Source organism: Mercenaria mercenaria, chromosome 14 (assembly GCF_021730395.1).
Source record: "Mercenaria mercenaria strain notata chromosome 14, MADL_Memer_1, whole genome shotgun sequence".
NCBI classification, from domain to species: Eukaryota; Metazoa; Mollusca; class Bivalvia; order Venerida; family Veneridae; genus Mercenaria; species Mercenaria mercenaria.
The window spans coordinates 375,368-442,568 of NC_069374.1; the positions used below are offsets into that span (position 1 = coordinate 375,368).

The 67,201-nt window shown below is 35.4% G+C and overlaps 1 protein-coding gene and 2 long non-coding RNA genes across 4 annotated transcripts; 1 reads left to right on the top strand and 2 right to left on the bottom strand.

Annotated features, from left to right (window-relative positions):
• The first annotated feature begins 1,545 nt into the window (after positions 1–1,545).
• LOC128548315 (uncharacterized) lies at positions 1,546–3,547 on the top strand. Its single transcript, XR_008366942.1, has 3 exons — positions 1,546–2,136; positions 2,813–2,890; positions 3,165–3,547. It is a non-coding gene; the product is annotated as an uncharacterized LOC128548315 (long non-coding RNA).
• A 9,517-nt stretch (positions 3,548–13,064) lies between these two features.
• On the bottom strand, positions 13,065–28,020 carry LOC128546196 (G2/M phase-specific E3 ubiquitin-protein ligase-like). The gene is made up of 4 exons (XM_053523966.1): positions 27,997–28,020; positions 21,586–21,737; positions 18,265–18,503; positions 13,065–16,063 (listed from the first exon to the last, which is right to left on the bottom strand). Exons 1-4 carry the CDS (start codon positions 28,018–28,020, stop codon positions 15,822–15,824), a joined length of 657 nt encoding a protein of 218 aa, XP_053379941.1. The 3' UTR covers positions 13,065–15,821.
• A 152-nt stretch (positions 28,021–28,172) lies between these two features.
• Positions 28,173–35,186, bottom strand: LOC123546519 (uncharacterized). Of its 2 annotated transcripts, none has more exons than XR_008366938.1 (7): positions 34,701–35,186; positions 33,520–33,645; positions 32,402–32,467; positions 32,023–32,103; positions 30,203–30,411; positions 29,602–29,817; positions 28,173–28,965 (listed from the first exon to the last, which is right to left on the bottom strand). It is a non-coding gene; the product is annotated as an uncharacterized LOC123546519 (long non-coding RNA). The 2 variants fall into 2 exon arrangements; XR_008366939.1 differs by lacking the exon at positions 28,173–28,965 and adding an exon at positions 29,004–29,235.
• Positions 35,187–67,201: the final 32,015 nt, after the last annotated feature.

The window sequence follows — 67,201 nt, forward strand, 5'->3', positions numbered from 1 at the left end:
CTCGGAAAGAAATTTTAACACTCTCTATCCATGAATGTAATTCTTACAATTACAGAGATAGTCTGAATGACTTTGGATAAAGACCAGATAAAGAATAATGCTGAAAAGATACGGCCAAGCGAGGAAGCTACTACTACCATTTGTTATAAAAGATAGCCTTTCTTTGAAGTATACTAATAATATCTTGTCACCAGTAATATGAAAGAGCATTATTAAAGAAGAAGTAAGATAAACATTGGCTTGCATTTACTAAAAGCGCTATCTTCATTATTTTTTATATAAATAGCATACACAAAAGACGAACACGCCAAATCCAATAAGATCTATTAAAAATTTTAACAAGCAAACCAACAACACCTACCATTATGGACCTCCATTCATAATAATCTTTATTGTCTTTCACAGTTTTTATCATGGATTTTGTGAGAATATTGTAGCGATTGTAATTAATTATATAACAAATATTGAAATTGTAAACAGTTTTGATTGTACATGCACATTATAAAATATTTGCTGGCAAGATGTTAATATTTCCAAATTCTAGGTTCCATGAAGAATTAAACTTCAATTGTCACTGACATTATAAGTCTGAAATTTATATCGAATTTCAGTTTTTTTATACGTACATATATTTATCCAAATACAAACAATGATTAATCTTATTTGACAAATATATGTGGACCTTTCATGAAAATTCGAAAAAAAAAAAATCAATGAAATCCATTCTGTCATTCGGAAATATCTAAGAAAATAATGGATACTACTATTGCCCAAGAATGAAGATCAGCACTTTGAGGTCAAAGGGTAAATCACAGGTCAATCAAAGTTTATCTTACTTCATTCTATTAGTTATGTTTCTGAATATATCTGGTGAAAATATCTTTGAATTAAACTTTACTTAAAGGCAATATTTTATATATAACAAAAATGACGGTGCACTAGACCTTGGGTCTGCTGCACCGGTGACAGTTCACTTGCCACTGCCTAGGCAACTTGCTATTCATAATTTGTGTTTCGTTTAAAGAATTATAAACAATTGTTTCCTTGTCACAGTGTATTTAAAACAAAAAGAAAAACCCGCAACCAAAAATAGAACAGCAAATTTTTGAAATCATCAGCCATTTATAAAGATAAAATATACTAGTCTCCTCTTTATGGTGGCATAGAGGGGACATAGGAAATATTTTATTTATCACATGCGCACGTGTTAGTTATCACATGCACACGTGTTAGCATCACGTGATAACTAACACATGCGCACATGTTAGCAGACAAATGAGAAAACATGAAAGAGCTGCCATTTTCATAATGTAAGTCGGTTATAGGGAAGTGCTAATCAGTAAATTGTTTGAAAAAAAGTTGAAATACTGGGAAATTCGGCATGTTTTAAATAAGGACTATGGCGTTTGCATCAGTCTACGGCATTTGAAGAGAATAATGAAGTTACTTGGACTGAAAAGACGAAATTTTACATGAATTGATAGCGCAATTCACTTTATACAGAATGAACTTCGGCAATCCGGTCAACTGCATGGATATCGTATGATGGCAGCTAGATGTAAAAAAAATGGTCTGAGTGTACGAACGGAAGATGTGCGTATCATTTTACATCACTTGGACCCGGTAGGTGTGTCTCTGCGGAGAGCAAGATGTCTTCGCAGGCGTGCTTATTATGCTGCGGGTCCAAACTTCATTTGGCACTTAGATGGCTATGATAAACTCAAGTCGTTTGGGCTTTGTATAAGCGGTTGTATTTGTGTTTTTTCCAGACGTATGATTTGGCTGAATCTGTATAACACAAATAATAACCCCAGAGTCATCGGTGGCTACTTTCTCGAGGTAGTAGAACAATTTGCTGGCTGTCCTCGATTTGTTAGAGGAGATTATGGGACAGAGAATGGACACATCCGCAATTTCCAAACATTTTTCAGGCGCCATTCTCCTGACAGCGATAGATCTTATATCGATGGAGTCAGTACAGCGAACCAAAGAATTGAATGTTGGTGGGGTTACCTAAGAAGACACCATATGCATTACTGGATCGAGTGATTAAAAGACCTACAGGATCATGGAAATTTTAGTGGAAACTTCATCGATAGAAGCTTGGTCCAGTTTTGTTTCCTTGCATTAATTCAGGTAATTCCAACCTATTAATTTATCCCAGAAATAATCAGGAATAGCCGCGGCATCATTTATCAATTCATTGCTGAGCAACATATCTGATAAAATGTCCTTTGTTCTTTGTTGTCAGAATGTTGGAATATTATTTTCTTCTAGAATCAAGAAAATTAGTTTAGTTCTGACAGATTAATATGGTTAAAACATGGTAAGCAATTGAATCTCAGATGCTCGGTACATATCATGGGATCATTCCTGTAGATGCTTTCATTGTTGACATCACTGTTTCCGCCTGTCAGTGCGTGTGTCCGTTGAAGATTGCTCAAGGCATGTTGATTCGTTAAAAAGTGGCCACAACTGTCTGGTCTGAGGCTTGTTTTCTCTGTAAATATAACGTATTTAGTGATTCGTGGTTCAAGATAATAGGGTTATTATAACAGTAGCTCGATCTGGGATGCTGTATTTGCTCGAGTGGATTTTGCCAGATCGGATCTCACGAAGCGCGCAAGCGTGATCCGACCTTGCAAAATCCACGAGAGCTGAATACAAAATCCCAGATTTAGCTACTGTTATTATGACCCTTTTATCATATAACTCTACCTTGTTTGTTTGTTGTTTGTAACTGAATGGAATATTCAATGTTTATCGATATTAAAATGGAACAAAATGAAGTTTTTATTTGCGCTATTTATAGAACTGTGTCATGTCATGCATATTAATGAAAGTAGTCCGGCAGCGTACAGAACGGAAGGTACAATATGGAATTTAAAAGGTACAGTACAGATTTTTTTCTGCCTGTTCATATTTAATTGTGAAATACAAGGTGATTTTTGCAGAATATATATAGACATATAATAAATGTCGATTCATCAAAAAACATGGCCGCTATGGACCGGGCTTACTTTCCTTATATGTATATAGTGATTTCTTCTTAATCATAAACCGTCGGTCCAACTTATTTTCAAAGTGTATAGGCTGTCGTAGTTCAATCACGGTCCTCTTGTTACTAGATAGTCGAAAGTATTTCAGTTTGTTTCATGTTGCAGGACAAACTCGATATGGCCTTTCGAATGTGGAACAATCACCACATTAGACGTTCGTCTAATGTTATGGTGCCATTTGGCCGACCAGAAAATATGTACTTCTTCCCGTCATTGTGGAACGCAGAGAATCAGATTGTAGCAGTTTCAGAGGCTGATATGGCAGCGTGTTCTAGAGAAGCTGAAATTTCTATCAGTTATTCCTTGTGATCAAGATGTGTATGAAGTTTGCGTGGCTATCATGCAGGAGCACAACCTTACACCCGCACAGACCTGTCAAGAGGCTACAGATTTATATTTATATCTTCAAAGAGAAATACTGGCGACACTTTAAAAGAAAGGACTGACATTCTATCGTTTTATGTTAAATGGCATGTATAAGTACACTGTGTCCTGTAACATTTTGCTTGCTATGTCTGTATATTGCTTGAGTAATAAAGATTCTGATACAAAGAGCCCAGTGTCATTACTAGGACTGGCCAACTTTACAATTGGGAAATCACTGGGAAGTCAGATTCATTGAAATTTGGTATACATAATCATCGCCAAGTTTAGTTATGTGAATTATATTAGAGGAAATTTGTAGCATAAACTACTTCCACATTTTTCAGTAGGATTTTAATGAAACTTTGTGTACATAAGCATCTTTATATGTTGTAGTGTGCGACATATTTCCTTTAGCACTTCTTTTAAACTGGACTTACAAATTAAGAATGGAAAAGGGGGTTTACTGATAAAGTAACAGAGATTAAGCTAAATGCACAACTACATAGTATTCACTTTATTTAATATTTCCTGAAAACTTAAAACTGTCGTATTCAAAATCTCCATAAATATGGTCCCTTACATCTATCCATCTGACGAGTTAATAAATGTGACATAACAAATGCTATGCAAACGTAATGATGTCCGTTTAATTAAGGCTTATTTCCGTGTCATGTATGCTATTGACTCACATCATAAATACATTTATGTTGTTTTCTCTTTATACCATCTGGAATGAAATGTGCCAAACAATTACTTTTTTACTGTTTTTGGACTTAATGGTTCTTCAAAGTAACTAACCCATGATTTCGAAGGTGTTGAATACCGTTACCTAATAATAAATATCACCATGGCAACAGCTTGCACTAAAATAAAATTTCTGCAGAAATGATAACCTCTTTATTAGTATGAACTGTAATAAGTATCTAGATTACTGTTGAAAGACATCACATAATGCATTAATTTGCGTTTTTTTAAAAGTCAAATTATGTAATAATTATATGTCAATAAGCTCGGTTTTCCTAGAGAACGGCCCGTATGTATTATATGAAATCTGTAGTGCAAATTATTTCAACAATTCGTGGATTTCAATTAACTTTGCAATGTGCGTAGAAACCACAACGACCTCTGATTGAGCCATACCCATTAACTAGGGTGAGAGGATTCTGATTAGTTCTAACTGTAAATTTTACTGCTAGACCTCTTTGTCACGGCAAATGCTTTGATAGAATCAGATGAATAGATCATGACAACCTCGCAAAGTCCAATACCATTACTACCTATTCTATTGGTCGAACCAAAACTAACAGTGCAGACACGGCTCACTGAATGCTGTTGATCTATAGTTGTGCATCAAGTATTTTTCTTTTGTCTCCATGATATAGATCATTCTGGTAGGGTGGTCCTTTGGAAGCACAAAATACATCCAAAGACAAAAAATAGCAGTCTCGGTCGACATAAAAATATCTCAAACATAACAACAAACGCTGATGACAATGTAAACCAAAGTTTCATTGAAATCCTACTTAAATTACCCAACATTGCAGAGTTATTGCACTTGGACCTCATATTAAAAACAACAAGAACTATCACTGGATGAAATTCATACCTCTGCAACTCCGCCTAAAATCAAAGCTGACCCAAAAAAGTGTCACAAAATATCTGCACTTAATGATGGTCATGTATATAATATAATAATAATAATAATAATAATAATAACTTATTTAAAGAAGGTAACACATAAAGATATATAACAGTGTTAGAACATATTAAATATCTTAAGTTTCAATGTGGCCTACTGTAATATTACACACAAAAATAGATTAAAACTGATTATTTAATTATACAGAGTTTTAGATAACAATTTTGAAAACTGTGAAAGTAGTTCACTCCTCAAGATTGATTTTGCTAATACGATGATTTTGGGTACATCCAAGGGCTATAACTCTGTCATACATAACCAGAGCTATGCACAGTTGTACATACACATCACTTCATGTTGATCAAGTTTACAAAGTTTCAAACCAATACTTTTTTGAGAACTGCAGAAGTAGTTTGCTAATATTGCAAAGCTACATACATTGATTACAGTCCAAGGGCTATAACTCATGCACAACCCTTACCCCATTTAAATTGTCACATGCACATTTCCACTTCATATTTATCAAGGGTACCAAATTTCAACCCGGTATTGCAAAAGCTGTAGATGTAGTTCACTTTACACAATTGCTAATGCTAATTATGGTTTATAAAAAATGGAACTATCACAATTCCAGTAAACATCGTAATGAGTTACTCTTATTAAAATAAAAGCATCAGCGAAAGAATTTTGTAAATCAGAGAAAATGTTAAGAAATTATGGCGCTTTTAAAAAGACCTTTAACACGGAATAGGGACGCTTGTTTTAGTGTCCTGGAACGTCATCAGTTTATGTGAACATTATTTAAGGACCAGAATTATGAATCATAAGAATAATAATAAACACAAATTTTGAAATACACTTCCTTTTAATTTCTCAAACACTGACAAATATTTCATTTACAAATTGGTGATTCAATATCACTTCAAGTTATGCAAATTATTCAATTTAACAAGTTTGGATAATTTGTGGCCGCATCTTTCTGCCTAAATGTAAGCCTGAATTTTGTCACATAAAATGACCCAGGAAAGACAATGTAATGAAAATTCTAACAACCGAGGACTAATCGTGCCTGCACACTTGAATAAACTTAACGCAAAATTTCTGCAGCGCTATATATATATCTATCCGGACAATAGCTATATTTCTGCCATGTACACTGCAATCTTTGTCATGTACAATATACGTACCATAATTTCACACCCATTTCAGCCATACAATTTGGACTAGCAATACAACAAAAGTACACTGATTTAGCAACATTTCTACCTTGCAAAATATGGGCTAGCAATATTTCTGCCGTGTACAATACACGTATAATAAATTAGCAATACTTCTGCAGTGCACAATACGGACTAGCAATATATCTGCCGTGTACAATACACGTAAATAATTTAGCAATATTTCAGCTGTGCACAATACAGACTAGCAATATGTTTGCAGTGTACAATACACGTAAATAATTTAGCAATATTTCAGCCATGTACAATACACGTACAATAATTTACCAATATTTCTGCCATACAATATGACACAGACACTAGCATTTTTCTGCGAACACTATATCAATATTTGGTCCTATCGAAAGGAAATTTATAATGCCAAAGAGACACATAGGAGATACCAAGCACAGCAACAGCTTGTGGGCAAAACCCAGTGCTCACAGAAAAAAATAAATTTTGAAATGTACTCCAGCAACTTCACCAGATCGAAGAATATTCCACCTAAGTAAGACCAACGACATGGCAAAGTAATTGCTAGAATATTTACCTAACAAAAAAGAATGTTTACATATTCAACCATCCTCTTTCATGAATATCCCATACAGCATTTACAGACCATAAAAGAAGATGTTGATCAATGTTCAAATGCATGGCCAATCTCCAGCAGTCAGAATCCCTAATAAAGATGCGACAAGAATTTTTACTTGGAATAAATTATAAATTAAACTAGCATTATTATGAAATACAAAAGTTAACAAACACCTTCGTGTTAACCGTTCTTTTAAGTCATTTATAAGTAAAAGTGTTGAAAGAATAAATGCAATTTGAAATCCGTGCACCAAAACCCTAAAAAACTCATTTAATGAGAAAAGTAAGGGAAAGCGTTGGATTACATTTAACGAAATAATATTGTTATTAGGTCAGCATACAATAACAGAAATGGAATCCAGAGATGTAACATAATGAATAACAAAACTAATTTTTATACACAATAATCAATGACTTCTCATTTAAATGGGTGAACAGTGTCGTTGTACTTAGAAAATAGGCTAAACTGACCAAGTTTATAGGTTGGTCAGGGCTACTGATATGCGTAATGTATTGTATTTTGTCATTATTTCTAGCATGGATCCCCTTGAGTTAAAACCGTCAATGTTTACAAATAAGTTTGTTTAATTGATAAGGAGTACACCTGACTAGGTCAGTGTTTCAAAATAACACTTCTGTTTGTTTTCTTTATGATATATATATATACACACGGAAATCGCCACCTGTGTTGTTCATTGTTAACACACTGAATGACAAATTATAGATTCAATAGTTAAAACTTCTACAAAACTTTCATTTCCACTTAGAGTTTCACCTCCATACATTTGGTGTCAATTGTTCTCCTGACAGCTCGGTAAAAAAGAAAGTATATTTATGTTACCATCTGATGTACATCATAAAGCAAGTCTGACAGTTCAAAACTGCATTCCCATTCTCATGTTAAGCGAATCTAAAATCTGTATTCAAGACCGATAATGTCAACTGTGTCAGCAGTAGTTCAATTAGTTGAAATATGGACCATCTGTATGTAAATACCGGTAGGCATAGTCACTAGCATGTGTCGTCCATCAATTATAGATGCAATAACTACAACTTTCATTTCCACCTAAAGTTTATTTCGATACATCTGATGTAAATTGTTCCCCTGATGAAGATATAACTACAATCTGATGTAGCAAGTCTGACAGTTCACAGCTGCCTTCCCTCAAGATCTTGAAATGTTAAATCTGTATTAGACTGATAATATCTGGAATTGAGTCAATAGTACTGGTAGTTCAAATAGTTGAGGGATCATCTGTATGTAAATAGGCATAGTCGCTGGCATGTGTCGTCCATGAATTACAGATATATTTAAAACTTTCACTACTACCTAAGTTTAATTTCCATACATCTGACATAAATTATTCTCCTGATGAAGGTATAACTACCATCTGGTGTAGCAAGTCTGACAGTTTAAAACTGCCCTCAAGATTTTGCAATGTTATGCGAGTCTAAACTCTGTGTTAGATCGATAATGTCTAGAACTGATTCAGTAATAGTTCAAATAGAAGCGCTCAGTGAGTACCACAATAGACCGTTCGATGTAGTTAGATCAAGTCACTGACATGTGATATTGATGTCCAAAGCACAATGAAAAGAACCGCAACCTGTGCATCACTGAACCTGTTTTTGACATCACCTCTTGGTTGCCTGGAAATAAACAACTGACAGCAGTATCTTTGTAAAATCAACAAATCAGCATGTACTATTAGATCTGTAACCGTAATACAAAATTAAACATATGTGAAGGGTGTGGAGGATGGGAATTTTGTGTCTGTTTCATCTGACATGTTTGCAAATGATAATGCGACGTCAGAGATAGTTTTGCTGTTGTAACCGAAGCATTCCAAATGATTTACATATGTAATGACAAGTTGTCTAAAATTAGCATTTATCTAAAAACATCAACGAGAAAAAACCAGATAATTCCTGGCCTAAATAACTTCGGATTTATTTTCATTCAAAAATAATCACTATTATTTAGTATTATTTATATAAGATTTCACAATGTTTCTGCAGGTGAAACACACTTATTACTGTTGGATTACCGAAATTCGTATTAACGAATGTATGACTACCAGGTAATTTACACGAGCAAGTTGGGCAGTATCACCGGTATCGCCGGTGAATAGCTTCTGATAAATAAAATACAGTTCTGTAGTGAATAGATGCTCATTAGTAGTTTTAACTGATTAAGTGAGTGTCTTCAGTTTACAATGAAATAACTCATACTTAAACACGTAAAAATGTATGAAAAATAAATTTTAATGTACAAATGTAAATTGAATCACCAAGTGTTTATAGCACATATCGATCTAACACATATAGATACACAGGAATACAGTAACGTGTATATGTCAATGCATTTTTGCAACAGGTACTTTACACATGGTATTTCAAACATTTACTTGAAAAAAAAAAACTGGTAATTTTTTGTTGTATTTTTGATACTAAAAGTACACTATATAGCCCTAAAACGTACAATGAAATTGTATTTTTCATGGAGAGGTGTACAAATGAAAGTAATTATCGCTGAATTGCTAAAGACATTATTACCTGGACTCGATTGTAATGAATAAAATAACTGCATACATTAATCTCATTATTATGTATTTATCGAATACAGGTGATAATCACTTCGACTAAATATCAGCACTGTAGAGATTCAAACTGTTAAAAGATAAAGCGTAGCAAAAAAAAAAAGACCGCCGACTTCTAAAATTAGTTCGTATCAAAAAATGGAAACTTATAACATTTTAGCTCATTGGGACTTCCAAAATGTGTTCGTATCTCCCAAAATTTGTCTGAAGCGAGTTCGCTATTACCGAAATAATTTTACAAAGAAATAGCAGGACTCAGCCGGGGAATCCGGATTTTGTTCGTTATAGCCGAAAATTCGTATCAAGCGAGTTCGTATTAAGTGGACTCGACTGTATTGTACAAAACAGCTGATGACGTCAGAGGTGTGAATATGATGGCATCCATTTATGTTAAATATTGAAATTAAAAATCATCATAACTTTCTTATTTGATATCCAATTTTCACACTTTTTTCACCTTAATGTATGGTTCAATAAGCCTGTTCTAAAGATGGCACATAGGATTATCAGCAATCCCCTTTAAGTCCAAGGCCCGGGCAATGACTCTGAGCTGCATGAAAAGTCTCGTGTACATTTGCACATTGTGTTGATCATGTATAACAAGTTTCAAGTTTGCAACTTGATAAGTCTATTTATGTTAACACTTTTATTTAAAAGTTTTAAAAATGCTTTTATCTAATCCTTTTTTAACCTTCATTTCTTTTCAATGGTAATCAATGATAAACAAAAACGACACTACAAATGATTTTTATTTTGAGATCAATAAATCAATGAATCACAGACTATAAACATGAAACATATGTAACTATACTAAATGCCAATTAAGTCTAAGACAGTGTATCATTTTTGTTCCATACAACACACTATTTCTATTATCTGAAAACAAACAGGAACTGGTAAACACATAATCTCATAAAATGTCTCAGTCTAGACAACTGTCAGCTATATGAAAACAATAACTACTTAACTGATATTCAAACAACTGGAAGTATTACAGTAAAAATTAAAAACATGTTTTTTACAACATTCAGTTGCAACTAACAAATAGGGCCACAATGGTCCACGACTGACCGCCTGAGTATAATATGGCAACAATTTAAAACTGATCATAATATTTCATGACTAGTAGATTGTTCTATTGTTAGCTCTGGTGCTCTAATGCTGTAACAAATAGAAACGACATACATTCTGCAGCTCTCCCACAGATCACTGTTGTAAACTTTCATGTAGACCAACTCAGTTAACTTAGTAAACGCGTGGACCCACTGACTGACTGTTTGGCAAGCAACAGACAGTGTAAAATCAAAATTACAGATATTATAAAACACTCTGCAGATAATCATTTATGAAAAGACTGTTAAAAATGTAATAACATCAACATACTTTAATCAAGGAACAACATTAACTGAAACTTGACAATCATTTTATCATATGATAAGTACATGTACATTTAAAAACACCCATCTGCATACACGATATGTTTCACTCTTAATCATATGAAAGTAGAAGTTGTTGTCACAGAAACATATGTCTCCTCCATCCCGCACCACCCCTCTAAATTTTTTATGTTTTGAAGAAATACTGCAGAAAATCATTCCAGTAAAACAGCGGGTCCACATGTTCTTGAGAAATAGCATGGGCAAGCATTCAATACTCAACTAAATAAAAGGGCCTCAACTCCTAAAAAAACAAGCAAATTCGATGAATTGGTATCCCCCGCCGAAAGGGTTTGTGGTGAGGAATGGCAAAAAGATATATCCAGCAAAAAGTGAAAGGATGTTAATAAGAAGCAAATAATTTCATTAGTCAAAATCAATTTAACAGAAAACAAATGTTTAATTAAAGAGTATATAATAAATGTATGATACTTTGATCCTGACTAAAGAATTTATTTTGAATGGGATATGCTTACTGTAATAAGCTTAGCTTTTAAAATTAAATGCAGTTAATTGAAATATGAGCTTGAAGTTTAACTGGAACAAAATATTGTCTTCGAGTGGTTTGGCACAGGTGTTGCTGTTTAACATGTACATTTGAACTTAAAAGGACAGTTTCCTTAAGAGAACACAGGTAAGATATCTTGAACATGGCTGAGGGCAAGGTTTGTGCAGTCACAACTTAACATGTTGAAGGTTTGAACATTTAAAAAAAAAAAAAAGGAATGGAAATATATATATGTATATATTACATATATGTATATATTTATTTTTTTAGGGGGTGGGGTGCAGGGGAACGGGAGAGGAAACAAAATTTCACATGCTGATTATAAATATTGATTGAAAATTAAACATGAAAAAAAAAAGGGTAAAAGGGTGAAGTTGGTGGGGGTGGGGGGGGGGAGAGGATGCATGATCAGTGGTGGGCATGACTGGGTGGAGAAGTGAGGTGGGGGAATGGTACAACTTGGAAGGTTTGAAAAAAATCTAAAATAAGAAATGAAAATTTTTTTTTTATTTTTTTTTTTGGGGGGGGGAGGGGGGTTGAAAGGGGGAGGGGGTGTGACCAAGGCAAGTGGGTGACCAGGTGTGGGTGCGCAACTTCACATGTTTATAATAAATGTTCATATAAAAGTTAATGAAATTCTGCCAAATGGTAAGTTTGTTATGTACAAATAAATTATGTGGATTTTTAGACAATTAAAGGGCAATAACTCTGAAGTTACAAAAGAAATCCATACAAAACTGTCTGTGCACAACCACATTATAGTGCTCTAAATTCTGTTAAAGTTTCATAGTTCTAGGTAAAATATATCAAAAGTTACGATGCAGAAATTGCCATATCTATAGATCTATAGTACCCTATATAGTTAACACTAGAAATTTCTAAGGGCCATAACTCTGGTGTTACTTGGGCAATCTGTCTGAAACTTGATGGGCCCCATAACCTCATAGTGGTGAACATGTATATGAAGTTTGTTTGAAAAAAATCTAAAATAAGGATTTTTTTTTTTTTTTTTTTTTTTTTGTGTGGGGGGGGGGGGGTGTCAGGGGGAGGTGTGTGATCAAGGTAAGGGGGTGACCAGGTGTGGGTACACAACTTCACATCTTTACAATAAATGTTCATGGAAAAGAATGAAAGAAATTTAATGAAATTCTACCAAATGGTAAGTTTGTTATGTACAAATATGTTGATTTTTATACAATTAAAGGGCAATAACTCTTAATTTACAAAATAAATCCAAATGAAATTGTGTGTACACAACCACATTATGGTGATCTAAATTCTGTTTAAGTTTCATAGTTCTAAGTCAAATATATCAAAAGTTATGATGCAGAAATTGCCATATTTATAGTACCCTATATAGTTAATACTAAAAACTTCTAAGGGCCATAACTCTGGTGTTACTCGGGCAATCTGACTGAAACTTGACGGGCCGCAAGAACTCATAGTGGTGAACATGTATATCAAGTTTTAAATAAATATTCCCAACCATTTCCTAGATATGGCTCCGGACGGACGGACGGACGGACGGACGGACGGAAAGACGGAAGGACGGACGGACGGACGGACGGAAAGACGGACGGAAGGACGGACGGACGGACGGACGGACGACGCCAAAACTATATCCCTCCGACTTTCGTCGGGGGATAATAACCCTAGAAGAACATGCCAACAATGTGCACAACTAGGCTTGGTATTAATGACTCCTGGGGACTGACAGATGGAAAAAAAAACAAATATATCTAAGAAACCAACAATATTTCTCCACCATGAGAGGAGAGACATAATAAAACCTGTGCAAATTCTATTCTCACAACATCCCATAAAGTTACTAGTAGTTCAATTGGTCAAACAGAATGAATATCCTCCCTTACGTAAGCCTCAGACATGAACCTATGTATCTGATATTTTGCTTCTGGTGCTATATTGAATGTTTCACAGCCAAACCAAATGTAAAGGGCATTATTGTCTGTGACTGGAACAATAATCCAGAAAAAGAGATTTTATTTAAGACGTTTTGCTCAAATATTCAAATATCAGTGAATGCTATTAATACCACTGCAACACCACATTATACTAACAAGAGCTGTCGGATGACAGCGCGCTCGACTATTCGAAGAATTGATTAAAGAATGGGGTCAAAATATTTCCATAGATTTTCAGACAAAAGAAAAAAATTGATTAAACAAAATATGTTCCCGTATTTGTGGATTTCGATTAGTCTTGCACTAAGTTGCAATGTGTGACCATGATGGCAAATATGTTATTAAGTTATATGTTAGGCAAAATATTGACTTGTATGAAAAGTTTAACTAATTTCCGAGTCCAAAAAGGGTCATAATTCAGTCAAAATAGTTGACAGAGTTATGTACACTTGCCTACAAATGGAAATCATGTTGATACACTAGTGTTAAAAGTTTCAAAGCCACAGTTCAAATAGTTTTGACAAAAATTTCAAAGTCCAAAAAGGGCCATAATTCAGCCAAAATAGTTGTCAGAGTTATGTACTCTTGCCTACAGATGGAAATCATAATGATAAACAAGTGTTTAAAGTTTAAAAGCCATATGTCAAATAGTCTTGACAAAACATGGACATATACGAAAACAGAACCAATTTCCAAGTTCAGAAAGGGCCATAATTCAGCCAAAAAAGATGACAGAGTTATGTACTCTTGCCTATTGATAGAGACTATAATACTGAACAAGATATAAAAGATTCAAAGCCGTATGTCAAACACTTTACACAAAATATAAACTGGTACGAAAAACTTAACCAAGATTTCTAAGTCAGAAGGGGCCATAATTCAGCCAAAATGCTTGATGAAGTTATGTACTCTTGCCTACAACTGGACATGGTGATGGTAAACAAGTGTTGAAAGTTTCAAAGCTTTATCTCAAAAGACTTTGTCAAAATGTAGACTGGTACGAAAAACTTAACCAAGATTTCTAAGTCAAAAAGGGGCAATAATTCAACCAAAATGCTTGATGGAGTTATGTACTCTTGCCTACAACTGGACATAGTGATGGTAAACAAGAGCTGAAAGTTTCAAAGCTTTATCTCAAAAGACTTTGTTAAAATGTAGACTGGTACGAAAAACTTAACCAAGATTTCTAAGTCAAAAAGGGGCAATAATTCAACCAAAATGCTTGATGGAGTTATGTACTCTTGCCTACAACTGGACATGGTGATGGTAAACAAGTGTTGAAAGTTTCAAAGCTTTATCTCAAAAGACTTTGCCAAAATATGAACTGGTACGAAAAACTTAACCAAGATTTCTAAGTCAAAAGGGGCCATAATTCAGTCAAAATGCTTGACAGAGTTCTGTACTCTTGCCTATAACTGGACATGGTGATGGTAAACAAGTGTTGAAAGTTTCAAAGCTTTATCTCAAAAGACTTTGTCAAAATGTGGACTGGTACGAAAAACTTAACCAGGGTGTGACGCCGACGCCGTGGTGAGTAGGATAGCTCTACTTATTCTTCGAATAGTCGAGCTAAAAACAAAGCCACACCAAACATGTGCAGGAACATATACACTTGATGGTGAACAAATATACAGAGTTTAAAGTCAAAATTCTGAAAAAAAGTAAAAGTGGTTTGTCCCATAACATGGCTTATGCTAATATACTGATTTCCGCTAAGTTCACAAGACTGATATAATTGCTCTATAGTTATTTTAATTAAGTCCAAGGGTAACTATACCAGGTACAAGCTGAACCACACCAAATTCTATCATGCACATCTCCACTCAATTATGATCCTGTTTACGAAGTTTTAAGTAAATATCTTAAGAAATGTCCAGTATAGTTCACTCAACATAATTCTTGCTAACTGACCAACAGACTGACTGATCAACAATTGAGGCAACTCCTATATACATGTACCCTATCTCAAACTTTGTTTGTTGGGGTATAATGACATATGCTATCCTGCCTCAAAAGCTTTAACCTTGACTTTGAAAAAGGTTCCCAAGTGTTAGTGATATGTAACAACAAACTCAATTTTCATGCTACACAATAACTAAACTTCCATGAAGTATGCAATTCTACCTACAGTATGGGATAGTGTAAAGTTTTCAACTGTATGCACTGGAGAACATAAAAGGTATTTAATTTAGTGTGTGTGTGAGCCTATCTAAAACAAAAGCAAACAAAATAGTAAGATTTACAGCATATGGCATGAAAAGACAGAAGAATGTTCATTCATAACTATAATGAGAATTATAACATGCTTTACAATGTGCTATGTGCCATTCCTTTACTTAAGTATTGTGGTGATCCAATGACCTAAACCTTTAAATGTTGCATACTGGCCTGAAACAAGAGCAGTTGGTAGAATCTTGAGTTCAAGTATTGCAACCGTTTGATTGTAAACAGATGGCTTCAGAACTGATTGTACACTGATGCATTTAACATAAGTGGAATCCTCCACTCCACTTAATAGCTTTCACCATATCCTCCTTGAACAAATCAGGATCAGCTAACCCACACACAAGTTCTAAAACCATGCCACAGGTATGGGCTACAGGCAGTTTTCTATCAGCCGTAACAAAGTCCACTTCAAGTTTTTTGTCAAACCCCATGGGGGGCACAGAACTTGCTCCTGTCCAAAACATTAGTACATCTGCCAAGGCTATGTCACTTTCTTTGCCTAAAAATGAAATATCAAGAGTTTCTGTAAGTGAGAAGATACAGCACTTTCAAATCATACTAATGCTACTGATATGCACGCTATCGAAGACCTTCTATCCAAAGAAATTATTCTAGAATTTATTCCACTGTAAAATTACTTTGTTTAAAATATCCCCATTTAAAGTGGTATATACTCCAAGCACAAGAATGAACATGAATCTGTTTATGAAAATCTATACTAATACTGACTGGCAATATTGCTCAACCTGAATTTCAACAATACTCAACAATAACTTGTCAGTCTCCATAAAATACTACAGTATTGTAACTTTGTGTAATGCTCTGTTGTTTATATGTATATATGTTGAGGCCCACATGGAAGATTGGGAAACCAAATGTGTAGCCTCATTAAATAAAGTCTTTACAGTTATCAAGTTTAGCAAGTATATCAACTATAGCAAGTTGGATGAATTATTTTCAAGGAGATGAAGAAAACAAGAGCTGTCCATAAGACAGGGCATCCAACTTTTTCCAGTGCTTAACTTTGAGTTAGAGATTTGCCAGAAAAAGGCGCTTAACTGTATCAAATAAAGAAACAGAATTATACGGATTGTTTCGCCTGATGTTTCACAGTACTGGACCATTCTAAGTGCTTCAGTCTTAAAAAGCTAAGTAACAGAAAGTACAGAACTTGTCACCGGTATAGTTTTTTTATTGTATAATTGCGTATGTTAGTAAATTAGTATTTTAAGTTTCAAGTCAATTACTATGAAAGTAACAGAGATTACTGGACTTTATATAAAACAGTAACCTGAACATTCCTAGTAATATAAAGGGGGCATAAATACGTCAAAGTTGAAACAGAGTAAAAGAATTGTTTCTCCTGGTGTAGACTTTAATAATAAACAACTATTCAAAGTTTCAAGTCAATAGCTTTGAAAGTTACAGAGATATTACACTTTAACAAAACATTTTCTAAGTTAAAAGGGGCATAACTGTCAAAATTAAAATCAGAGTTATGGGGATTGTTTCTCCTTGTGTAGACTTTGATAGTGAATAACTATTTTAAGTTTCAAGTCAAAAGCTTTGATAGTAACAGAAATTGGACTTTATCCAAAACAAAAACTTAAAAATTATATGTTAAATAGGGACATAACTCTGACAAAATTTAATCAGAGTTATGGGGATTTTTTTTCCCGCGTGTAGACTTTGATAGTGAATAACTATATTTTAAGTTTGAAGTCAATAGATTGGAAAGTAACAGAGATATTTGACTTTATCAAAACTTTAACCAACGGCGACGGTGACGCTGGGGCGAGTACAATAGCTAGTCTTTTCTTCGAAATATCGAGCTAATAGTGCATTGTTTGTTTGTTGCATAACGGCAAAGTGCACAAATTGTGGTGAAAATTCAAAGACTGAGATATAAAGTCAAAATACAACACTCCTATTTAGGGCCAGCCCTGGACTATAGGCATAAGTTTACCTACTAGACCAGATAGTTCATGATAATATTCCCAGTACCAAGCCAAGTTTCTGTTTCTGTTACAAGTGAAACCAAGTCAAAAAAATAAGTTTGTTCCAGTAGTTTCTTAAATCCGTAGCATAATAATACAGTTAGTGTGAATAAGAAATCAAAACTGATTCCAATATATTACAAGTTCATATGACTATTCAAGTTATTTCAAATTTGTCTTGTTAATTTAAATAGATATGTCTACATACTAGATATATATGAAAACAATAGTTAGCAATGCAAGGATATTGAGGCAATGTAAGATTTAACATGTCTAAAACTAGTAAAGACCAAACAAGACAGTTTATTTTTCCTATCCATTATTAATGCAATTATTCAGAAAATATTTGAACATACGAATCTATTGATTTAACTTTCTAAAAAGGACACTATTTAAGTCACACTTTTTAGCACTGTAGATATAGTGGTTTGAAAAATAATCCTGTGTTGAAAACTGGAACAAACTTACTACACACCCTTTAGTCTGGTAATATTACTGTTTGCTACATCAGGACCAGACAATAATACGCATTTCCTCTTCATATAAACAGCCAAGCAAATAATTCAAGAAATTGTCCTGTCAATACTCAGACAAACGAACGTGCAGGTTAGGGCAAAACTAAGTTTCAACCGAAGTGTGCCCATAAAATGTTTCACAGCCATCTATAATAGGTAGTATTATATTCATATGCAGTTTATATTACCATCACATTCAATCAAGAATACCTCCAAGAAGTATACTGTATCCTTCTCCAACCTTCGGTTATTGGAACCCTCTGGACTGAAGTTCACTTCATACAATAATCTGAATGTGTCAAACTTTAGATGAACAGCTTGGTGAACAAACAGACTAGAAAATGCTTCAGGTGCATGGAGGATCTCTTTGTGCAACAAACCCACTTTATCCAGTCCATTAACAAATTGGGTAATTTCAGCATGGAATCTGAAATGTTTGGCCAATCCATGAAAAATGATGTCAAATAGCAACATCAACAATTAAAACCAAATGGAAAAATACAGTTGACAGTACAAAAGTGATTACAATTCAGGCACTGTCAGTGTTGAACCTTAACACTAGGGGGGTTTAACCAATTTACTGGCGCTAAACTACACTGTTGTCCCAAAATCAATATATGGACTAGGCATTGTAAACAAGGATTGTTTGTAAAACATGTATGCTCCCCCTCCTCTCAAATGTGCAACCATGATTTATTAAGGGGCTATTGCCATTTCAAGCAATTTTCAAGAAATAAGGGGTCATGATCCTGGTGCAGTGCGACTGGTTATAGAACAGGACTCATTTATTATGCCTATATATACTACTGTTTGCAGATCAAATTGCCTTTTCAACGTTTTTCAAATCGATAGAGTTGCATGTTTACGTCACAAAAACTGTGAAGCTGAAGCTATTTTTGGAGTAACCCTGAGAGGTTAACCCCGCCTCATCCGAAATAAATGATTCATTTACCTTGTCGTGAAACCTTTTTCTTTTATCTTGACGTCACACAAAGCACGCGCTCTGACTCTATCTTTGAAGTAACACCGTACTTGCATACATTGTAAAGTGCAATAAGGTGGTAATGGATATGTTTTAAAATTAGAAGATAGAATATTTCAACTATGTTCAAATGAAAACAGCGTTTTTTGTTTGTTATGACCAATATTATTGACGAAATTTCCAAACACGTAAGGTATACAAGGTTTTATAGAAAAGGTATCATTGAACCTTGAAGCTACGTAACATTTGTAGATATAATTGTCATATCCATAAAAACTGATTTATTTGATATTCAAACTTTTGCAGAGTCTTCCGTAGCTTAACTATCACGAATCTAACTCCATTATAGATCTAGTTTTTAATTTTTTTTTTGGTGGGGTTTACGTGTATACTGTAGGCTTACATGTGAATTTATCTACTAGATCTAGATCTATTTATTTGAAGTCGTTAAAACACTATTTCCGTTATTAAAATACTGGCAGTTGATACCGGCATGTAAAGTTATTGGTTTTATTGCTTGCCCTTATGTGTAACGTTAATTTATCGCATACTCACAACAAAATCAGCACAAATCTAGCGATGACAATTTCTTTCGAGTGGAGAAAATAACTCGTAACTGTTTCCTGGGATCGCGTCAAATTAGTTAGACTAAGACGCGACTTTTTTCAACTAAAGAAGCATGGTCGGTTCCGATATTCGAACTCATGCCCTTCAATCAATGATGAGCGAATCCAACAACTCGAGTCTGGCACGTTTTGTAATTATAGTGAAAACTTCTCACAAGATATATTATTTAAAAGAAAAGTCTGCAGCAAAAGGTACTGAAATTTTGGTTGAAAAAGGCCTGTAATGTGTAAGAGGTGGGTGTTCTTTTTTCACATCCACGCTACCTAAATGTAGTGTGCATTGTGGCAGGATTAATTTAAATTCTAAATGATGATTAGATCTGGTGCATTTGTTACAATCCGGTTAAACATCCGTTCCAACAGTATTTATGAGGATTTAAATCATCATTTCTCGGTGATACAGCCTAAGTAAACAAGTTCATTCAGTATTTTTTACTCGTATCGGAAAGGCGGAGTTACCTGTATAGACGAGATCCAAAAATAGCTTCAGCATCGCTGCTTGTGTGACGTAAAGGTACAAGTCTCTCGATTTAAGAAAAGGCGAAAGGGCAATTTGATCTGCAAACAGTAGTAAAAATACCCGCTCTCTGAAGAATTCTAACAAATGACAAAATGAAAAGGACACAGAGTATAATATTTCAAATTTACTCAATGACTCATGGCTGTAACTAAGAGCACCAAAATCGTCACACTTGAAGGTATAATAAAATTGGTCTACCAAGCAACTATCCACTTCCTATGTTTAACAAGAATTACCAATGAAGGTTCATTCAGTTCAGCAAACATATTATCGTTGCACAATACAAGCAGTTGTTGTTTAATTTCAAAAGGCATTGAATTGTGCTATATTTGTCGCTATTCAACAAATTCGAACAAGATCTGACCATTAGAAATAAATCAAAATTGAAAAAAAATGCAAGTATTTATACTGATGATGTTGTAAAATACACACATATTACTTATTATTCAGTATATTAAGCAGGAAGTACATTATATGAGATCTTTGACCTCAAATTGTGACATGAACCACTTAGGTACATTTGGAATATCCCTGTACTAACCTGTTTGGTCTTAAGCCTGAACATCCAAAGATAGCATGCATATATGAGGTTATATGGTCATGGATATGCATGTATCGGCCTAATAAGAAATTCAGCTGTGCATTTATCCCAACAATCAAGCGTTCGAAAAGGTGGTCAGTTGTTTGTAATGTTAGCAAACATATACAGTTTTGCACAAATCTTGAAAGATGATTTCCACTATATAACAACTGAATAAGATTATGTTTTAGACAATATAATAATTATCTTGATATATAATAGGGTTATTATAACAGTAGCTCGATCTGGGATGCTGTATTGGGCTCGAGTGGATTTTTGCCAGATCGGATCTCAGGAGGCGCGCCAAGTGTGATCTGACCTTGCAAAATCTACGAGAGCCGAATACAAAAATCCCAGACCTAGCTACTGTTACAATGACCCTTTTATTATATACCTATACCTTTTTGCTTGCAGTTTTGTTATTGAAAGAAATCTTCAACTTTTATCAATACTAAAATTGAACTAAGTGAAGTTTTTATGTTTGCTATTTATAGAACTGTGTCAGGTCATGCATATTAATGAAACTAGTCTGGCAGCATACAATAAAGAAGGTCCAATACGGAATTTAAAAGGTACAATAAGGAATGTTTTCTGCCATTCATATTTAAATGTGAAATACAAGCTTATTTTTTTACAGAATTTATATAGGCATACAATGTATATATATATATATATATATATATATAAAACTTCAAGACCTAAATTCAAATTATTTTAAAACCCTTTTGCAGTATATACTTTCTTTTGGTGGGTAGTGTTCATTTTGACATTTGTACACCAGTAAAATACATCAACATATACCTGTAGTAAAGTATGTTTTTCAGCAGGTATGTAGCTACTTTATCTTTCTTCTCCAATTTTGTTTTTGTAGGAAGTAAGCCTTGATCAATAATCCAGTCAGCATGTTTGTCGATAACCGACTTAAATCTCTCATCGTCTGGGCTGTCCAGGATCTGGATAAAATGTGGAAACTGTACTATTGTTTACTTTGTTATGATAGAAATAGAACCACAAAGTCACTGTCAAGGAGTGAAAAACTCTCTATTCTTGTACAGGGATATAAATTAGCAGGGGCCTAGTAGCCTATGACCCCTAGATTTTGGGCAGGAATCCTAAATTGTTGAGAAAATGCCCATATACCTAATGGTAAACATTTATTTTTGACAGTCTGGGCCCCTAAATAACAAGAGCTGTCCATAAGACAGCCAAGCTCGACTATTCGAAATTTCCAGAAGCAGGAAAATATTACCCAAAATGTTAAATATACAGGGATTCAGAAATCCCATGTCCGGAGCCGGGGGCTACCAGAAAATTCTGTCGGGCTACTAAATTTTTTTAGAGCGTGCCCGCCGGATTACCTTGAAACTTCGTATCGGGTAGCCCGGACATTAATAATTTAGTCTTCAACTATAATTTTGATAGTTGTCTATAATCCCCTTGTTTATCAAGAGATACACGCCCGAGGCTTTAATTATCTTACCACCTACTGTCACAATCGGCAAACAATTAACTGTTTAATCATACCCACAGGCAAATGTTTACAAGAGGACCATGATGGTCCTGAATCACTCACCTCTTCCCACATGATCCAGTTTTGAGTATGACATCGTTTTTTCTATTATTTGACATAGTGACCTAGTTTTTGAGCTCATGTGACCCAGTTTTGAAGCTGACCTAGATATTATCAAGATAAAAATTCTGACCAATTTTCATGAAGATCCATTGAAAAATATGGTCTCTAGAGAGGTCACAATGTTTTTCTATTATTTGACCTATTGACCTAGTTTTTTAAGGCACGTGACCCAGTTTCAAACTCGACCTAGATATCATCAAGGTGAACATTCTGACCAATTTTCATGAAGATCCATTCAAGGGTATGGCCTCTAGAGAGGTCACAAGGTTTTTCTATTTCAAGACCTACTGACCTAGTTTCTGATCGCAGTTGACCCAGTTTCAAACTTGACCTAGATATCATCAAAAAAAAACATTCTGACCAATTTTCATACAGATCCCATGAAAAATATGGCCTCTAGAGAGGTCACAACGTTTTTTCATTATTTGACCTACTGACCTACTTTTTGATGGCACGTGACCCACTTTCGAACCTGACCTAGATATCATCAAGATGAACATTCTGACCAATTTTTATGGAGATCCATTCACAAGTATGGCCTCTAGAGAGGTCACAAAGTTTTTCTATTTTTAGACCTACTGATCTAGTTTTTGACCGCACATGACCCTGTTTCGAACTTGACCTAGATATCATCAAGATGAACATTCAGACCAACTTTCATGAAGATCCATTGAAAAATATGGCCTTTAGAGAGGTCACAAGGTTTTTTTATTATTTGACCTACTGACCTAGTTTTTGATGGCACGTGACCCACTTTCGAACTTGACCTAGATATCATCAAGATGAACATTCAGACCAACTTTCATACAGATCACATAGAAAATATGGCCTCTAGAGAGGTCACAAGGTTTTTCTATTATTTGACTACTGACCTAGTTTTTGAAGGCACATGACCCACTTTCGAACTTGACTTAGATATCATCAAGGTGAACATTCTGACCAATTTTCATGAAGATTTCATGAAATATATGGCCTCTAGAGAGGTCACAAGGTTTTTCTATTTTTAGACCTACTGACCTAGTTTTTGACCGCACATGACCCAGTTTCGAACTTGACCTAGATATCATCAAGATGAACATTCAGACCAACTTTCATACAGATCCCATGAAAAATATGGCCTTTAGAGAGGTCACAAGGTTTTTCTATTATTTGACCTACTGACCTAGTTTTTGATGGCACGTGACCCAGTTTCGAACCTGACCCAGATATCATCAAAGTGAACGTTCTGACCAATTTTCATGAAGATCTTTGAAATATATGGCCTCTAGAAAGGTCACAAGGTTTTTCTATTTTTAGACCTACTGACCTAGTTTTTGACCGCACGTGACCCAGTTTCGAACTTGATCTAGATATCATCAAGATGAACATTCAGACCAACTTTCATACAGATCCCATGAAAAATATGGCCTTCAGAGAGGTCACAAGGTTTTTCTGTTATTTGACCTACTGATCTAGTTTTTGATGGCACGTGACCCAGTTTCGAACTTGACCTAGATATCATCAAGATGAACGTTCTGACCAATTTTCATGAAGATCTTGTGTAATATATGGCCTCTAGAGAGGTCACAAGGTTTTTCTATTTTTAGACCTACTGACCTAGTTTTTGAAGGCACGTGACCCAGTTTCGAACTTGACCTAGATATCGTCAAGGTGAACATTCTGACCAATTTTCATGAAGATCCATTGAAAATTATGGCCTCTAAGAGGTCACAAGGTTTTTCTATTTTTAGACCTACTGACCTAGTTTTTGATGGCACGTGACCCAGTTTCGAACTTGACCTAGAATTTACCAAGATGAACATTCTGACCCATTTTCATAAAGGTCCCATGAAAAATGTGACCTCTAGAGATGTCACAAGGAAAAGTTTACGCACGCACGGACAGACGCACGCACGGACGACGGACGCTGCGCAATCACAAAATCTCACCTTGTCACTTCATGACAGGTGAGCTAAAAAGTTACTAAAAATAACCTATTTATAGTAACGTAAAAGGGAAGTAATTAAAAAGAAAACTGTTGAAAGTGAAGGATCTGCCAAATTAATCTGTTGACATAAATGAAATTTCAGATCAGTATCTTCATTAGTTATGGAGATATACCCATTTTAATTTGAAATAAAGGGAGGTAATTTGACATAAAATCAGTCCATGGTTATCTACCCTGATTGGCTCAGTCCAACTAATGACAATAATGAAATTTCAAATAAGTCCTATAAGTACTTACTGATATAAATCCATTTTGACTATAATCAGGGGAGGTAATCAGATATAAAATAATCTACAATTGGATCTGATTTGTCATGGAATCCAAGATTTATTGTTGTTGAAGATATTTTGGAAGTTTGTATAAAAAGAAACCATAAATGAAGTCTCTATATGGCTGCAAAAGCCAAAATAGCCAATTTTGGACCTTTCAGGGGCCATCACTCTGGAACCCATGATGGAATCTGGCCAGTTCAAGAAAGGAACCAAGATCTTGTTGTGATACAAGTTGTGTGCAAGTTTGTTTAAAATCAAATCATAAATGAAGTTGCTATTGTGCAGACAAGGTCAAAATAGCTAATTCTAGCCCTTTCAGGGGCCATAACTCTGGAACCCATTATGGGATCTGGCCGGTTCAATAAAGGAACTCAGATCTTATGGCAACACAAGTTTTGTGCAAGTTTGATTAAATTCAAATCATAAATGAAGCTGCTAGTGTGCAGACAAGGTCTAAAGAGCTAATTCTGGCCCTTTCAGGGACCATAACTCTGGAACCCATAATGGAATCTAACCAGTTCAAGAAAGGAACCAAGATCTTATAGTGATACAAGTTGTGTGCAAGTCTGGTTAAAATCAAATCATAAATGAAGCTGCTATTGTGCAGACAAGGTCAAAATAGCTAATTTTGGCCCTTTCAGGGGCCATAACTCTGGAACCCATAAAGGAATCTCGCCAGTTCAAGAACGGAACCTAGATCTTATGGTGATACAAGTTGTGTGCCAGTTTGGTAAAAATCAAATCATAAATAAAGCTGCTATTGTGCAGACAAGGTCAAAATAGCTGATTTTGGCCCTTTCAGGGGCCATAACTCTGGAACCCATAATGGGATCTGGCCAGTTCAAGAAAGGAACCGAGATCTTATGGTGATACAAGTTGTGTGCAAGTTTGGTTAAAATAAAATTATAAATGAAACCACTATCGTGCAGACAAGAAATTGTTGACGGACGCATGCACGGACTGACGACGGACGACGGACAAAGGGTGATCACAAAAGCTCACCTTATCACTATATGACAGGTGAGCTAACAAAAACATGTGCATGAGTGATTTTAGACTGATCCAATAACATCAAAGTCGCTGATCGGGTATTGTTTAAAACAATATGCAAACCAGTCTTAAAATTACGTCATTTTAGCGCCACCTGCCAAAGTGTACTTTCGGTTCCGCTGACCTCAATATTTATCGAGCGATCAGAAAGAATAGATGTTTGATTTTGAGGCAGTTTAGTGCCTACACGGACTGTTTATGCTTTTCAATTTAAAAACTTGTCTAACATGCAAAACAAATAGACCATGATTTAGCAAAATATCAGAAAGTATAGACAGAATTTTGGACAAACATAATTTTGGATAAGTGAATACAGTGCCAAGAAACTGAGAAACGTTATATACGCGGTTCTAGTCCGTTTATCAAACCAGGCAGATGTTTAGGATCAGACAGAATTATTATGTCAACTTTAAATAATTTTGGGATAAATCACAATTCATACAGCTCTAAAAAAATTGCAAGTTTATAAAAATTGATTTGCATTCCTTGTACATTGCCATGTTGCAATAATTTAACTATCAGGAGTACTTCTTGTAATATTTCTCAGTTTAAATACATCTAGTTTTATCTTTTAAAATGATAAAAAGGAGTAATGATAATTGCTATTTAAGAGAACAAAATTTATAACAATGTGTGTATGGCTAAAATTATGAAATTTAATCATTCCATCCACTGTAGTATAGAAGCACAAAGTAAATTAACCGAAATGACCATTGCCAAATAAACTTAAATGCTCGGGCTACCAGATTAAAATTTTGGTAGCCTAATGGGCTACCAATAAATTTGCAGATTTCTGAAACCCTGAATATATAAAGAGTTTTAAGTTCAAAAGGGGACATAATTTGACCAAAATGCATACCAGAGTTATGGGACTTGATGCTATCAACTAGTTTTATAACCCGGAAGACACATGTAAAGTTCAATTCAATATCTGCATTAGTTTTGAGATAGTAACTTGCAAGTTAAAACTTAACCAGATTTTCTTAGTCCAAAAGGGGGCATAATTTGCCAAAAATACATGTCAGAGTTATGAACTTGACCCAGTGAGGTTGGTAATTTATCTAGAAAAAGAAAAAATAAGTTTCAAGTCTATATGCATTTTAGTAATAGCTGTATGTACTTGCACGCAAAATTTTAACCAGAATTTTCTAAGTACAAAAGGGGGCATAATTTGACCAAAATGAAGGTCAGAGTTATGGCACTTGGTGCTATCAACTAGTTTTATAACCCCGAAGATACATGTGAAGTTTCAATTCAGTATCTGCATTAGTTTTGGAGATACTAACTTGTATGTAAAACTTTAACCAGAATTTTCTAAGTCCAAAAGGGGGCATAATTTGCTTAAAATACATGTCAGAGTTATGGAACTTGGCCCAGTGAGGTTGGTAATTGACCTAGAAAAAGAAAAAATAAGTTTCAAAGCTATATGCCTTTAAATGATAGCTGTATGTACTTGCATGCAAAAACTTAACCAATGTGTGACGGCGACGGTGACGCCAGTGTGAGTAGAATAGCTAGACTATTCTTTGAATAGTCGAGCTAAAAATAGCTAGTTTATATCCCTGTTGTATTGAACAGTCATAATATTATGGTACATAGATTTTGTCTCAAAAGAATTGACAGTACAGGGTTTCAGCAAGCAATGTTGAACATGTTAGATATGTCTTGAAGAATTGGCCACAAAATGTCATGGTGACGTTGCATTACTCATATAATAAAGGAATACATTTCCTTTTTACATACAATGTCACTTGAAAAGTTAGTTCAGACTTGTACATGTATGTAAGCTCGACTTATTTGTTCCTAGCAGCCAAAATGCCTGTATATGTTAATAACAATTTCAGCCACTATCATGGGGTTGTCACGCTAAAATCACTGTGATTTTGGGTGAACATAATTGGTCTTCTCACAACTTTTTGACAAATCCTCTGAGCTATACATAGGCACTAAACTTTAAAGTCTGACAAATTACAAACCTCCTTAATGCGAGAAATTTCCTTGGTCTGGGAAAGTGTAAGAATGTCTACATGGGGTTATATGCCCTGGTCAGTCATGAAGGAGTACAGCATGGTGTTGATCATCGGTAGCCTGGTCCACCATTAAGGACATTGTATGCTGTCAATTTACCATACATTTCAGATTCATGCACTCAAGCTTTTCACCATCAAGGCGAAGATCATGTTTCCCTCAGGGCCACACAAGGAAGCCTCAGCACAGCTTTGCTCAGCAACCTAAAGCAATACAAGTACAAAGAAACTCATTTATCTCACTGTCCTTTGTACAATTATTTCCATGATGACACCATATGGAAATGCATGAAGCACTTTGCACATGACAAAATATTCTAATCTATAAGGAAGTTAGAGTCCGGACAAAGTCCACTGTACCAATTTTAGACCTTAAATCTCTAAGCGTGACCTTGACATTTTAGCTATTGATCTGTGTCTTGAGTGCAACATGTCTCATCCTGGTGAACAATTGTGTTAGGTTATTTTGAAATCTTTCTATGCACAAAGGAGTTACAGTCTGGACCACATCGGACGTACACACGGACATTCTTATTAACTGGTACTAATGTGGCTACTCTTTTGTTCTCCCTATTGTTTGTTTTAGCCACCTAAATCCAAAAAGCCACATAAACCCAAAACATGTTGAATGACATCAAAGATAATTTACTGTTACTTATTGTTCTCAAAGCCACCTAAGTACAGATTTTTTCGGGGCAGACAGACAGACGGGAGCACATACATGTACAAGGAACTGCTGTTGTGACAACTATTTAGAGCTCATCACAAGCGGGTTCATCAACAAGCAAAGGTGCTTAGGCAGAAATGAGCGAAACAGAATTCTAAGACTTCTATGTACTGTCATTTCTTTTTTCAAAAGAGAGCAAAAAAAAATTAATGCAAGTGAGAAATGGGCATTCAATCAATACTGGAAGTTACAAGTTTTGACATTGATTAAATGCAAAGGACCTAAGGATCTTGCATGAGGTCAAAGTCAAGGCCACAAATCAAATCATTGTAAAGGACAGCCTACACTGAGTGTATGTCTGAAGTTTCCAGATATTCTGTCAATGTTTTAAAGTGTTAGTACTGTAATATGAAAATAATAAGCAAGTGTAAAGGGAGATAATTTGCTAAAAAAAGCCAGGAAAAGTTATGGTTACCTCATTCTTGATGAAACTGATGAAGTTTGAAGGAGCAGAAGGTGCAGCAACATGCAATAAAGTGTTGAACCTGTATTATGTAACACAATGTTTTTTACCATGTCAATACTTGTTCTTCTATGAAAATTCATGTCTTCACTACAGGTTTATTGAAATTTTGTAATATACCAGGCTATAAATGTATTATGACATTTAATGCTAACAAAATTATGTAATGTTATGTTATCTACTATGTAACATAACTGCTGTACAAAATGCTGAATCTATATTCCAATCCCAGGTGCACAGGTTCAGACCTTGTTTAGTGTGCACACAATGTTAGAAAGGAATCCTTTGAAAACTGTAAGTGGAGGTAAGATATACATAGTTAATGGACAGATAACACATGAACAATATACGTCTATCAACGGCCGTATAAAAGCCATGAAAAGAATTACATTGAAAGAGTTCAATTTTAAAATAATATCAAGCATACTTTTTTAAGTATATACATTGTAAAACTGCACTGAGAGTTACCTGAGCTATGTCTGACATTCAAATACGGTAAATATAAATGTTTCAAAGGAATATACTGAGTAAAACGAATAAACTCAAAAAAGTTTCTGTTATCAATTTGTTATTATTTGAAGTAAGAAAGCTCTGAAGGGTTATGAAGCAGCTGTGCAGTCACCAAATAAGCAATTTGAACAAATAAATTGAAATGTACCAGAGATATTCTCTCTTTGGACCTCCTTGGTCATCTCCATCTTCACCAGAGAATACTATTCGCAGCGGCTGTGACCAGTTGAAAGTAGATTTACCAACAACTCATTACGTCGTTTGTAACAGCCTCTCTTGAACAACTATTATTTGTGGCTCTGAGGGCTGTAGTGCTTTGTCAACCCATTTCTTCAATAGTGAGCTGTCTTTCTCTTCCTTATTGCTGTAAATGAATGACATCATTCAGAAAATAATGTCACAACTGATTTCAAATAACAAGAGATCCAACAGGCAGAGCGCAACACTAGTTCCCATGACCTAAATATGAACGCACCAGAGCAATTGGTACAATCTTTGGAGGCGACCACCAAAGGATCAGACTGATATGGTTTGAAGAAATTGTTCATGCGTTGACAGGCACACAACAGACACATGGCAATCAACATATTGCTCAGCTAAGAATATGGCAACCTAAGGATAAGACAGTCACGCTTTCTGACCTGAGCAGAGTTGTTATTCCCTTATCAGCTGGTAAAAAGTTATGTATTACAATAAAATGTGACTAATTACTTCTAACTTCATTTAGTTTGCATCAAATTGTTTCTTACCTATTACAAATACTTAACAAACTTTCTTCAATGGCCAACTGGATGTCATCTTGTCAGAAATACTCTTCCGCTGACATAGCATCATTTGTCTGGTTGGAAGACTGATCTTCTACCATGACGGCATCAGGTTCTATAGAGTGGTTGTTAATACTACCCGACATATCAGCTGTTTCACTGTATATTACTGTGGCTGAAGGAGACACTCTACGCTGGAAGGTAAATATATTTCATTTTAATTGTACTCAAGTGAGATGTCAATTAAAATAAATCATGACTATTGGCAAGCCGCATCAGACCCCCAATATCAGAACCAAGTGGTTTGACTTCTACTGAATTATTTGTCAAGGTAGACCCATGGTTTAAAGATGTAAGATGCAGCTGTGTATTCAGGTGATAGTTCAATCAACAATTAGAAATTTAATATTTATTTACTGATTTGATTCTTACTGTAGTGCTGTATTAAGAGTAACATCCCCTGATATCCAACAAGACTAGACAGAACAACACTGACACTCTTATACCTCAATAATAAGCTAATGTAGACAGTACATGGTATACAGTTTCAGTGTTTTGCTGGTATAAAAATAATTGCAGTATTTGATACTTGAAATCCGTGGAAATTAAGTATGCAAAATTATAAAATTTAGACAAATCTATGAAACTTACACCACATTATACGGTAGTCAAGCTAAGGAAGATTGGAACCAAAGTCAATAGAATGGCACCCTTCAATGATTGTTTGTTTTAAAGTTTCATGAAGTTCTGCCCATCTACTTAAGAGATATTAACTTGTAGATTACTAAAAAAAAAAAAAAAATGGAGATAATTTTGTAAAAACTACAAAACATGGGATCTTTACATATTTAATGTCTTTTCAAAAGTGAGCAAAATTTTGCTGCACATGTGAAATGGGCCTTCAATTATTTTTGAAATGATTAAATGCAAATGACCTTGAATGTTGTCAAGGTCCATGATAATGGAAAGGTCATCCTACAGCGGTCATAACTCTGGGGTGACTTGCATGATCATATTCAAACTTGCTGGCCCTCTTCACACCATGATGATATATTTGTAGCAAGAATAATTGAAACCATTTGACAGTTACTTAGATATGGCACCTGACGAACGGAAAGATGGACCACCAGATGGACATTCTTAGGAAAGGATACTTATGTGGACACTCTCACGTTTGTTCTGTTAGCCACTTGAGAGAAATGGAATGAATTGCATCTATTGTTCTCTATTGTTCTTCTAGCCACATGTATACCTAACTGTTAGCTTGGACAGACAGGGGAAGGACGGACAACGGAATACTATATCCTTTCCCCTTCTAGCAGGGGAAATAAGCCCTGCCCACTATAGCTATGCATATGAACAAATATAGAGGCATTCAGCTATTGATTCACCACAAGAACAGATCTGTCTATTTTTAGCTACTGAGACAATCTGCGGCAGATCTGAATGATCATTGCTGTAAATTTTCAAAAAAATTGGCCTTGCTGTTTGAGTGGAGTATTTTGACATTTTGTTGAAGAAGAAGTTGATAGACACACATGTGACAGATGACAGATGAAATGCAATCACAATAGCTCACAATGATCCTGTTGTGCTCCGGTGAGCCACCATATAAATAGCCAAAATAAAAATTATATTACAGCGATAAGCAGACAAGCAGACATTGTCATATATTTTTCAAACCATTAAAACCATATTTTTCATAAATAAGGACACTGCCAACTGCTCCAAACTTCTTCAAATGAATTATAGGGTCACAGCGGGCTTGATTCTTAGTTGTACGATTATATCTGTTTATAGCTTACCAAACAAAACTGTTTTCTCTGATGAGGAGCTGGTATGTCTATAAACTCTATGTCTGCCGTATCAGCTGCGCCACAAGCCTACTAATAAAAATAAATAAACATTGGTTGAAATTTTAAAATAAAATCTATTTCCATATATTAATCTTTGTCCTACTTCCACTGGCGTGCTTGCAGAAAGCTTTTGATAATGATTTCGGTGAAACTTCAAAATATAGGTCCTAATGCCATACTTCTATATGGAATACACCTTATTCTTCAGTTGCTATGCTCGAGCACTCAGCACCTACGGGTATCCCTCGAATTCTTAGCAGGATCTAAAAGTCCCCTTAAGCATCCATTATGGTTATAGAAAATGTTACTACTGGAAACAAACTCTTACCATGTACGTCTGCCTATTTGTCACCACAGTAGGTGTTCCTAATTCAATGTCATCTGAGCAGTTCTCCTGAAAGACATTTAAATACTGAAATGACTTTTTTATTTTAAGTGACTATTCTCATACGAATTGTTTGTAAATACAACATGTCGACTAGTTGAATGCTTATCAAAGTATTAAGTATACTGCTTATGTATATATGCCAAGTGATCAAGATTATCTCATCATAAAATATACATGACTGAGTTAATTTTCTTTTATTATATACCTATATAAATTCTGTAAAAAAATCGGCTAGTATTTCACAATTAAATATGAACAGACAGACAAAAATTCCATACTGTACCTTTTGAATTCCGTATTGTACCTTCCATATTGTATGCTGCCGGACTATTTTCATAAATATGCATGACGCGACATATTTCTATAAATAGTGCACATAAAAACTTCACTAAGTTCCATTTAATATCGATAAACATTGAAGATTTCGTTCAAGAACAAAACAAGAATCAAAATGGTAAAGGTATATAATAAAAGGGTCATTATAACAGTAGCTAGATATTGGACTTTGTATTCGGCTCTCGTGGATTTTGCAAGGTCGGATCACACTCGGCGCGCCTCGTGAGATCCGATCTGGCAAAATCCACTCGAGCCAAATACTGCATCCCAGATCGATCTACTGTTATAATAACCCTATTATACGTAGAAATTCCCCTCTGAAATTACTCTTGTCCTCATGGATAATCCATCAACGTCTCAATTACACAGCATTGTTAATGGGTGAACATCTTGTGCTAATCCAGGAAGAGTTATCAAACATTGCATTGGTGGTGGCCTAGAAGGCTAAGATGACACAGGAAGTTATTGTTTAGTTTTAATGCTACACAAGCATTGAAAAGGAAGATAAACATCAACCCAGAGCAAGAATTTGCAGAAAAGATAAGCGCTTTAATGTTAATATTCCACCTGAAGTTATCAAACAAAGTTCTATGACCCTAAAAACAGACATTACTTGAAGCATGATTTTGTAAATGCAACTGTACAAAATCTACAACTGGACCATTTCTAAACCGAATTTTGGGACAACTGTGATACAATCAAACAAAAGTTAACACTATTACCTGTCGAAACGCTTGGAGTGTCTCTGATCTGTGTGACTTGCACTGTATACCAGACGAGGGAGGTGACCAGTCCTGCAAGTCTAGTAATGACACTACAGTGTGCTGGTCAAGCTCATCTGACAAAGACTGAAATTTTTAAACAAAGTTCTACATGTGTATTCATTTCAAGTGTGGGATTTATTCGAATAGAGAAAAAAGTACCACTTCGTATGCTGTTGCTCGCTCGTTCTGTGTAAATGGTTTGCAACTAGGCTTCAAAGTAAGATTTAAGTGCATAAGGCTCATGGACCCATACTGTATACTAGGTACATTACTGCCACCTGTGATAATAACAACACACAGAGTGAAGGACTTGTATTATTTTGTCGATTGACAAGTAGGCCATTCAGTTATTCTCTTTTCATATTTTTGGCAATCATTTGATTCCATACGTCGTCGAAAAACTGATGTCACAGGGATATTGTTATGTTCGAACTGACGTCTCTCACTGGAACCTTGAGACTTGAAATACTGCCACAGTTTTGACTAGCAGCTGTGATTTGATGTTATTTATCTTTTTTGAAATTCTTTACATACAGTTACCAAATAACCAACAACATTCGATTTAAATGCTTTTTTAAAATATCCAGAATTTTCAAATGATATTAAAAAAATGACAAGGCAGCTCTCATGCCATGTTTTCTACCAACGGAAGTGGCTTCAATTCCAGCTTAGCAATGAAAACAACAAATCCCATGAGAACAGGTAAACAGAGCGAGATTCCCGGCATGTGCATGTGTTTTCACTTCCGAGCCAGGCTCATTCTACTTCCATTGGTTGAAAAAATGGCGTGAGAGCTACCTTGTCATTATTTAAATATCATCGGCAAGTTCATAATATTTTAAAGAAGATTTTAATTCGAAAGTTGTGGGTTATTTGGTGACTATAAATGTAAAGAATTTCAAATAGGAGAAACAACGGCCAAATCACGGCGGGTAGTAGACACAGCAGCTTTATTTCCAGCCGCAGAGCTACCTGTGCCGTCTCTGTGTAAGGTCAAGTTATGGGACACAGCAAAATACTCGAGCATGACATTGATTTTGGTCGTTACACAAGAGCAGGTAATGACCTTATGCTACAAGCTGCAAAGTTATTTCAATCATGTTTCCAGAAATAGCATAGAAAGGACATAAATTACTCACTTATCGTTCTGTTTTGATAATTTTATTTTTACCGGAAGCGGAAGTAAAATGGATCTGAATGCAACCGGTGTAGGTTAAAGGTCAGTAATTCAAATCCTTCTTTGTTTCATATAAAAAACGACAACTTCAGGTCGTCTTTACGTATCTTTAGAGAACATCACTTTTTCCTACACCTATTTTTCATAAAAGTTCTATCACAAATTAACGAAAAAATGAAAAGAAAATAGGGGGTTATGTAGTTCCTAGTGAAATGCCAGTCAGTTGTGGTCTGCTACCCTAAAAATGGCGCATATTTGCTCTCGTACGCGCAATAAACACCTACTTCCGGTTTCGATCTGCAAAACTTGCCATGTGGGGTGTATGAACATGAAAACCGTCTCATTTCATGCAGAATGTATTCTAGTAGTGAAAAATGGTGATTAAAGCACTCGTTCTACACGAATTTGCGCAAAAAATGGGAAAATTAGGATCTATTTATTATGGACTTCTTTCGAAAGTACACCACGGAAGCACATTTTCGACCGAATTACTGACCTTATTCCTGTATCCAATATTTGGTATAGGCTGAACACCACTAAATTCAGCTGTTTCCCACTTTTTCTTTGGTGGCAGGGGAGCGGTTTCGTAGTATGGCCCCGTCGATTTTCTGTATAAACAGGACAGGGTAGATATAAAGGCATATCTATCTTACTGGTTATTTATCATTATTAATTCTTTAATATATCTGGGGAATGAGGAACGGTTAATGATTCTACATGGCGGGTGTTTTAAAATTCCTAGCTCCGTACTTCCGGTTGAGGCTAAAACATAAACATCAGAACAAAAAGTCGGCCAGACGCTCGGCTGTCATCCATTCACTTTTTTTCAAGTGAAAATTAGGGAAATAAAGTGGTGGTTGGGAGACACATTCCACACCACCTGGGTATGCATCTATGTTCGCACTATACATATATGCTACGAAATTGGATTTAAAAATACAAAATGGATGAATGGCAGAGTTCAAAGTGAGGCCCGGTTAGGCTAATTTTGATCTATAAAATTTGGGTGATTTGGCCAATTTCCACTACATCTGGCATGGAAAGCGACAGGTGCATAGGACCGGAGAGTCGTCTTTATGTAGTCTATAGTATCTGCAATAGTCCATAGTAGTTTCAAAGAAAAATAAGCAAAAACGAGATTTCTATGGATATTTCAACACTGGTACCCACACGTCAATGTGGAATTCGTGAATCTGCACTCCCCTGCCACCTTTGACATTTTCTAGCATTTCAAATTTCCCCTTAACACAACCTCCGTGACTAGAAAGACCCTTATGCTATAGTAGTTTCGGGAAGCATCCGTCGGTGTAACCGATTGCCTTGTTTTATATGGTCCAAAGAAATATGCCTATTTATTTTTATAACTCTTTGGGATATCATATTTATTTGTTTAATAAATAAATGCATGGTTGTATAGATGGCAAGGGTATGGCCATATGGAAATCTTTAAAAATTGTCTCCTCAGAAACTGCTGGGCTGAATTCAAAAATTTATTTCATACAAATGTTTCTTAGAGGACCTCTACCAAATTCCTACAAGCTCCATCCCACATTACCCTCCTCCCTCCCCAAACACTACTACCAAACAAAAAAGTTCTTTTACAATTTTTTTATGTTGTCCAATATTAGACTCTCCAGAAACCCTCTTTACTCTAGGGAAATGAGCTGTATTTTTGTGGGTTTTTTTTTTCTTCAGAAAAATTGATGAGTGATCACGACTGCCAACCATAACCCATTTAAGGTATTTCAATGGAATGGAAAAGTAACCTATTTATGTTACCTGTAAAACAGGATAAAGCATTTATGCATCTAAAATCCTCAAATTCATGAAATTGTCTTTTTTGATCTTATTATATTTTAAGGTAATTCTGCATGTTTGGATCGAAATTTTTTCTACAATGTAGAGTTTGATTAAACTCTGATTTTTCAAAACTTCAGAATATACCTAGAAAATTCGGCAAATAAAAAAGATAGGATTATGTGCTTGATTTTTTGCTAGACTGATTTGAAAAAATTAGACCTCACGCAATTTTTCATAATGGAAGTATATGGGAAAATCATAACTTTCATAACATTTTCGCGAATAGAAATTTTTCTACAATGTAGAATTTAATGAAACTTCCCACAGTTGTAAATAAACATATGGCCTATAATGTGGTGAAATAAAATGTATAGGTCCATTGTGCTTAATTTTGAGATATTTGACCATGATTAAAGTGAACCGCACTTTTCACGCTAATTTTAAGACATCATTTTGAATTTTTAACGTGTCAGATATTTCAATATCATATTTTAACTTTAGAAAGACAGTAACAGTGCCATTGTATTAAATTGACTCATAGCTTGCTATTGATTCATAAAATGATTTTCATTGCCGTACCCCGAATCCAGGCTTTATTCCACGTTTTCCGGATAAATGACGTTACGCCATCACTTCCGGTTTATCAAACGTGCAGAATTACCTTAAGACATTTTCCTGTACTTTGACACTCATATATATAGGCAGCAGAAAGATAACTTTGCCCATCAGTAGCTTTATCAACATATTTCCCCTTGTGGAATTCTGTTGTTGGTTTTTTTTAACCTTCTTTTAAAACAATTGTTTGTTTGTTGACATATTTCACTTTGTACAGAAAATGCCACAATTTCTCCGGAACTTTTTTTTTATTTGATCTTTACATATTTTTCTTTTCAAATAGTTTATCACCGAGTAATTTAAGCCCTAATCCTTTTAATTGTTTTAGCAGTTAACTGCATATACACCTAAATTAATAGTGGTTAACTGAAGTCTGTATTTTTATTTCCAAAGTCTATAGTCTTAGTAAGAAGTAAGTATCCTCCTTTGTCATGGATCTCAACATACCCCTTACCTCACACACGCGCATTTCAAGTGTTTGTGTTTACGTTTCTGTTTAGTGGGAACTTGTCATAAAGTACTGGCACTATTTTGAAATAATTTCTCTGCATGCTCTTCTACTAAAATTGTTCGAGCAAGCTGAGAATCTCATGTGAACGATCTAGGACAGGCATGACCCTATTGTTAAATTTCCTCTGACCTTTATTTAGGTAAAGTTCAACATATCATTTACTGTCACTTCTCAAAATTATGTTGTTGTTTTTTGTTTTGTTTTTTTTATTGACAGAACTATAATGGGACAAAATGCCACAAGACCTAACTAGCCATACTGTAACAGATGTTGCGGCTATCATGGAGCGTCTACTGCAAGTATACGCCAGTGATAGGCACTGTAAAAGGTGATCTAGGTGGACCTTTAATTAGGAAGTGTATGGAAGAGTCTTATCCTGAATAACAACAGGATTGTGGATGAAACTGACAAACAATTGCCTAGCCTAAACAAAAAAAAAAAACGGTACAACAGTGATGAGTTTTTCTTGATTCGATGAACCTTAATATTGCATGGAAAAATGGCAATGACATCAAAGCAAGACTTTCCTGTGTTCACAAAAAATTAAGGATAAATGTCAAACAGGGTATGCCGCGTTCCAAAAACGCAGCCTCCCTAAAACGAAACCTACAGCAAGCAGATGTGCACACATCCTACACACACACACTCACATACAAAGCAAACACCTGAGGACAAAACAAACAAAGAAACAAAGTGGGGCACCGCTCTGGAACGGTCAGTGGCAAAAACGCCACTGGGGAGCTTACTCCGGTTTATGGTTCGCACCCAACTTCATTCTTACCCCTACCATGTTCCAAAGTCACGGGGCAGTGTAAATAAAAGTAATCACCGCCAAGTGAATCTCTAACACACGCAATGGAAACAAAATGCATATGGCATGTAAAACACAAAAATGCTGCTGTATATAATTATATAAAAAGCAAGCCTTAAGAACCAAAAACGCATGTACTCAATGCCTTTCGGAAGACAGAACATCAAGAGAAATGCCCTTAAGGGTCCGAAGAAACAGGCCAGAAGACAGAAATCGATACAGTTCAGTCCAGGTGGGTTTTCAAAACTGCCTATCACAGAGTCATCCCACCCTTCCGTCAGACAGAATCAAAAACTGAAGAGTAGTGTCCGACTGTAAACGGATTGAACACTAAACATGCAGTGTGTCTCAAAACAGTTGGCTAATGACCTCTTTTAATAAAACGTTTTATAATTTTACCAAGTTTATACAGTTTGAAAATTACCATGACCCAAAATCTTACGGAGTTAGTAAACCACATCCCCATAAAAATCGGGGTTTTACAGTACTTTCACGCAGGAGTGTTTTTAAATTATTACTGAATTTTAAAACTAAATCAGTATTACGATAGTAAAATTTAGCAAAACATTTAAAACATTTACACAATTTGTAATAACTGTAGCCCTGCCGAAGAAGCTTTTTTGAATATATTGATTACGTTCGTTGAAATCTTCAACATGACTACCGAATTAATTGAGAAATATATACCCCATAAAATATAGCTCGAGATACATCCTCATCCAAATGGGGGAAATTTACAATACTAAAATTAAAATCACCCCTCTTGTCATAAATGTTGGTATGTATACTATTGTCATGAAATGAATAGAGAAATGCAAATCTAAAAATGAAGCTGCAGTATCCGAATTGTTAGTTTTATTTAACTGGAGCTCCCGTGGATAAATAGTATCCACTAACTGAGCAAAAAAAAAAAAAAAAAAAAAAAAAAAAACAAAAAACCTGGATCATCTATATTAAAAATATCATCCAAATAGCGTGATGTATTAATAAATGCAGTAATAATATCTGCCTGCGTATTTGGAGAAGGGCTCAACATAGAGTCTCTTTCATAACAATATGAAAACAAATCTGCGACAATGGGTGCAAAGTTAATTGTCTGAAAACTGCATTCCCAAAGCTGACGTAATTTTTTTGTTGTTGTTCAACAAAAAGTAAAGGGCTTTACAAACTTCGTCACAGGTCCACATTGCAAATGTTTAATTATGCAGCAGTTTGTAAAGAAAACTTTATAGAAATTGCAAGCGAGAGATCTAGCATTCTCCCTGGCAAAGGTCTTTTGAAAATTTTTTTGGGTTGGATTTAACGTCGCACCGACACATGATATGTCATATGGCGACTTTTCAGCTTTAATGGTGGAGGAAGACCCCAGGTGCCCCTCCGTGTATTATTTCATCACGAGCGGGCACCTGGGTAGAACCACCGACCTTCCGTAAGCCACTTTTGAATTAGGGCAGTTAGTTTGTCATGTATAAAATTATATGGTGAAGTGGTATACAAAGTAGAAAACTCATATGTACTGACTGAAGATAACTTGTATTTGTTAATTTCAAACTTATCCAAGATTTCGCAAGAATTTTTATCGGTCAAAATAAGTGTTTACCAGAGTTTTCGTATACTTTATCACAGTATCTTCTCACGTGGGCTTTTACAGCAGTAAGACATAGCTTTGAAATATTTGTGTAGTGGTGCAAGAGCTTGAATTAGCAATGAAACGAGCTTTATATGGCTGTTTATGCAATTTAGGAATCCAGTACATGGTTCGAAGTTTAATTTGTTGATCATCTATACGTACTTTCAAATTAGAAACTTCAGTGATGTGATCAGTGACCAAATTTTGTTCAGCAGGACTCGGTGTATTAGCTTTAGTGCTATTTAGTTCGTTTTATAAAACAATAACATAATGTAGGCATCAAATGACGATTATATTGTTGGCCACCATGTCGGCTGGAACTAAGACATACTTAGAATGAAATTCTTGGAATACTCTTTTCAGATGTCTCAAAGTAAACTTGGGTTTTGGTGGAAGTAGGTGTTAATTTGTTTGATACAATTTTATACAAGAACTGACCATGTGAAAATATTACGTTTCCAAGACGATAATGCATCGGGATCAGCATTCTCACGAAGATACCATTTAACACAAAATGTTTCGATGAATTCCGCAATCTGACCACGACAAGCATCAAAATTAATATTTGAAAGAATTCTGAATTTAGGTCTTTTTAAAGAATAAACTACGAATACGCTTGTCTTTAGTAATATCAAAACTACCAGTGATGACATGACCGGCCTTTGAATAGCAAAATTTTGAGTTTTTACATTCGCAGTAAGAAGGGGTATTTGTTTGAACATCTAGGTCGGAAACAATTTTATCGTTATTGAATATAACATGTCTTACAGGTGTTTTATATTTATAACAGATAAATAGGAACTTCCGATTTTCTGAAATATTTAGGCACAGAATCAATTACACGACACGTCTATTACAAAATATACTGGGAAATATACAAAATTTTTATTTAGCCATTCTTGTTCATATTTATCCTGTATATGAACAATGTCTTCCACAATACATTCATTAGTTAACTTTATTACACTATATCCTTCATTTTCAAAGGATATTTAGTGATAATTCGGAATTGTATATTATAAGATTCCTGATGAAGGTGCGGATTGAAATATCTGGCTTGAGGGTAGCTGTTTTGGCGGTTATACATTGTATATATAATAGAGGCTCTTTTTATAGAGGAACAGGGGTCATTTTTCTGCTTAATTTTCTGACTTACTATCAAGTACCTGTGATGACGAAAATGAAATCACATCGTTTGATATCCTTAATGCTTGCTTTTTATGATTGTCACATTATGATCTTGTCTCCTTAATGAAGAATATGAAGGAAAGAGCACTAGCTCAAAGGGAGGGCCATAGGTTCGAGCCTTAAACTGACTGAACTTAGTCTCACCCTGAGACATTTCATACCCAAGGAAGAATTTTTGTTGTTGTTGTCTGCCATGTCACGAACTTTGTCACATTTTGGCAGGATATGTGCAAGGCAGCCAGTTATATTGAAAGAAATTCATAAAATTGTGCTTTCGGCAAGATGGTCCAAATGAAGCATTTCATTTCCGAACGGCTTGCAGTGTCTCGAAATTAAATTATATATACAGTGAATGAAGTAGACGCTTGGCAGTTAATCAATGTTATTGAAAAGTTCCAAATAAGAAGAAAGCACCATCACTCAGTTGAGAGGTTGATTTACATATAAATTACGCAAAATGCGAACAAACGGCATAGGAATATTTGATAAAAAAGAACGTTTTTCCTTTTAGATTAGCACACGAGCTGCAACGACTGAACAGATTGATGAATCATATCTCTGAAGTTTCCAACTATATATTTCCTGTGTGAAAATATTTTTTTCCATTTAATGTGTCTATTCAAATCTATAATTAAAAAAACGAATATATAGCTTTCAACAGATTACATTGAAATATGATACGTCAACTTTTTTCCATATTGATGTTCAAATTTCATATCGGGTGCGTGACGTCATTCCTGTCGTCAGTTTCTTTAAAGACGATATTTTCAATTTTACTCAGACTAAAGAATAAATTATAGCATTGATATAATAATTATAAGTGTAGTAGGCCTATGCGTATGTAATAAAAAAAATTATTAGATTTGCATCAAATAATTTGCACCCGTTCTTTTGCGGAATGATATTGCGCTCCAAACGTCGAGCAATATTTAAGCTGCAGAACTCATGAATACTTCTCCGTACAGATCTAATAACCTATAAGTATCGACGTAGTTCAACCAAGCCGTCCTGAACTCTATGAATTACAGCAGTAACAAAGAATACGATAATACTGTTGTCACTATTATTTGTTGCTCTATATATGATTTCTTCAATAAGATCAGATGGTCGCATGAATTGATTTTGCTGTTAATTTGACATGTTTCATGTATCAAACTTTCCCCGTACTTGGATTCAGTGTTGTTATATTTTCTGGTCTTTTGGAATCATGGAGTCCATTCAACATTTCTGTCATAGAGTTCCGCTTTTAAGCCAGTGCTAGTGGGCGCGGGAGGTGTTGCACATTTCATTACCTCTCAATCAAACCGAGTCTGCTATTATTCTTCTTGGTTGCATTCTTCGCTTCCGAAGGATCGTTTTACAGATTAAATAATGATGTTTTTTTTTTCAATGTGTGTAATATTTCAAAATAAATAATTCAGTAATTTAATATATACATGTATTGCACAAAATGCGAAATGCAAATCACCAACTGTCTTATCTAATGCGCAAAATGCACATGACAAACTGACTTATCTACTGCATGAAATGCAAAATGCACACCACCAATTTTGAAATGCACATCACCAATTTTAAAATGCAAATCACGAACTGACGTGACGTATCTACTGCATGACATAGTAAATGCATATCACTAAATGTGAAATGCACATCATAAACTGACTTACCTACAACACGAAATGTAAAATGCAAACCATCACTTTGAAATGCACATCACGAACTGACTTATCTACTTCACGAAATTCAAAATACACATCACGAACTGACTTACCTACTGTACTAAATGTAAAATGCACACCACCAATTGTGAAACGCACACCACCAATAGTGAAATGCACATCACGAACTGACGTATCTACTGCACGACATAGTAAACGCATATAACGTAATGTGAAATGCACATCACCAACTGACTTATCTACTGCACGAAATGTAAAATATATGCCATCAGTTGTGAAATGGATATCATCAACTGACTTATCTACTGCACGAAATGTAAAATGCACATAAGGAACTGATTTATCTACAGCACGAAATGCAAATGCACATCACGAACTGACTTTCCTACTGCACGAAATGTTTAAAAAACAGGGGTCATCTACTCCGTAATCAGAATCATGCTGCGGAGGCTTTTAGGTCAAATGGTTCTCATGTTCTCATGTTACTGGACGGAAACAATTTTAGAAGTTCAGGCCCATGAGACCTTTGAATTAATGACTGCAAATATGATAACGTCAACTACTTCGTTAGCTCATTCATACTACCATCTGATCAAGTGGTTCTCAAAATACCATGCAAAAATTGTTTTCAATGTGCAGGACCTATATTTGCCTTTGACTTATTGACACCTAGAATATTGGGTAACATCTGCTTCTTAAGCCATGCTATCAAATCTGAAGGCTCTGGATCAAGCCATTCTCCAGTTATTAAGCAGAAACAATTTTCAAATTTCAGGCTCCTGTGATATTGCTATGACTTACTTATTTCAAAAGTTTAGGGTTCAACTACTTTAATAACCCAGTCATGTGGCCACGTTTGAATGTTCTATGTCAAGTGGTTCTCGAGTTACCATTAAGAAACTGTTTTCTATATTTAGATCCCTGCGACCTTCATCTTTGATTTATTTATCCACAAAATGTTAGGACATCTATTTCTTTAAGCATAATCAAGCTATCAAATTTGAAGGTTCTGTGTAAAGTGCTTCTCAGGTCGTTGGGCAGAGACCACTTTCAAGCTTAAGGTTCCCGTGAACTTGACCTTTGACTTACTGATTCCAAAAACAAGATAGATCAATCGCTTCTTACCGAGTTTAAAAGTTCTGTCCATGTGTAGTTTTTGGGTCAAGTCGTTCCCATGGTATTGTTTTGAAATAATTTTCAAAGTTAAGGCCCCTTTGACCTTGGCCTTTATTGGGTGAAAACCGTTTTAAGGTCGATGTCCGTTTGACCTTGACCTTTGACTTACTGACTTTGCAATGTTTCCCTGCGACCTTGACCTTTGATCAATAGACCACCTCCACCTCTCAAAAATGGGAAGAAAAGAGGACATCTTCATAAGCCCAATCATGCTATCATGTTTGAAAGTTCTCGGTCAAATGTTTCCATGCTATCGTGCATAAAGACCTTTGACTTTCAAAACAATAAGGGTCGTTTACTTCATAATCCCAATCGCATTCTATGTTCGAAGGTTCTGGGTCAAGTGATTCTCAAGTTACTATGCAGAAACAAGTTCCAAGTTTCAGGCACCTGTGACCTTTCCCTTTGACCGATTAACCCCTTCTTCCACCCCTAAAAAGCAGATAGTGGTTCTCAAGTTTTTCCCTCTATCGACAGATGAACAGGCGGACCAAATGACTTGCGTACACAAATCAAAATACATCCCTCTTCTTTGAAGAGAAGCGTGAAAATAGTTGCCATGCCTCGAGTCTACAAATGTTAAATATCATAGGATCATTGATTGTAGTCATTTGCCAAAGGGTTCTATGACTTTTAGGCTGAAATCAGTTTATCTTTATAATGTTTGAACAAATATAATACATCCTTCAATTTGTTGTCAAAGGTAAAATGCAACTGCATACCTTGAAACTTAAAATCATGAATTTCATTTCAGAAAATGACATAAACCCATATTGCTCAGAGTTCAAAGGTCAAAGTTCTGTCAGAGTGACTTTGTGGGTGACAACAGTTTACCTGGAGAATGCCTGGACCTACAGCCTCCAACTTCATGAAATGTCTGTGGTTTACTAAGCAGATGACATCTATTATTTTTGGGGCCAGGAGGTAAAGGTCAGGGTCACAGGATTACTGCTTGAGGTCAGTAGATTACCCGTATTGCTAGGGGTCTGCAGGTCTAGGAGTAAGTTAACAGTGGCCTTGTGGTCTATGACGGTTTATTTGGAAATGCTTGCATCTACTCTATATCTATAGCCTTCAACTTTCTATAAATGTATTTTGTCAATTGATGGCATTGTATGAGTCATTGAGTCAAGACCAATTCCACTGCACATTTGAAATTTTAAGTACATACTCTTACCTTCCACTGTAGTGAAGGGTACATATTTATAGAACAGTACCTAAACTAACAGGGAGCATACTAGTTTCAACACAGATTTCTATACTGTTTGATGTAATACTATATTGCATTGTAGTTTTAATCTGGTTTAATTGCCATATTAGTAGATCACATTAGTTTCAAAAAGACTTGATTGTCATACATGTTTCATGTTAAATGTTTATTAAATACTGGTGTCTGAAAGGCTTCCCGTCTGGCTTGGCTGACATAACAGTTTCAAAAAGAGTTGATTGTCATACATGATTCAATCTGATTTGACTGACAAAATGGTTTCAAGAAGAGTTGATTGTCATATATGGTTTCATCTAGTTTGACAGACATAATGGTTGCAATACGTTTTTTGTTTTGGGTTTACTGCGAGTAACGCTATTTTTCAACAGTATTTCAGCTATGTAACAGCAAGCAGGCAACCAAACCAGCTTTCCTCGATTATGTACTGTTACAAACCTGTCCTCAACTACTCCACATGAATCAGAGGTGGAGGACAAATGATTTCAGATACGCTGTCTGTCATCAGTCGTCACATGGAACATACGGCCCACCCGGGGATTGCAACTCTGTGATCTGTAGATCTGCGCTCTCCTTATTGAGAGTTTCAACAGTTCAGAAAGAGTTAATTGTCATATGGTTTGACTGACATACGGAATTGAATACCAGTTGACTGTCATACACGGTTCAATCTGGCTTGACTGACATATTGGATTGATTCAGTAAGAGTTGATTGTCATCCATGGTTCAGTGTGGCCTGACTGACTGATTCGAAAAGGGCTGATTGCTATACATGGTTCAATCTGGCCTGGCTTGGCTGACATACTGGATTCAATAAGAGTTGATTGTCATACATGGTTCAATAATAATTGACTGACATAATGAATTCAATGAGTTAATTTTTGTCATATATAGTTCATTGTTGATTGACTGACATAGTGAATTCAATACGAGTTAATTGCCATACATGGTTCAATATGGCTTGACTGACATACGGAGTTCATTAAGAGTAGATTGTCACTCATGGTTCAAACTTGCTTGCCTGACATGTTGAATTCAATACGAGTTGATTGACATACATGGTTCAATATGGCTCGACTGACATACAAAATTCAGTAAGTGATTGTAAAACATTGTTCAATCTTGCTTGACCAATATACTGTATTCAGTATGAGTGGATAGTCATACATGGTTCTTTGTGGATTGACAAACGTAATAAATTCAATTCGAGTAAATTGTCATACATGATTCATTGTGGATCGACTGACATACTGGATTCAATACGAGTTAATTGTCATACATGGGTCATTATCGATTGACTGACATACTGGATTCTATATAAGTTAAATATCACACAGTGTGGATTGACTGAATTCAATACGAGTTAATTGTCATAATTGTCCAATATGGCTTGAATGATATACTGGATTCAGTAAGATTTGATTTTCATACATGGATCAATTTGGCTTGGCTGACATACTGGATTCAATAAGAGTTAATTGTCATACATGGTTGAATGTTGATTGACTGACATACAGGATTCAATACGTATAAATTGTCATACATGGTTCAATCTGGTTTGACTGAAATACTGAATTCAATAGGAGTTCACTGTCATATATGGTTCAGTTCAATGTGGATTGACTAGTAATGACTACATAATGAATTCAATACGAGTTGTAAATTGAGAGACATACTGGATTCTATATGTGTTGATTGTCAATATGGTTCCTTCTGGCTTGCCTGACATACTAGATTGATAAGAGTTGATTCTCATACATCGTTCATTGTGGATTGACTGACTTAATGGATTCAATACACGTTGATTGTCAACATGGTTCTATCTGGCTTGACAGATATACTAGATTCAATAAGAGTTGGTTGTCATACATGGTTCAATCTGCCTGGACTGACAATAATGAATTCAATAAGAGTTGATTGCCATACACGTTTCAGTTGTGCTTGACTGTCATACTGAAATCTATTCCAGTTCATGGTCATACATGGTTCAATCTGGCTTGACTAACATACTAGACTCAGGTTGATTGTCATACATGGTTTACTCTTGCATTACTGAAATACTGGAATCTTCCGGTGGAATGAAACAAGCACAAATATATAGATTCTTTTCCTCGTTTGACTGGATACACTTTAATCTAAACCACATAATACCATTTCGGTGCACTTTTACTAGGTCAATATTAGAGATTAAAGATTCTTTCACATACATAACAATGCCGCCACTATACCGCTTAGCATTTTTATTGGTTTTTGGCCGCGGGCAGTTATAACTAGTGTATCCGCGAATATCAATATTAGCAATGTTTGAATTCCAAGTCTCCGTAAAGATTTAAATGTCATAATTCGGTACAAAATTGATAAAGTCTTCATCATTCAATTTGTTACATAAACCCTTTTTTCCCAGAAGCATACGGCTGTGGAACAGTCTCCCTGTGTCTTTGCAAGCTAGTCCCAGCTATGAAGTATTTGCTGGGCAGCTACCACCCTTCTATCAGTTCTAATTCAACTTCCTGCTTTTACTTTTTAACCTGACCTGTAAAACAGTTCTTTTACTTTATCTTTGAGATGCACATAATCTCTGTATTCTTATTATTTTTAACTGCGATAACGATTGTTAAGCAGTATAACGTAGACAGAGAACCCTAAACTTTCCACTGGAGAAAAGATATCGGTCTGTTCGCAATTATCCTAGCCCTCGGCATTCTCCTTATTAACGGTACTTTCTGTGCTCGCGTCGGTTGTTGATCGTCTGCCCGCTGATAACAATTCGGTCGTACGAGATAATTGCATCGAAACCGTCTCGTCTCGCCTTCACGAGCTCAGGAACCAATTGACGGCGACGCTCCTGAACAGCCTTGGGAAACTGGCCGCTGATCCTATAGTCTGTTCCCCTCATTTTTTCATAAATAGATTGTTTGATCATTAGCTTGTCCGGATAAAAATTAAACTTTGCTACCATAGGTCTGGTTTTACCCGCAATGTACTTTCCTAGACAATGTGCCCGATCAGGTTTAATATTTTGAGATGGCCCCTCAATCTTAAGGTTTGTTTCAAAGCTTTACTAATGGAGAATTTGATTGTCTCATTCCTTATCGTTCCTTTTATTAGTTCCCACATTGTTTGTGGATCTGTGTGAGGATTGTTTATCTTTAGATCATTGAATGCCCGTATTATTTTTTCTCTATAATCATTGTGCAGTAATATTCTATTATTCATTCTGAATAGCCTTTTGCCCCTAGGAACTTTCTGAATCTCTAATAAAAAACTAACAATTGAGTGGTCTGATTTAAGACCATTTTTTATTTCTGTTTTTATAATACTGTTAATAAAATGTTTTGATATGAGAAAATAGTTCAATCTAGAAAATACTCCTGGCCAGATTTGAATGCCATGTAAAACTTTTCTCGTTTAGATGAAAAATTCTCCATATGTCACATACTACTGTTTGCAGATCAAATTGCCCTTTCACACTTTTTGAAGTCGATAGAGTTATATGTTCACGTCACAAAAGCGACGAAGCGGAAGCTATTTTAAGAGTAATCCTGACAGGTTAACTCCGCCCCATCCGCTAGCTTTCTACCGTATTGAATGCGTCGTGTACACAAAGCGCGCGCTCTGACTCTTCAAACATGTCTAAAGATAGGCCCTGTATCTCCATCCTGTAACTTAATCGATTATAATGGTTACGTTGTTTAAAAAGTAAAATACTCCTATTTCAACAACGTCCAAATGGGAACAGCGTTTTTTGTTTGTTTTGACAATTATTATCGACGAGGGAAACATATTTGCGTCTATAGTAATTTCCAGCCACGGCGTAGTTATAGTTATACAGAACTAGTTTTTGTTGCGTAATAATAATTAGTAAGTGACCTTAAAACGGAGATTTAATGTAAAACAATCATTGAGCTACACAACACTTGTAATTGTGATATCCATAAAAATCTGATTCTGCAGAATGCATCATCGCTTTATGTCAATGCTTTGGTCCGATTACCGTATCAACCTTTCCGGCACACACTACTAAACCTTTTTAGTCAGTTCCGTAATTTAACTATTGCAAATTAAAGTCCATTATGTATTTTTTAGTTCCAGCCTAGACTATTGTTTTTTGTTTCTTGTTGTGTGTGTGTGTGGGGGGGGGGGGGGGGGGGGGGGGGGTGTACTTCAGTCTGATCCTTTATATGTATGTGTGAATTTATCTACTATTTATTTGAAGGGTTTAATGCCCGTCGTTTAAACACTATCTCAGTTATTTACAGACAGGCAGTTGATAAGCCTTGTCTTCATTCTTTGGAAGAACCATTTCTATATTCTCATTTTCCGTAAGAAATTACCGACTTTTTCAGCTAAAAACCTTCAATCAATGATAGGTTACAGCGACCACGAGTCAGTCGGCCTAAGACCACAGTTATTTTTACTATATGTTCTATATAGGCACTGGACAATTTTGCATGCATTCCATCCCCCCTAAAAATACCTGAACTCAACAGAACTATTCAAGAGAAAAAATTCCAGCCACAGTAAACACTGGGTTGACCGGCTCTTTTGTCCACCATTTTGAACCAAATCACATGCGTATAAAGAATACTCTCTAGATGGCCGCAAACAGGCAAAACATGTCCTATCAAAAAGTCATGTTATGCATATTCTGACATTCTCATTCTGTCAAATTGTACATTTACCTACTATTTCATATCTCCTCTATTTAATCATGCCATTTATTGCAATTTATTGCAGGTCTTTCACTCAAAAATTCACCAATATTCATCATCAAACAGAGGAACTATTTTCCGCGTATTAAACTACTTCCGTATTGTGGTCAACCAAGGGCAAATAACTGTGGTCTTGTGCCAGTCGCGTTACAAGAGATACATTATCTGAAATTTTGGCAGGACAATGCCTATAATGTATTAGAGGGTTCCGTTTTTATTTTCACATCCACGCGACCTAAATGTAGTCAGTGGGCATAATGTATGTCCCTGATGTAGTGTGCATTAATTTAAGATTTAAATGACGATTATTATATCTTTTACTTTTCTGTTGAACAACCGTAAATCAACTTTTTATCTTGTAAAATTCTCGGTCATGCGGCCAACGTAAATAAGTTCATTCAGTGTATGCGTAAATTAATCTTACCTCGTATCGGAAAAAAATTTACTGAAAAGGCGGAGTTACCTGTGAAGACAAGGTCCAAAAAGAGCTTCAGCATCGCCGTTCTATCGATTAAAAAAAAGGCGAAAGGGCAATTTGATCTGCAAACAGTAATAGATCATTTGCCTCTATTATTGAATTTAACATTTGTTTGCAAAATTTATGAGTATTAGGGTTTTCTCCCTTCTTATAGAGGTAAGTTCCAATCCCTTCCAAGTATGAAGTTTTTGTTTTGGTTAGTTTCTAAATAATCAGCAACTTTTTTGGACAGGTTTACGTCATCTCTATTTGGTCCATAAACAGTTATTACTGTAATTTGTGTTTCTAGGTACAGAAAGGTTAAAGCAAGGGCTCTATATTTTTCTATTTCTGTTGTATTTATTACGTCGATGTTTGCATTTGGGTGAAGAAGGAATCCCACCCCCGCACTATTTGATGAATACCCACTGAAGTATATTTCAGAACCCCATTCTAACTGCCATGTTTGATTGATTTTATTTTCGAAATGTGTTTCTTGTAACAAACATATATCGATATTTTTGTCTTTTATATATCTAAAGATCGCCAATCGTTTAAGTTTATCTCTTAGCCCACGTACATTAAAGACAGATATTTTTAAACTCGTCATAGAAAACAAGTGTAAGACTAGCAACGATGAAACGGGTGCAACCTCTTTCTGACCTTAATATTCGATTTATTGAGAGAAAAACCATGGTCTGATAGATGTGCTTTTGAGTGAGGTGTAAACTCATTTGACTGATGTATATAGGGATCGAATATTTCAAAATGTAAGAAGCAATAGAAACACTTTGATATGCATAAAACATATGGGTTTGAAGATAGACACACAGTACACTTTCTATCTTGTTTTTTCATGTTTCTTATAATTTTGATTTCTAGATATTACGTAATTAAAAAAAGTCTATATTCAAAAACATTTGACGGAAAGATAAAAATAAACTTTGACTCGTACTATTTGTGTGCACTTTATAATTGTAATTTATAACTTAATTTCCTTTTTTGAAGTTAAAAACAAAAACGACAAACAGAAAGAAACAAACCTTTAACATTTATGAATACTGAAAAAAAGAAGAAAAAAACTTAAAGAGCATAGACTAAATCTACACAAACAAAATGTGTTTGGCCCTGGTTATGGATATTTAAAACATGTTTACCGTTTCCAGGAACAACAGAACGGTAATTAATAAATGTACCTTCGGTCTCGGTCACAAACAATCCCGCGGGCTTCTGCAGACGTTAATACACAAAAAACGTGTATTATCCCTACAGTACAACATTTTTATACTGAAAGTAATTTATTCAGATCAGTTGTTTTAGGTCAAATGTGATTAGTGTTGAGTTTTCATTTGGTGAGTGTGCAGACTTGAAAACCCCTCCGGGAACTGTGTCAGGTAATTTTGTGATGAGCAATTCCTTGAAGAAAGATATTATTGCCTTTTTTTACAAGAAAAATAACTTAAGCAATTTCCAGTGACAGTTGAGGTGAACCTTATAGAAAATACTTGGTTTTCTTCCTAATAACATACACAAATGTGGCAATAATATGAAGCTTTGACTGTAGTTTGTCTGGCATCGAGGAAAATCATTTGATCTTGAAGTGAAATCAACGGTAATTCCCAAAGAAACGACTTAATTTTGTCATCTATGGATTATAAAAGTTGTTCACCCATTAAAATCACACAAATGTATGTTGTAATTACAAACTTCCTGAGAAACTGCTTCATTACTCCAAAAGTTATTTTGTAATTGTAGGTATATCTATGAAGATGGTTTAAACACTTACTTTTATCTTCAGATAAATGTGTTTGAATTTTAAAATGAACCTAAAACCATTATGAACAACTTACTTATAACTGCATTCTTGTTTTAGTATCCCGCTTAGTCCACAGCTCCCCTGCAGTTACCCAAGGTACTCAACAAACAGATCACCACTATCGTCCAGGACCTCCTCCTCCATCGCTCCCTAATTTTTATCCCTTCCCCTACCTGCCACCTCAACAACACACGCATACTTGCCCCATATATTATATCTCGTATGGTGTCTTAGTATCCCCTCGTCCCTTCAACTTCTACTTATTCACTCCCCCCCCCCCCCCCACCCCCCCCCCCCCCCCCCCCCCCCAACCTTATGCCACTCCGTCCCTATACCCTGGCAAAATAAATCTAGTTTTGATTACAAACGTGTATGAATGACAAACCAATTGTGTTTTTGAATATTTGTGGGGTGTTAAAATCATATCCTAGATTTTGACACGTAACAACCATAGCTTACTGCATTTTTTCTGCTACATGTAATTTTTTTTTATTTCATTCATGTAGGCCTATTACAAAGGAATATTTTCCTTATTTGTTTAGAGAGAAAGCGGAAGGTTCATTCAATCAAAAAATGAAAACAAAATAGTAAATGCAATTTTAGCCCATGGTATTTTCACTTCGGAAAACGGTTTATACTTACTTTTATGTCTTAAAATCACACAGTATTTAGACTACCATCTATGCAACACAATAGGCTAGTTTTAAACGATCATTTTTGTGAGGTTAGCAGGATTTATTGCTACGATGATATATGAATTTACAATTAACTTAAGATGTAGTGATGTGTAACTTCTGGTATTCCAACGTATCATTTGTTTATTTTTGTTCGGTATTTCCAGTTTTAAACATTATTTACGGAAACTACTTGGTTTTACCAGTCTGAGATCTAATTTTAATATCACTCCTTATGGTAAAACAGAAATATAATGGACTTCTAAAGGTAAGATAATTTATATTTCTTTATATACTGTATTGAAGTCAATTGTATGGAAATATGAGAGCAAACTCTTCAGATCGTACAGCACATTTGTGCTTTTAATTTTTTAGCTGGAACATTTCGGCTAGGGCACACTGGTTCCGTAGTCTAAATAATGAGACCTCATGTAGACCGATTTTACATTCTGATATTTGACGTTGTCTACCTAGAGGTCTCAATGAGAAACAATCAAAACCATAGGCCCCATCTAACGGCATCCTTAAGGTATAGCATTTATATAGTAAGAAAAAAGACTTACTATATAAATGCTATACCATAAGGATACCGTTGTGCTCGGAGGAGGATATCGACCAGTCAAAAAAATAAAACGATATTCAATTCTTGAATACAATTATTTGGACTAACTGGTTCCAATAATCACGCTTTAAAAGCTTTGGATATTGTTTAATCATCATAGGGTCGGATATGGTGCTCGCTTGAACATTCAAGCTTGGGTGGTTCCGATACTCGGCTGAGTTGATATGGTGCCTGCTTTTTATACTTCCGAAGGGACGTATTATGTTATACCCCGCCCCCTGCTGTCCGTCAGTCCGTGCGTCCGTCCGTTATCAGTTTCGTGTCCGCTCTAAATATCTTAAACCCCTTGAATAAATTCAAAGAACCTTAACACAAATGTTCACCACACCAAGACAAAATGCAGACTGCATATTTTGAATGTCTCGCTTTTGGCGGCCAGGTTGAATGCTAAAACTGGGGGTTTGCTGCTCTACTAATAAATGGTTTAGTTAATGAATAACCTAGCCACAAAAAGTTTTTTTTTCATTTCAAAATAGACCTAAGTGTTTTACAATTTCATTTAGGTTTATCAAGATGGTTTTTAGGTCATACATATTAAGGTTAAAGTGTTAAAATAACCATTATATCATTTTTAACTATACAAAATGACATTTAGATCATTTTTTTAATTATTTAATTGTTTCGTTTCCAAAAAGATATATTCGTATTTATTTCCTACATTAACAAATAAACTTAAACTAATATGAATTCAGTTACAAGATCAATATTAATGCCTGTATTTAAATCATCTTTTCTTTGTAGTTATAAAATACTTAAACAGCACTTGCATAAACATCATTTCATTTCATGTTTCATTTTGAAGCTTTATCTAAGTTCAAACGCTTAAAATTGACGTTTCTGAATTTTGAAAAACTACTGCCTGTAGCGAGACAGAAAATAAGCTAACCAAGGACTGGGTTTATACGAGATATAAAGAAATAAGGCTGTTTTGTAACGTAAATATTTCTACGCTAAATTTCTATCTCTGTGGTAATGCCAAATGCTCTTTCAGACTTATTTTATTTATTGGTCTAACATCAGATAAAGTGAGAATGCGCAATAAGATGAAAACAACTGTTAACGTAATGTGTGTAATTATGAAATAAGTACGATTAAAAGATAAAAACATTGCTTACAACGCAGTGTTGTTTTTTTTTTTTTGGGGGGGGGGGTTGTTTGTTTTTTTTTGTTTCGTTTTTTTTAATTTCATTTTTCTGTTTTTCCAACAACATGCGTCTTCTGTAAGAAAGTATAGCAGGAAAAATCTCCAAATGGGGATGTGGAGCCATTTCAATCTTTTGTGTGTTAACTTGAGTGTATGGATGCAAATAGTAGGTGTATATTCTAGCTGTGGCATGTATGTGTGGACAAGAGTTTTATATGGTAGAGTTTTGACATTTTCGTTGGTTGTTGTGATGTTTCGTTTTATGAAGCCTAAAGTTAAATTTGCATTTGAATTTCTAATGATAAGTCAATGTTTTCTAACAACTATTTGACATGTGGCTTTAAAACTTTGAACACGTGTTTATATATATTAGTCTCTACCTGTAGGCAAGAGAACATAACTCTGTCAAGTAATTTGGCTGAAGTATGGCTCTTTTTTGACTTGAAAATTGGTTCAGATTTCGTACAATTCCATGTTTTGTAAAAACTATTTGAAATGTGGGTTTTAAACTTTGAACACTTGTTTATTATATTAGTCTCTATCTGTAGACAAGAGTACTTAACTCTATTACATATTTTGGCTGAATTATTCTCCTTTTGGACTTGGGTATTGTTCAGTTTTCAAACATGTTTCGTCGAAACTACTTGTATTTGACATGTGGCTTTGAAACTTTGAACACTTGCTTTTCATCAAAATTTCCATCTTTAGGCAATAGTTCAACTATTTTGGCTGAATTATGGCCCTTTATGGACTTGGAAATCTGTTAAATTTTTCATACCAGTCCATATTTTGTCAAACATGTTTGTCATATGGCTTTGGCACTTTTACCACTTGTTTACCATCATAGTTTACAAATGTAGACAAGACTACATAACTAGGACAAGTACTGTAGCTCAGATATGGCCCTTCTTTGACACAGAAATTAGTTAACTTTTGCAAACCATTCCATATTTTGTCTAAACTGTTTAATATATGGCTTTGAAACGCTGAACGCTTGCTTATCATCATGGTCACACATTGCCATATAGTGCAAGACTTATCCAAATCCACAAATAATGGAACATTGTTTGTCTTGTCTATTTTTCTTCTTTTGTCTGAAAATCTCTTGTAATATTTTGACCCCATACTTCCATAAATTCTTTGATTAGTCTAACGCGCTGTCAAAAGACAGCTCTTGTTGCATTTGTTGTGTTGCATTTGGAAGGATTGGACTCCATGTCCCACTCATTTCCCCATTTAAACTTGTTAAGAAAGATTGTGTAAGTTTGATTACAATATCATCAACACTGTGTCGGACTTGTTACTTGATAGAGGTGGAAGACAAGATGTTACAGGAACTTCACATCCATGGCTGCAGACTGACTTCTATTGAGTAGGAATGTCACAGGCCGCTTGAGAAATTTAAGGCAAACACCTTTAGAAGTTTGGGTGGTTTACCTTTTCAAAAACTAAACTTAGGTCGAGCAAGATCACGTTAGTTTGTTTATAAATGGTAATGTTTCTAGTCATTTTATCTGTTAAATTAAACACAATCAGCTGAGTCAGACAAGACTTTGTCACGAAAGCCATGTTGGAGGTCATGAAGAATGTTGTGTTACGTAAGGTGAGTAAAAACTTGACCAAAACATACAAATTTATGGTATAAGCCAATAGTCTGCTTAGTTACTTGGGTCTCCCTTTTTGAGCAGCGGGACTTATCCGCTGGGCTAGTAACTAAAGGAGATAGGTTTGGAAAATTATTACAAATATCAACAATTTCTACCCGAATCGCTTAAGGAACACTGGGTGAATACAGTCTTATTCTGAAGCTTTGTCTGACTAAAGGTTAGCTAGCACTTTGAAACCATGCAATTCTATCAATTAGGATTTATGAAATATTTGGATACTGGCAATGTTACAATAGAAAGATACAGACCCTCTGTTTTTGAAAACCTTTTCTTGTTTGAAAGATTGTGGTGATTTGTTGGCCAATACAGATTGAAACTTTGTATCTAATAAATTTGCTTTATTTCTTTTTTATTTCATGGTTCCTGAAACTGCAAATTTAAGTTGGATGTAAATATCTATTAGAGTTTAACTATAAATATATTTAGTTTATATCGGAAAAGTGGCAATTTGAAGGTGAAAAGCCATTAGCAGTGTCATTTTCCAGCGACTTGCAAAACATTTTGTGCTGGTGGCATCAGTTACCACAAAATATTTGCCTTTGTACAACCATTTTACATTTGTAGATGTTGAAGCCGACGGAAATTGGTAGATATCAAAAACATTTGAAGATAATATTTATTTTTAGATGAGATATTAGCTAACAGTACAAAATAATACTTCCTTTTGATTGGAAACGTTCTTTTATATGTGGTTAAAAATGCTAAAGGAAGCGTTATATCTGCAATATTTTGTAATTTATTTTAATGATCAAGATGTTTGAAGAAGATATTATGTAATTTCTACTATAACATACTATTTTCAACGTTGAAATGGAACATCTGTCAATATTGTTGTTCACTCAGGCGTGTGCCGTAATTGATGACAACCGTGGTGTTAAAACGTATTATATACTTAGTATGAATAGTACCAAATTTTCGTTAAAAGTAAACAAAAACCTTTTGGTACATTTGTTGATAACATGATATTGTCAATAAACGACTTGTCAATAAACGAGGTGTGTGTTCTGCTCTAAATGGCAGTGGTCTTATTGTTAAGGTGTCAACCGCTCAACCCGGGGTCTCTCAGTACGAGCTCTACTGGGGTCATGACCATGCAAACTGATATGGCATCAGTACTAGCTTTTCCAGGAGACGGACTCGAGAGTGGTTCAAATAAGCTTTAAGCTTTCATCATAATCAAGCTAAAAAGTACATACTAATGACACATCTAGTTTCACAATGGCTTTCAGGTCATTATGGCCAGAACGCCCACTGAAACCATATATTAACTTCGTGATCTTGACGTCTACAATTGTTACTTCTACACAGCCAAACGAGCAATATATGTATCATTATTTATATTAAAACAAATGTACAATCTTTAATATGAAAATTCGTGCAATTTAAAAGATTGAAAATGTATATACGGTTTATGTGGTTTTAGGCAATTTTCACAATTTTACCTTGAATATGACCTTGAAAGTGGCCGTGACCGGTTATCACTAACTAGATCTAAACTAGTGGCTATATTGAAACCATGGTAAGTTGGTAACTGTATATAGTAACAAATTTTTTTATCCTAAAATAATGCAAATGAATTGTCATACACACAAGCCTAGTCTGATATATGAAAAATAAAAAGTTATGATATTCATTTTGGAGTTTTAAAATTGAAAAAAGTTGCAGCTGAAACGGTGATTTTAGACCGTATTTGATCTTGTGTATGACCTTGAAATGACCTTGAGTGACCTCAAAAATATACCATTTATTTCAAACCTTTTTTTAAGTTCGAATACTGTTAATACTAGAAATCTACACCAACACCTCTATTAGATGAACTACACTTTATTATTACTCCATATGATACATGGATTGTCATATGACGTTGCTAAGCAAATCCATGACGTCATGACGTCACAATGACGTTACTTTACGTTGTTTCCAAATGAAGAGTACTTGAACAGAGTTATGTAACATGAAATTAACATTCATTATATTTTCTTTTCTTTTCTTCTTCTTGGTTTATGAGAATTTTAAATTGTCAGAAAACGTCTTGAGAAAATAATTGAAATGTAAATTAATGAGAAAAATGAAAATAGTCTATATCTTAAATTCTTCTGAAAATCGCCCTCCATGGAATACTTCCAGCAGACTGTAGCCAGAAGCTCCTCGTTTGGTCATGCAGTCGGCGAGATGATGTTTTCCCGGGCACCACCGTATCTCATTAACTTCTCTTCTGGACAAGGATTCACTAATGGCTGCTATGTCGACCCGCAGACGCTTGTCATCAACTAACTTGGTGGAATGCAGAGCATCAATGACACTCTTATTGTCCACATAAGCTTTTATTGGTATAGTTTTACTTTGAAGCTTCATAATGTCCTCCAGCATTTGTCTGTAGTAATAGCCACTTTCAAGTCCTTCTTGTAAACTTAGCGCTTCAGCAGCAATTGTCGATCGAACAACTCGTTTAATCTTGTTTGTATGCCAATCTAATGGGCAACATCTTCCCTGTGTGTCAGCTAACCGTATAACAAAAGCCGCAGTACTTCCAGTCCCATCATTGATGTTACATAGAGAGGCATCTGTGAACACCACAATTCTCCAATCACTGACATTGCTGCTAAGTCTTGGGAATGAAAGGAAAGATCTTACATCTTTCAGTCTGTTGACTACTTTTACTGCCCGTAACAAATCACCAACGGTTGCTTGCTTTAATTTTGTACTTAAATCTGTAGCAGGGTCAGTTTTGGGAGTCTAGTACTGTTTTCCTCTTTCCGTTGTTTTTAGTATCCTTCCTGTAATTATCCTTGCTCCTTGTTGGTATTGAAAGTTTAAGCTGCTTGAGTTACTTCCCTTTGATCAGTAGCCTGGAACAAGCGGGTTTTTCAGATAGTTATCAGGGAGTCATTGCTGAGAGCAATATATATAATTTTATGAAGTTTCTAGGTCTCATAGAAATTATAAGGTAAATATAACCATGTCTGTTTTAATAATGCTCTATATTGATTGTGTAATTATTTTCTTGATTTGGAAATAATTAAGAAATGATTTATTTAAATTTTACAAGAATCCAAGATGGCTGCCAATTTCTCCTTCTGTCAATCTGTCTAACAACTGCATCTTTATTCATGTTCTATGCATGTCACTAAATACTGCTTATTGTTCACAGCATTCACAGCAGCACCCACAGAGTGATCCAGGTTGTATGTGTGAAGCCATCAGTCAGTTGTATGTTTGGTATTTGGTCCCACAGACCTTAGTAAGTACTTTTTATTGTTGTTAAACCTTTTTGTACTATTTTTATATACTTGGGTTACAGCCTAAACAATAATAGTTGTCAAGATTTGTATGTCAAGTCACGGACCGCTGCACTGGTCTTAATACGAAATATATTAGAAACCATTCGATTGATATTTTATTATTATATTATGTATGTATATGTTGAAATGTATGTTTATAATGAGTATGATATATATCCATCATTGGCAAGGTATTAAGGACTTTTTATATTTATAATTGCAGTGCCATTGTTTTGTCGACTTGGCGATTATATCCCTCAATTCTGTTGACGTAATTGTATACAGAGTAAAGAATCATCGCATAGAGACGAACAGAGTTATTTATCATTAACACCCCTAAATTGACAAAAGTTACAAATCTATAAGTTCAAATGCCATGTCTGGTCTAGTTCCCTGTACAGCCCGGTTTATCTGACCAATAATTTGTCTATAGATTGACTGTTCTTCAGCTGTAAGAATATCTTCTTTGTGTTGGAGCCGTTTTGAATCTAAATTTTGACTCTTTATATTACCTACATACTTACATTGGTCAAGGCAAATTTCTCTGGATTGTTGTATGACTCTAAATCCAATATAATCAAAACTGCTTTTCTCTACTTTACCCGCTACAAATCTTTTTCTCAGACTAGTCATTACTTTCTCCAGGTATTCATCTCCAGCATGCAAACAATCATCAACATGACAACAAACAATACCATTCAACTTTCCATTTGTATGCAGACTGAACATTGCAGGATCCATTTTAGAAATTTGACACCCAAGTCTCAGTAGTTCTTCCTCCACATTCAGATAAAACTGTCTTGCACCATCTTTAAGTCCATATAACCCATGACGTAACTTCCAGACAACTCCTTCAGCATTTTCACACTCCTTTGGTGGCCTTATGTATACATCTCTCTTTAACTCCTGACCTTGTAGAAATGCCGATTTAATATCTGTGGTCTTAACAATCCAGTTGTTAATGGAAGTAATAGCAAGAAACATTCTCATAGTTCCTTTACCTACTGTTGGACTGTCACTTTGCATTGAGAAATCTTCTTCGAAGCCCCTAACAACTAGACGAGCTTTTGTCTGTTCATTCTTCGAAGTTATGACCCATCTGGTTGATAAAGTATTTTGTCCACAGTCGTTATCCTCCTCATATGTGTTGAATTGTTTAAATTTCTGTAACTCTGCAATTTTTGCCTCTGTGACATTACTATTTACATCCCTGTTCTTCAAAACTAGATTCACGTTATCAGTCAATAGTTCCCAGTCAACTTGTTCCAAATTTATACTCTTTTTCTCTTTACTAGTATCTTCTAAAATGTTATACCAGTGTTTGTTCTTCCCTGTTGCCTTTCGTGCACTTCCAATAACCTTTGCAGGAATCCATACATCAGTGTATTGCTTTTTATACTGGATATTATCATTTGGTTTCAATATCTTTCTATCCTGTATGACCACTTCCGACTGTCTATCTATATCTAGCCCAGTTTGTATGTCATCATCCAATCTTCTTGCTGGTAAATCTTCAGTTACCATTTGATGATCACTTGACCTTGTGTTCTCTATCTCTGGTTGAGTATTAGTCCATTCTGAATGTGTACTCTGTTTTTCACTGACATTGTCACTGCTGTCAAACAAATTATTCACCTTTTGTAATCTATTCGGAGATACACGCACAAACACTGCTCCATGTCGCACAAACACCACTTTCCCATCTTGGAAAACTACTTTTCCTGGTCCAAGCCAGCGTTCTCGACCCTCTCTTTTGTAAAATACACAGTCACCATGTTCAAATACCTGTTCTGAGGCTCTAACTTTATTTCTGAGTGCTCTTTTTACTCTTTCATCAGCTTCAGACTGTATAAAAGCTCTTCTTGTCGCATGTAGTACATTCAAATGCTATGCGAACACTTCACTGCTAGTCGATCCTTGTAAAGCTGGCAAATTGTCACTCATGATGTTTGGAATGTTGGGATTATGACCAAAGACAAGTTGATGGCTACTATAATCATTCCACATTTGCAAAAAATTCCTTGCCATATTTGCCCATGAAAGAAGAGTCTGCAAATTAACTTCTGTATAATCGGCATGAAGCTTGGTCAACATCATATCAGTAATTGCATGCACTCTTTCACACAAACCATTTTGAAATGGACTTTCGGCTGACGTGGTACATAACCGAATATTCAGAATGGATGTAATTTCCCTTACCTCGTCTGAATTGAATTCCCCTCCATTGTCTGTCATCAAAGATCCCATCACTCCAAATTTCCCTACCCACTCTTTCATCAAGGTATCTATGATATTGCATGGCTTCTTTCTGTCTATAAAAATCGACAAAGTGTACCTCGACCACATGTCTATGATGTGTAAAATCCACCGCCCATTCCATTGTTTTAGATCCATTGCAACTTTTTCATTGAACTTGGAGGCCATAGGCATACCTACTACTGGCCTTGAAGGAGTCTCAGCATATACTTTGCACAGTTCACACTTGTTTTCTATCTGTTCAAGATCTTCTTCATAATCATCTTCCCATATTCCAGCATCCTTCAGAAGTGCTACTAACCTTTTCTTCGCAGGATGTGCGAATTGTCTGTGCAGTTTAAGTAGAGTTTTGTATCTCTCCTGGGCATTCAAATTTTCTAGTTTGACTGCACACACTTTTTCTACTGGAACTTCCACTGTTTTATCTATTGGAATGCAGTAATGACCTGATGTTGTTAAGTTTAAAGCTACCTCCTGCCCCATAATTGTTGCCGTATCATTTTCTAGATCCATTTTTATTGCTGCTTTCTTCATTGCCGTACGTGATAGTAGTAAAGGAATATCAGACTCTACGACATCAGTTTTTATGGTCACCGCTTTTCAGCAACAACAGCAGGTATGCTGAACTCACCTTTAGATTTCAGGCATGTACCCCCTCCAAATTTAAACACTCTCTGACCTTCTGATTTCAACACCTTCTTTCTGTCTGTTTTGTCCAAAGAACCAACATAATTGTCCATCCAACTGCTTCCACATACTGTACTGCTACAAGCACTGTCCAAGACTGCACAGTTTTGAGCGTCAACACATAGACGTCTAATCTCGTTTCTATCATATCCAGTAAATAGTACAGCATGGTCTTCCTCAACAGCATGGACACTCTTCATATTTTCCCAGCTATCAGGACATGCAGGCAGCAAATGTCTATAAGAGCCACACGATTTGCATATCAATGGTCGTCCATCAGGTCCTGTGGGGTTAATTTTCTTTATTAATCCCTTCTTCTCATTTTCTGTGGCGAACTCCCCTCTCTGATTATCCCTCGAATTATGGTTTCCTTGTTTCCCTCGATACCAGCCTCTTCCTCTTCCACCACCGTAATTCCCCCGATAGGCGCCCCGTGATTTCGAATACCCAGCTGCCAGCAGGGCCTCTTCGTTGGCAGCCAGTAATGCTGGTTCTAACTTTATACTACTTGCCTGGTTGTGCAATGATTCGTTTTCATTGCCCTTGAACTTTTTCAGTGACTTTTTGGCTTCCTCGTAAAGAGTCTTCTTGTTCTCATAATTCATACCAGTTAGAACTAATAACCTTTCTTCCTTCGAAATATTAGCCTTCCTGAGAAGCTTAAAGGCCAGTATTTCTGTGGGCAGTGTCATATTCTTCTTTTCTATCTTTCTATACTTCGAGTCAAACATAGCCACAAATTCATTTATAGATTGACCTTCTAATCTTTTAAAGTCTTCAAAATCCTCAAAATTTTCAAGGCTATCCGTGAGATCATCTTTAGCAAGATGCTGATCCAAGAAATGAATTAAAACACTTAATCCATCGTAACCTTTCAATTCATCTAGTCGAAGCTGATCAAACACTTTCTCTCTAATTTGTGACTCGTCATCCTCAGGAAGTGTTAATGCCACAGCAATACCTTGTTTTTGTTTACTTAGATCTGTTATTTCTTTCCACGCTAAATGTTCTTGCTTAAATCTTTCATAGTTCTTTCCTTTTCCAAATACTGGGGGGCTTATCCTAGTTGTCATGTTGAACTCCCTGCTTAATTCTCTGATGTTACTCCAAAATTTCACCTCAAAACACTAAAATTCACTCGCTGAAATGCCAATTGTACACCACAATACACAAATTTTTACTCTCTAAAACGCCAGAATTACGCCACACTACGCCGATTTTCACCAAGGATCCTTTGGTACGCTCTGCTACCACTTGTTAATACTAGAAATCTACACCATCACCTCTATTAGATGAACTACACTTTATTATTACTCCATATGATACATGTAAACAGACATGATTGTCATATGACGTTGCTAAGCAAATCCATGACGTCATGACGTCACAATGACGTTACTTTACGTTGTTTCCAAATGAAGAGTACTTGAACAGAGTTATGTAACATGAAATTAACAAATACTTGTATGCCATTAGGTCACATGTGTTTTCTTCATTGATATTTAATAGCCTTATTTTCGACGCGACCTAAAAGGACAAAAATAGCGGCCATCTTAAAACATTGCAATGACATTGACCATGAACCAGAATATTCTGTTTGTTAAAAACTGTCTTTCAGAAAAAACAAACGGTTTTCTGTTACATGCGTTTTCTTCATAAGTATATCTAAATCTGCCTAATAGAAGTTATATTCCGGCCATAGTAAAGAACATTTAGGTATTACTATAGTTACCAGATCTATCCTCTCAATTTGTAAGTGAAAAGTAATTTTGCGCTATTTTGACCCTGACCTTGAAATGACATTGACCAGTTCCAAAATTATAACACTTCTTCTTACTACACACAATAGAAGTAAGTTTGTAACATTTGTTCTTTTCAAAAACAGTTTAAAAACTTGTATATGAATACACCAAATAGATCTGAAATAGCGGCTATATTGAAACGTATTTAGTTCAACTATGGTAACCATGGTAACCAAATATACTCTTCTAAAACAGTGCAAATGAAACTGCAATACACACAGATCTACACTGATATGAGAAAAGACAAGTTACGTCATTCAGTTTGGAGACAGTAAGAAAGATTGAAGCTGAAACAGTGATTTTAGACCGTTGTTGACCTTTTGACCTTAAGTATGACATTGAAATGACCTTGTGTGACCCCGAGAATATAACAATTATTTAACACTTTCTTTGTTTAGATACTTGTATGTGGTTAAATCACTTATGTTTTCTTCATAAATATTTACTAGCCTTATTTTCAAATCTACGTATAAGGACTAAAAATGGCGGCCATCTTGGATTTCTCGGTCCGCACCAAAAATTGCAATTTATGCAGGTGTAATGAAGTATTTCGACCCCCATAGAATAATGAACCCCCGGTCATTATTCTATAGAAAAAGTGACCTCCCGGTCATAGTATTATGACCTCCAGATCATAGTACTATGACTCCCCCACGTGAAGTAAACTGAACCTCACGAAGAATATTGACTCCCATAAAAAAACGACCCCCGGTCATTTGGTCAAATTTAGTGATAACTCATGTATCTAAGGCCTAATTGCTGCATTTTATGCCCCCACTCGGGGGAGGGGGGCATATAGATTTGCCCTTGTCCGTCCGTCCGTCCTTCCGTTTGTCCATTAGCCCCAGATACCATCACTTGACACAGAAATCAGAGCATTCCGCAACGGGAAAAGGGATTCTATTTCTAGACGCTGTATCTTGGTGTATACATTTTTTTTAGGAAAATAATAGTTCACAATACGTCCACAAAACACACCAGTGTCAATAATCCCTGCAAACTTCGGTATGAAGTAATTCTTCAGAAGAAAACTGCACAAGCAACTGCTAGCATAGAACTTAGTATTAATAGAAGTTGCAATACTTAGCAGTGGCAGTAAAGTACGGTAGCGGCAACAATAGAAAGTAGTGGTAGTGGTAGTGGCAGTGGTAGTGGTAGTGTCAGTTGTAGTTGCAGTAGCAGCAGCAGCAGCAGCAGCAGCAGCAGCAGCAGAGGAATAAATGACAGCAACAACAGCAGCAGGAGAAGTGGAGGTAGATGTACAAGACGTATTAGTGGAAGCAGGTATAGTAGTATCAGTAGTAGCAGTTGTAGTAGTAGTAGTAGTAGTAGTAGAAGAAGAAGAAGTACATGTAGTAATAGCAATAGAAGTAGCGGCACCAGTAGTAGTAGTACAATCAAAATGTTAACTATTGGCAATGAAGGGTATTAGAGTTGTAGATCCAGTAAAATTGTCCGTTAGGTTTGGTGGGGATCACTTTTTAATAGATATTATCGTCGAAAGTCTTTTTAGGAGCCGGTGTTTTACACGGAAAGAGTAACTTTTTTTAAATAGAATAATGTCCGGGAATCGATATTGTATAAGAGTTCGAATGTAGTAATTTCGGCAGTGAGTATTTTACATGGAAGGAGTCATTTTTTCTATAGAATAATAACCGGGGTCGTTATTCTATGAGATTCGAAGGGAGTCATCTTTAGGGAGTCAGTATTTTACTTGGAGGGGTCAGTTTTTCTACAGAATAATGACCGGGGGGTCGTTATTCTATAGAGTTTTCAAAGGGAGTCAGTTTTTTATAAGGGGAGTCAATATTTTACAGGAAAGGAGTCACATTTTCTATAGAATAATGACCGGGGGGTCGTTATTCTAAGGGGGTCGAAATACTTCATTACACCGGCAGTCCAATAAACTTCAGACCCTCCTAAACATTTTGGTATATGACATATTTTGTAACTTTTGGTGGCCAGGTTGAATGCTAAAACTGGGGGTTTGCTGCTCTACTATTCAGTGTTAAGGTCACACTTAGGGGTCAAAGGTCATATCAATTTGTTTTGTGTCCGCTCTATAACTCTTGAACTCCTTTAAGGATTTGAAAGAAACTGGCACAAATGTTCGCCTCACCAAGATGTTTCGGATGACTCGCTTCAAGGTCAAGGTCACACTTAGGGGTCAAAGGTCATATATGACTTTGTTTTATGTATATTGCTTTGTATAGCAATGCTCTTGTCTTTATTTGGTAGATCCCATTTTTGTTCACTTACAATAATTTTTTGATTATTTCCCTTTTATGTTACTACATGTATAAATAGCTTATTTTGAAACATCTTTAGGGAAACACTGAGACCATTTACTACATAAATGTTATTCCAATTTTTAGGTGTATTTTGACATACCTGTACCTGGTAAGGATTTTTTGACTAAGAATATTTTTTGTGGACTTAGAATTTTTTTTTTTTTTTGGAATTTCTTCCCTTTGTTGTTCCTGTCCTTTGGGCTTCAACAGTCAAGTTCTTTAAATTTTGCGCCCATCCTCTTATGTAACCTTTCGGGCATATATTGCCTTGCTTGGCGGTGCTCTTGTTAAATTTCTCTTCTGACATTTTCTGTGATAAGCAGGCTCCATATCCAACAATCCCCCCCCCCCCAAACACACACACACCACCACCGTAAATTCCAGTTTGTTTAATTCTGCCCTTTGTATTCTCGTTAGAG

What these genes read in the sequence shown, in the direction of transcription:
- LOC128546196 (XM_053523966.1), bottom strand. Translation starts at nt 28,020, where the DNA reads ATGGAAATAATTGTACAAAGGACA. An exon ending in AAAAACATACTTTACTACAG is followed by an intron (nt 18,504 to 21,585) that starts GTATATGTTGAT and finishes CAAACATTTCAG; the next exon opens with ATTCCATGCTGAAATTACCC. An exon ending in ATTCTTGATTGAATGTGATG is followed by an intron (nt 16,064 to 18,264) that starts GTAATATAAACT and finishes TTTCATTTTTAG; the next exon opens with GCAAAGAAAGTGACATAGCC.